We start from the raw sequence: 60,948 nt of genomic DNA on the forward strand, positions 1-60,948 counted from the left end.
AGGGTCCCTTGGCCTAGCCAAAATCAGGGCCAATCAGGGTCTTCCTTCTGGTTGAGAGCATGGAACTTTCCCTGGTTACCTCCTGCTAACAGGGCCCTTCCTTTGTTCCGTGCGACTCCCGGTGGTCAGTGCACATCATAGTGAGCAGTCGAACTCCCAAGGGGACAATTTGCATATTAGCCTTTTATTACCGGTATATAGGATTCTGCAATTAATGGTAGCTATTATCTTCTAGGCATTATAAATATATCTTATCTGTATCTCTTGCTTAATATTATATGAAGCAAGAATTGCTGTATACCTATACCTTAGGAGAAGAAACAAAGGTTCAAAAAAGATGAGCTTGTACAGGGTCACACAGATCGGTAAGATATCTGAACCACCTTCAAACTTGAGGAATCTATAATCACTGTTTTTCTGTCACACCTGGTATGAGTATAATTTCGGTTCTAAGAGAATCTTTAAGAGCAGAAAGACTCCGTGCCTCTCACACCTGTGTCTGACACTCCCGAATGTTTGCTATGCCCTACTCCTAGTTTGTGTAGTGAGTTTTCTGTAGAAATCCAGTATGGACAGTTAGGGGCTTTGAGGTCCTTACTTATATCCTGCTACTCTTGCCCCAAGCTATGGAGGCTTAAATCAAATTCCCTGATGTATTTGATTCAGGCACTTCCTTTGGTTTTGAGAATTTTTTATTTCTGTCATGTGTAAGTGTGTGTGTGTGTGTGTGTGTGTGTGTGTGTGTAAGAGTCTAGAAGATTTGAAAAGAAACATAATTAAGATTGCCCAGATAGATTGTATAGAATTAATGGAACTTATAATTTAAGTTTATCAATATATTAGAACAGCAGTTCTCAACCTGTGGGTAACGACCCCTTTGAGGGTTGAACAACTCTTTCACAGGGGTCGCCTAAGACCATTGGAAAACACAGATATTTACATAATGATTCATAAAGGTACCAAAATTACAGTTATGAAGTAGCAATGAAAATAACTTTATGGTTGGGGGTCACCACAACATGAGGAACTGTATTAAAGGGTCACGGCATTAGGAAGGTTGAGAACCACTGTATTAGAAGGTATAAGCCAAAATCTCTCTTAGCTAAAGGAAGCTTAAGATAAGCAATCATGGAGCTAGGATGTCCAAGTGAAAGTATCCTATATACTAAAAGCCTGATATGCAAATTGTCCCCTCTATTGGGAGTTTGACCAGGAGTTCGACTGCTCACTATGATGTGCACTGACCACCATGGGGCAGTGTGGAACATGGCGGGCATCTGTGACCCAGAGCTGGCAGTGGGTGGCAGTGGAGGTGCTGCCAGCCCTGATTGGCCCCAATGAGATTGGGACTGCGGCAGGATGGTGGACCAGGTAAGTGGGCGACGCCAGGCCAAGTTGAGTGTGAGCGGGGCCCCATCACCACCCCACCAGTCCAGATAGCGACCAATGGCACTGAGGTAGCCTGGTGGGGCCTGATGACTCCGAAGGAGGGGTTATGCAGGGGCCAAGGTGCTGCCCAGGACCCAGAGATCAGCTGGGACCTGCCCTTCCACACCAGATCCTTTGTTTCAATGGCCGTCCAGGTCTAGGAACCAATTGCACCTGTGCTTGGATTCCATGCACCACGCCTCTTTTAATGAATATTTATGGTAGAGAAAATTTCAAGAAGAAATTAAATACTCAAAAAAAAAAAAAAAAAAAGAACTATGAATGTGGAAACTAGCTAGAAGTTGAGATTTGCTTACTGCTGTGCTTTATTTACTCTTTATTTGTCCCTTTTTAGGAACGGCTCTTGTTACTAAAGGAAGGATTCCAAAATAAGAGCAGACAACTTCAGAGAGAAATAGACAATCTCAAGAAAAGAATGGCAAGACCACCACCGGACCCTTGTATCATAAGCTAATGACCAAAGGAAAAGAGATTCCTTGATCACTCTACCCAAGGCATAACTCAAGCAGTTTTAGAATCCGGAAAACTGTCACAACTTGAGAAAATGTGACCTTCTTTAAGCTGATAAAAGAAATCTATAAATAAATAAATAAATAACCCTTCAGTTAACATACATACTTAATGATAAAAAAAAAAGCCAACAATGATTTGTCCCTAACACAGGAATAAAGCAAGAATGTGCAGCTTCTCAACTCCTGTTAAACAGTATAATAAAAGGCTTCCTACAATATGGTAAAAGGAAGAAGAGGAAGAAGAAGAAGAAGGAGAAGAAGAAGAAGAAGAAGAAGAAGAAGAAGGAGGAGGAGGAGGAGGAGGAGGAGGAGGAGGAGGAGGAGGAGGAGGAGGAGGAGGAGAGAAGAGAGAGAGAGAGAGAGAGAGAGAGAGAGAGAGAGAGAGAGAGAGAGAGGAGGGCGGATGGAGAGAAGGAAGGGAGGGAGGGAGGGAGGAAGGAAGGAAGGAAGGAAGGAAGGAAGGAAGGAAGGAAGGAAGGAAGGAAGGAAGGAAAGGAAAGGAAAATAAAGTAGGAAGAAAGGATAAGAAAGGATAAAATAAAACTGCTCTGTTTTTACACACTATGATTATTCACATAGAAAAATCCCAGGGAATCTTCAACAATAAAAGGAAAACAACAAAAAGTCTTGGCACAAATATGTGAGTTTAACAAGGTTGTAAGATTCAAGGTCAATTCACAAAAATCCACATAACAATTGTATTTTTATATAAAAGCAGTGGACTATTGGAAACCAAAAATTAAAAAACAATACCATTTACAATAGGTGTTTTTTTGAAAATGGAATACTTAGGTAGAAATATAACTAAACACACATGAACTTCTATGCTTCTATCTTTATTCTAAGAACAATAGATTATGGCATCGATCATGATGTATGAATATCCTTAGATTCCAACTCCCTTGTAGTTTTTATGATTTTACTTTTATTCATTGTAGAGGAGAAGGTTCAAGACCCTTATTTTTAGAGTTATCCCTGACAAAAGCATGTGCCTATTATTTGTTAAGATTCGCTTAGCACTAAAAATATGTCAATTGTAGGGGGCAAGAGGGTATGGGGGGATTAACGGGGGGGGGGGGGAAGGGGATAGCTATAATATTATCAACAATAAAGAGAAATTAAATAAATAAATAAATAAATAAATAAATAAATAAATAAATAAATGTGTGTGTGTGTGTGTGTGTGTGTGTGTGTGTGTGTGTGTACACACACTACCAGCCCAGTGCACAAACTTGGTACATGGGGAGGAGGTGTCCCTCAGCCAGGCCTGCACCCTCTCCAATCTGGGACCCCTCAAAGGATGTCCTACTGCCAATTTATAGGGATCGGGCCTAAACTGGCAGTCAGACATCCCTCTCACAATCTGGGACTGCTGGCTCCTAACCGCTCACCTGCCTACCTGCCTGACTGCCCAAAACCACTCTGCCTGACTGTCTGCCTGCTCACCACCAAATACCCCTCACCAGCCTGATCACCCCAACTGCCCCTTGTGCCAGTGTACTCGCCCCCAACTTCCCCCCCTGCTGGCCTACTTATGCCCATCTTCCCTCCCCACTGGCCTGCTCGCCCCAAACTGCTCCCCTGCTGACCTGCTCACTCCAAACTGCCCACCCTCGCTGCCCTGATCATCCCCAACTGACCCCCACTGATGGCCTGCTTGCCCCCAAGTGCCCCACCCTTAGCCTGATCACGCCCAACGGCCCCCTCCCACCAGCCTGATCACCCAAAACTGCCATCCCATCCTGTGCCTGATTACCCACAACTGCCCTCCCCTATTGGTCTCTAACCGTCTCTACCTCAGCTCCGCCACCATGGCTTTGTCCAGAAGAACGTCTAGAAGGTCTCCTGGAAGGTCTCCCAGTCTAATTAGCATATTACCCTTTTATTCATATAGATAGAGGCCTAGTGAACAGGTGGGGAGCCAGCTGCTTTGCCCTGAAGGGTGTCCCAGATCAGGGTGGAAGTTCCCTTGGGGTGTGAGGTGGCCTGGGCGAGGGCCAAGTGGTGGTTTGCAGTCTGGCCATGCCCTCATGGGTGAGGGGTTTCTGCTGGGGGGGGGGGGAGGGGAGGGCGTGGCCAGCCAGGCTGAGGGGCTGAGGGCTGTTTTCAGTCTTGCCACACCCTCTTCAATGTGAGGGTCTCCACTGGGGTGCCTGACCAGCCCGGGTGAAGGGCTGCTGGTTGGCCAAGGTCACCCCATGGGGTATGACAAGCTGGGTTAGGTGCTGAGGGCGATTTTCAGGCTGGCCACATCCCCCTGGTGACCCAGACCTCCAGCCACTCGTTCAGCAGCAGCCAGGAAGTTTAGTTTCCTCCATCACCAGGGGAAACCCAAGCCTCCTACTTGCTCCAGTTCCATGGATGCTGCCATCTTTGTTGGGTTAATTTGCATACTTACTCCTGATTGGCTGGTGGGTGTAGCAGAGGGATGGTCAATTTTCACGTTTCTCTTTTATTAGTGTGATATATCTATTATCCAAAGAGAAAGAGGAAAAAATATGGCTCAGAACTCAGTGCCACATGATATGCCTACTACACACACACACACACACACACACACACACTATCCTTCCCACTCACTATGAGTTCTATGACAGACAGGATTTCATAGAACTCAAGACAGGAAAACTTACTCAAAGTTGTTTTCCCCAAAAACTATGTTCTACACGGAGTTTCTAGGGAGTTAGATGCTTTTCAATGTCATGAAAAGCAGACATTGCTTAGGCTTCAGGGTTCATTCATTCAAAAACATTGGTTAAGTACGTATCACATTCTGCCAAGGACTGGGAATATAGTTGTACTCCCTCTCTTAAGGAGCTCATATTCTAGTGGTGAAGACAGAAATTAAATAATACAAAAAACTAAATACCCAAGAAATGGAGGGGAGAGGATTTCTGATTTAGGAAGGAATTGATCTAATCCCTCTACCCCAAGATATCTCAGATGGCTCCATAGTATGTCTTACTATATTTCTCTTATCAGTCAATTAGTGGAAAAAAGAAATGCAATTTGAAAGGGAGAGATAGAAAGAGAGACAGCATCTATCATCTGGCTTAAAAAACCTACTTAGTTAACAGTGTGTCATGCTCAGTGTCTCTCATGCAGTTGATTGGTAAAGAAATGAAGAAAGCAATTGGTTCCATCTAGTGGCCAACATTATTATTACTCTTCACAGTACTTTATCACTACCCGTGTTTCCCCGAAAATAAGACGTTCTCCGAAAATAAGACCTAGCGCAACTTTGGGAGAAAAAATTAATATAAGACATGTCTTATTTTGGGGGAAACAGGGTATCTTTTTTTTAATATATATTTTATTGATTTTTCACAGAGAGGAAGAGAGAGGGATAGAGAGTTAGAAACATCGACGAGAAAGAGACATTGATCAGCTGCCTCTTGCACACCCCCTACTGGGGATGTGCCCGCAACCAAGGTACATGCCCTTGCCCGGAATCGAACCCAGACCTTTCAGGCCGCAGGCCGACACTCTATCCACTGAGCCAAACTGGTCCCGGCACAGGGTATCTTTTATCACCAATTTGTTCATGTTTATTGTTTGTCTCTCTCACTAGAATACAAGTGGGCAAGAACATTATCTATTTTGTTTATCACAGACTCATCTATCTAGAAGGGCTCTTGGCACCTATAATAAAAACTTTTAAACACACGAGTGAACAACTTAATGAATAGTTTATCATCCCAGAACCATTCCTCATGCTTTTCCCTGAAAGTTTAACATTTGATTGTTTAATATCATATTGAAGATTATAGGAATTCTATAGTTATTTAAATTCATGTACTATTTAGAGTACAGTCTTCTCCCTCTCCCTCTCTCTTTCCATAAAGGATTTCATCATTATTCCTTCTTCATAGACCTAGAGAACCTAGTGTTGATTTATGTTCCTGCCATTGCTCTGGAGATCTAGCTGACAGAAAGCATATTGTGCTGACTAGCAGCAGTGCCAAGAGGACACTGCCCCCTAATACAAATAGAGGAAGCAAAGGGCAGTCCCCCTGAAACCCTTCAGTAGCTGAGAGCCTGCACAAAGCCTGAAAGAGAGAGGCCTCTAAAAGCTTTAGCACTCCATCCTGCATGTGAACCAAGAATTCCAGAGGTGAAGCCACACTGAGAGAGGAAACATACCCTTCCTTAAAAGGGCAATTACTACCAGGTGCTGTCAGGGATTCTCACTTGTGCAATGATGAATTCAAACACTATTAACCAGAAGCCACACACTGAGTCCACGCCTTTTAAAAAATTGTTCAGAGAGCCCTACCCGGTTTGGCTTGGAGGATAGAGCGTCAGCCTGCAGACTCAAGGATTCCAGGTTCGATTCTAGTCAAGGGTATGTACCTTGGTTGCAGGCACATACCCAGTAGGGAGTGTGCAGAAGGCAGCTAATTGATGTTTCTCTCTCACTGATGTTTCTAACTCTATCCATCTGCTTTCCTCTCTGTAAAAAATCAATAAATTATATTTTTTAAAATAAAAATAAAAATTGTTCAGATACTGTGAAAAATTTCTCACTGACTCAAGTAACCACTGCTAATATTAAGTTGCTGTAAATCCAGCCAAATGCTCATGTGGATAGACAGACAGGAAGGCACGCAGATAGATACATAGTTACCCTGGGCAGCCTTTCTGTGGTAAATGTACAATATCTATTATGATATTTGAAATACATAATGTTTGTACAGCTATTATTACCTGGCTGGAAAACATCAATTTACTTTCATAGTACATACCAAAAAAATATTGCATTTAAAATAACTATATGGGGTTGAAAAAATGGACATAACTCTTTTTAGATAAATATAATTGTACATATTTACTATGTAAAATGTGATTTTATCTCTTATTTTTTTAAATGTTTTTTATTTATTTTTAGAGAAAGAAGAAAGGGAGAGATAGAATTATCAGTAACAGAGAAACATAGATTGGCTGCCTATAGGGGACTTGAGCCCACAACCCAGACATGAGCCATCATCCAGAATCTATATGATGACCTCCTGGTTCATAAGTCATTGCTCACTGAGCCACACCGGCAAATGCAATAATTTTATATACATACTAGAGGTCCAGTGCACGGATTGGTGCACTGTTAGGTTTCATCAGTTTGGCCTATGCCCTCTCATAATCCGGGACCCTTGGGGGATGTTGAAGACTGGTTTCATCCCAATCCCTGTAGGCCAGACAGAGGGACCCCATCAGTATATGATCGATTGGGGCAAGGGAAAGACCGTGGGAGGGCTCCAGAGTGTTTGGCCTGTCTCCCCCAGTCCTGATCAGCCTGACCCCAGCAGCAAGCTAACCTACCGGTTGGAGAGTCTTCCTCCTGGTGGTCAGTGCACATCATAGTGACTGGTCGAATGAATGGTCGGACACTTAGCGTTTTAGGCTTTTATTATATAGGACATATTGTGGAACAACTACCAAGACAATATAATTACCACATCCATTGCCTCACGTATTTCACAGTTAATGATATGTGTGTGTGTGTGTGTGTGTGTGTGTTACCAGTGGAAATGGGGTATCCCTTTCCCCACTGAGTTCTGGGGGTGCAGTCCTTATGATATATTGAGAAAAATAATTTTCTGGGACTTGTAACAAAGGATAATTTTTATTTGCTTGGAATTACATCCCTGGGTTTCCCAAGTCCCATTTCCCTTAGTCCAGTCTGGCAAGGGGGGCGGCTGGGGCTTCAGTAGAGTTAGAAGCAAAGCCAGTGTCCAGAGCTTCCATTTCATACTGGAGCCAGGTCCAGTTCAGCATCAGGCTAGTTTCAGTCCATTAGTCCAGTGGTCGGCAAACTCACTAGTCAACAGAGCCAAATATCAACAGTACAACAATTGGAATTTCTTTTGAGAGCCAAATTTTTTAATACTTAAACTACATAGGTAGATACATTGTTATTAACTTAATTAGGGTACTCAAGGGGCCAAAGAGCCGCGTGTGGCTCTCGAGCTGCAGTTTGCCGACCAGGGCATTAGTCCATTGTGTGTGGGTCCACATGGCCCAGGGCCCAGGTGAATGTAGGGGAGCCAAGAGAGTGCACCCCTACAGCAAGAGTTCCCAAAGAGCCAAAAGTGTAAGTGCACAAGACAGCAAACTCCTTTGTTCAAGGGCATTAAATATTTCAAATCTTCCTTTGCTTGCAGTGACCATGTGCCCAAGTGTGACCTGTTCCCAAGTGTGACTGACAGTAAGCACCTTTATGAGGCCTCCCAACTCCACAGGGCATGCATCCATCTCCTCCCCATCCAGAACCTTCCCCCAGTGATCTGTGGGGAATGGACCAGTGGCTCCCTGGGATATGGAAAGCTGAATATTTAGCCTAGAATATTTAGTCTTCCCTTTGCTCCTTTCCTGTTATTAATAATTAGGTTAATTACAACAGGTGTGTGTGTGTGTGTGTGTATGTATGTGGTGAGAATGCTTAAGATCTACTCCCAGCAACTTCCAAGAACATAACTCTTTAATGCAAGAATGTAAGATGGAAAATTATTTAGGAACTTCTAAGTTGAACTTGTCTTTCCCCCCCCCCGCTAGTACTTCTTAGTATAGCTCTAAGGTTATAAGATAAAGAAAAGAAGTCTTAGTACCCAGAAGTGACAGCTACCTCTTGAGAAGCACCCTAAAGAGCTAATATGCAAATGAATGTCACACCCTCACACCATCATGGGAACCAGCTAGGACAAATGAGCTCATGAGAGAGGAATGGGGACCAGTCAGGCTGCGGCCCGGAAGAGGGACAAGCCGCCCACTCCACAGTCTCGGGCACCTACAGTTGTGGCCCCAGGTGAAGCTGCCTGCCCACAGCCCTCTGTGGCTGCAGCTGGCCCAGGCTCTGTGTGCCTGCAGCCGGCCAGAAGGAGGGAATCCCGCTCCCAGGTGCGGTGCAAGGCAGAGGCGGTTAGGGGCGATCAGGCAGTCAGGCAGGCGAACAGTTAGGAGCCAGCCGTCCCAGATTGCGAGAGGCAGTCAGACATCCCCTGAGGGGTCCTGGATTGGAGAGGGTGCAGGCTGGGTTAAGGGGACTCCCACTCCCCCAATGCACAAATTTCATGCACCAGGCCTCTAGTATCCAGAAAATGAGGCATTGAGGGTATCTTCTACCCTGACCTCCTTCTGTCACTATTGTTACCGGGAAGGCTCGATTAAAAGTAAAGTGGGACGCCTTTGATAAGCGAAGACTAAACCATCCAAGCCATACCATGACTGCACATCAGAAAACACACATAAATAAGTTAAACAAAATTGATTTTCTCTCTCATGTAAATACTACAATAGTATAGTCCAGGGCTGGAGTGGTGGTTCCTTGATGTTAGGGCCAGGCTCCTTCTCTCCCATCCTGCTGCTCTTCCATCTTCAACCTGCAGATTCTACCTGTGGTCCAAGGGGGCTGTGGCCATCACGTCTGCACTCAGACTATCAGGGAAACCACAAACCAAGGGAGTGATCAAGGCACACTCTACCCCTTTAAGACATTTCTTGGAAGCTGCACATCCAGTGTCCACTGATGTCCCATTGGCTAAAATTTCATCTTATGGCCAATGCAATTAGTATAATGTATTTTTTTCTACCAAGCACCCATGTACTCAGCTGAAATTTGGAAGGTCTGCTATTATAAAACAAGAGAATACTAAATATTGGGGAATAACCAGCAGTCCCCTCCTAAAGATTCTCTTTCCCTTAATTCTTAAGAAATGATTTTATAGTATTTACTAAGAAACAAGCACAGTTCTCAGTTTTTCCAGGTCTATGAAATCATCTAATAGCGCATAAGTTAAGATTCTAATATCCACATTTTACAGCTGAGGAAACTGAAGCACAGAAAATGAAGAAACTTGTACAAAGCCACACAGCTAGAAAAATGCAGAACTGGGATTTGAACCGGACAGTTTGGCTTACCCCTATACTATACTGTTTTCTTTCTGCTATACTTCAAAATATCTTTAGTCTTTTATATGAGGCAATTGAAAAGGCTTTATCTATGTAAGGGAGATACTGTCTTCTTATTCAGAACACAAATCAACAGAAAATATAAGGAAAATACACCTACTAGCTATTAATTCTAGGGAGTCACTTATATTTCTCATTAAACACCAACATGAATATAAAAAATAACACAAGGCTTGGCTCATAAAAAAAAAGTATTCAAATGCCCAGCATTTGGTCATTACATCATTTAATGAATATGTGTGTAAATCAAGTATGTCAAACCTGCAGCCCAGAACGAATACTCATCAACAATTATCCATTTATTTCAGCCCTTTTCATTCAGCATTTCTCTATCGAAATAAATCTACATTCCTATGAAAATTGAAGCTTTCAGAGTTTTTTATTTTTTTGCGACCCACATAAACTTAACCTTGTTTATTTGGCCCTTGTTAGCCTTTGAGTTTGACATGCTTGGTGCAAACCAATAACAATGAGATGACAAATCAAACACATTTAGATTCTCTCTCTACTTAAGCCCCACTAAAATAACAGTAAAGAGATTCTTTTAAACCCCTTGAGAAAGCAAACAAAAAAAAGGAATGACCATTATAAAGCAAATGGGCAGGTGGTATTTGACAGCCTATTAAAATAAGCAGAATCCTAGGACATTCATAAAGAAAGCCAAAAAGGCAACTCGATTTACCCACAAAGAACTCTCCAAAGGCTCAGGACTAAATACAGGAGAATCATTTAAAGGCCTTTCCCTTCAATAAACACATCACCAGATCCCCACTCCTGGTCTGCCATAGCCCCACCAATTGGTCCCCTTTCACATTAGCAGAAGATTGAAAGTTTATACTCCATTTAGGGTAAACAGACAGTGTCTGAACTAGGAGAACTCTGTGTTAAAGACTAACTGAAACTTGAGGCAAATATAATCAGTCAGGAGAGTGTGCAGGAGAAGTTAAGGCTTATGGAAGTTCTCACAGCTACCTTAATTTGGAGAACCCTGGGCGGGAGGAGCCCACAAGAAGAACTCTATGTTTATAGCAAACCTTTATGGATCTAACCTCTCCTTCCTTCACTCCCTTTCCCCCTTTTATAAATGCCCCTGCGTTGTGGCATGCAGGCTAGAGTGTGCACATGGCTTGCCATGTTTGCTTGCATCAGATTGCAACCCTCTCTTTTTCCTGAATAAATTCTTCTTGGTGACAAAACATCTAGCCCATATTATTTTTCAGTTGACACCAGATATAGCTGATAGTGGAGAGCAGGTGCTGAAACAGAGAGAATAAGTGAATGTCAGTACAATAATGAATACTGAGATCTTTAGCCTTTTTTCCCTCCACCCTAGCGCCCCCCTCCCCAACTTCAACTCTCACTCTAACAACCTCCAAATAGATCTTCCTGCTTCTACTCTTGCCTACCCTCAGTCTCACTTCCAAGGCAGCTAGACTTTCTTTTTTAAATTTAATTAAGATCACATGATGCCTCTGCTTAAGATTGCCCAATGGCTGCTTCAGAGTAAAATCTAAACTCCTTTCTATGGTCTACAGACCTGGCCCCTGCCTTCCTCTCCACCCTAATCTGGAGAACTTTCCCCCATATCACTATGCTTTAGACATACTGGTCTCTCATTCCTTGAACATGCCAGTTTGTTCCCTTTTAAGGGCCTTTTCAACTATTATTTTCATTTCCAGAAACATTTTTTGCAAGTTTGCTTCTTCATCCTTCAATTCTGGGTTTAAATATCAGCTCCCCAAAAGCAAAGCTTGAGCTGACCATGCTACACAAACTATCTGCTGTCTTCACCCTTCACTGCTTCTTTCAGAGCTCTTATCAACCTCTGAAGTCATCCTACATAATAAATGCCTAATATGCTAAGTGCCTGGTCAACCAGTAGGTCATTCAACTAATCAAAGTTAATGCTATGCTAAACACTCAACCACTCGCTATGACATGCACTGACCACCAGGGGGAAGATGCTCTGGCCAGTAGGTTAGCTTGCTTCTGGTGTCTGGCTGATCGGGACTGATCAAGATGAGCTGGACATGCCCTGGAGCCCTTCTGCGGTCCCTCCTGGGCTGGCCAACCTGTGTCCCTCCCCAGCCCTGATAATGCACCAGGCCCTTACCTTGGCCTGTGCCCTCTCACAATTCAGGTTGAAGGACACCCTTCCCCAGCCCAAGTGTACAAATTTCGTGCACTGTGCCTCTAGTTGTATATATTTTGCTTTCTATTGTTTCTCCCTTAATAAGTTTTAAGACAACACACTTTCTCAGCCTCATTTTCCCCAGTGGCCTCAGCACCTATGTACTCAAGTAACATTCATTCAATGTAAGAAAAAGAAAAGCAGCAGCTGCTATGGGGACTGAACTGTCACCCCTATGGCTTCAGTATTGTTAGGAACTAGCCATGGCATGTCCCTGTAAAACATCAGGATGGAACGCCAGTATCAAAGTCACTGTCATCCCTGAGGAAGTGAGACAGCAGACAAGATTCTCTGATAATCTTGCCCAAACACAGATAAAAGCAGTCACTCTGCAACTACACAAATACCAAACTCCACCCTCTCCCAGCTAGTAAAACTGTTGCTGCTTTATCAATTACAGTTTTAGCTTTGCAGTTTCCCTATCTTCTGCATAAGCTGTATGATACCAGTGTTAGAATTACCCCACATCTTGGCAGCACCCAAAACAGAAGGAATCTCCATTTCCTCAAATCCTCCCCCCAAATCACCTAATGCAAGCCCAAACCCTACAAATAAGTCATTCTTAATTCTGTTATTAACATGACCTACCTTTGCCCACCTTGTGTGTTCTCCCTCGTTGCAACGACTAATAAACCCAACTTTCTGATTACAGGTGTGTTCCTGGTGGCCTCTTTATAAGGAAATATAAAGAAAACAAATATATTTGTATTGATTTCAGAGAGGAATAGAAAGGGAGAGAGAGAAAGAAACATCCGTGATGAGAATCATTGATCAGCTGCCTCCTGCACGCCCCCCACATTGGCGAGCCAGCCCGCAGCTGAGGCCTGTGCTGGAATGGACCTGGACCTAGAACCAGCAACCTTGTGGTGTACAGGGCGACTCCCAACCGAGTCACACTGGCCAGGACACCTTCGGCATTATTCTAACTACAACCCCTCCCCTCGCCCAAACCCTGCGGCCTCCCAGTTTGCCCTTTCTTCCAAACTAACCCGTGTTCCGTACCCGCCCCGACCCGATCTGTCACACACATCCAATTGGAGGACTGGGTGGGAATGCCATGCCCAATCCCCGGCCTCCTCGAAGTCCCGCCCCGCCCCACCCCTTTCCCTCGGCTCGCCTCCATCCCGCAGAACTAAGCAGGCCCCGCACCTCCACGTGCCCAGTCCCCCAGTCCCATCCCTGACCCCCGCTGTCTTCAGAGCCAATCGCGCCCTGAGTCCCATCAGGGCGTCCAGATGCGCCCTCCTCCTCCGGCCCCCGTGCTCCCTCCAGCTCCGCACTCTTCCCCGCCTCCCTGCCCGTGCCGGTCCAGTGCCATCCCTCAGCCAATCCGCACTCGGACTCCATTCCCTCGGGGAGGTCCCCGCCCAGGTTTCGCCCCCACCTCCCAATCCCGTCCACCACCAGGCCCTCGGAGCTCAGGCGGGACTCAAACCCAGGTGGCAGGGCCGTACAGTGAAGGAGGTAAGAGGGTCGCGAGGGGAGCACCCTGGTACGGGGTGAAGGTTGCGGTCGGGGCGGGCGGAGTCGTGGAAAGCGGGGGGTGGCCCCCTCCCTCCCCCCCGGACCGTAGGGTGCTGAGCGCCCGGCAGGGCAGGGAGGGAGGAAGAGCCGGTCTGGATTTCCTTGAAGACTCTGACTTGCCCTCCTGAGCCGGCAGACCTCAGGGAGGTGGCAAACGGTCCACGTTGGATTTAACAGTTTCCTTTGGAAAGGGAATGGCACCGAGGTTGACTGGCCTTCTAGGGTGGGACCCTGGATCCCCTGTCATCGATTGCCCTTTGTGTTCTTGGTGTTGCAGTTTGGGTTATTTTGAAAACAGAGTGGCAAGAGTAACACCGACTTGTTTATCCATAGCCGGCTTTTTTTTTTTTTTTTTTTAAAGAAAACAAAGGCAGGTAACCTGACATATAAGTGAACCTAAGGTTTGTAGTTAAAAGAGCCAGTCCAATTTGTTGCTTTTGCAACCCGACCAGCTCAAGCAGGAGGAGCCCCACAGCCAGGACGGAAATCACTGCTCCACCTCCTGACACCTGGGCTCTCCCCAAGCAAGAATTGGGGCTGCTTGCTCAGGTCCACCCCAGGCACCACTGGTGCAGGTCAATCATTAGAAAGTGTTATCTCACCTTGTGCTAAAATTTAATTCCTGTTACTTCACACGCGTCAGCTATACTTCTTCCCCCTGGAGAAATTTATAATTACACGAACCCCATTTTCACAGAGCAGCTTTTCAGCAATTTCACGGTCACATCTCCTTAAGTTTTGTGCCACCTAAATATAGCTAATTTTTTTCCACTCATGCTCCAATGCCATGACTTTGAGGCTTGTTGTTCCCACTGTACTAAACCAGTCAGTACCTCGTTCACCTCCTACATGCCCTCTGCTGTGTCACTGCACCTTATAATCGTTCTGGACCGCGGGTTGACAGGTAGAGCATGAAGTGCAGATGATCTTTCCTTTTGGTCAGACTCTTACTTAGTAGCACTAGCCCTTTTTTGCAGTCTCTCACATTAAACCTTCCTCGCACTTTCAATTGGCCTGAATGTTCTGGAGTTTGTCAAAGGAACTAAATCTCTTCCTACCTCTCTCCCCCATACATAGAGTGGTGGTTGTAAGTCATCATTTGGATCTAAGGTCAGAGCTTCAGTCTTCACAATTCATTTTGACTACCTTGCTTACATTTTAGCTCTGGATTGTACCCCCAACAATTCACCAACCTTCTCAGCTTCAGGTCACCCTCAAATCTGCCATGCATACTTTCTGTATCCTCATTGTAAACAATCTACTCCAGTGATAATAGTTTAATTTTCTATTGGTCATGCATATGAATATGCCATAATCAGGTTTCCTAGATCACCCCGATTCACAGTTCCCTGTTTTGTTTTGTTTTTTGTTGTTGTTGTTTCCCCACAAAACATTGTTCTAAAGGAAAAACTATTATAGAAAAATAGAGTGAAAATATTTAGAATTAAAAGCCACGTGGTTTTTTATTTTTCTCTCACTTTTCAATGATATCCAATTTTATTTGTTTGTTTGTTTACCTTATTGCTGAATATACATTTGGAATGTTAATTACATTAGAAAAGTGCTGCTTAAAAATGTGTTTATTTAAAATGCAGGAAAAAATAGCTGTAGAGGTTCTGAATCAGTATCTGTCCGTCTGCTTAGGTTTCTCTGGAAGCATTTTTTTTAATCTATTGCCCACTGCCCTCACAATTCCTTCCACAATGAGATAACCTAGTGAGAAGGAAAGAGAGCCCAGGTGTGAGTATTGAGGAATTCTGTCCTTTAATGACAGGTTAGGGAGAGGTAGGAGGAAAATGAGGGGTTGTCATATATCCAAAGCTAAGGGAACAGGGTGTTTCTGTGAGGAGACCTGGCTTGTCCTGCTGTATCTAAAGCTAGAGAGAGTTCAAGGAAAGTGAGACTCACAGAATGCCCACTGGGTTTCACAATATGGAGGTCAACATTGAACTGAGCAAGAGCTGTCTCAGGGTACAAAAGACACACCTATCCTCCTACTGAGGAGTATAGATTAAGGAAAGGGGACAGCTGATAAAATATCTTTTTTTAAGTTTTGCTTTTGTGATCACCCTTCTTGCCTCTGCTGTTTTTCATTTGCCTTTAGCTCCAAATAATCATTATGCTTAGTGGTATATTTTGAGCTGGCATATTCTGCCATTCTTCATCTATAAAATATAGTAAAATTGCTAGAGAAAGTTCAGGTTCAATTTGAGATTAATAACTATGAGCTTGTGGTGAAACCAATCCTACCCTGTGTGACTTTCCAGCAGTCCACAGCTTCATGGGCCATAGGAAAAACAGACACTGCGGCTGAGTTCATCCAGAGTTAGTATTTTACAGACAGGGGGTAGGACATTGTCAAGAACATCACCGAAATGGAACTGGCATCTAAATTGGGGGGGAAAGGAAGGCAAGGGCTGATTGGGCAAAGGAAAGGCAGCCTCCTAGAGATCTTGATAATATTGAAGAAGAAGAAGAAGAAGAAGAAGAAGAAGAAGGAGGAGGAGGAGGAGGAGGAGGAGGAGGAGGAGGAGGAGGAAGGAGGAAGGAGGAAGGAGGAAGGAGGAAGGAGGAAGGAGGAAGGAGGAAGGAGGAAGGAGGAAGGAGGAAGGAGGAAGGGGAAAGAAAGGAGAAAGGAGGAGAAGGAGAAGGAGAGGAGGAGTTGTTGGGATAATTAGGAAAATTAAAAGGACAGGTGGTTTTAGTCAAAGAGCAGAATTCTTCAATTATTTTGGGACTAGAGGCCCAATGCACAAAATTCATGCAAGAGTAGGCCTTCCTTTCCCCAGCTTCCGGCACCGGCTTCCCTCTGGCACCTGGGACCAGGGCTTCCCTCACAGCCCTGGCTTCATCCCTTCGTCCGGAAGGTCATCCAGGAGGAAGGGGGTATAATTAGCATATTACACTTTTATTATAGGTTAGACCAGGTGGAGGTAATGGTAAAGTGCAGGGTGTGGCTGTAGGAGAGACTAACTAAGGTGGGATGAAGGAGAAGAGCAATGAACATGGGAATATCAGTTGTTGGATGGGTCATCTTTGAAGACATTGAAATTACCTGGGTGATCTCAGGTATTAGCGATGAGAAGAAAACTGTATGCTCAGTGACAAAATCCTTAATGAATGACTGGGAGCTAACAGCAAGTCAGGAGATAACATCTGTAAGGCACATGAGGGGAGTAACTGTCTAGCAGTGATAAAATGGGCCAAAAGAAAGAGGTAGGTGGAGCATATAAGAACAAAAGCCAACACTGAAGAATATAGAAGTGTTACCTTTGGGGGAAACAAGATTTGAGTTAAAGCAAGGGGGTGCAGGGGACACTCTGAGAACACAAAGATGTAAGGGAATTGAATGATTATGATGCAGCTATTCCAGAAGATACAGTCGGAGGTTTGGCAGGTGGAAGAGAAATGAGCTGGGTCATTTGCCAGAGCAGTTCATTTCATTGTGGAGGTCATGTGCTGTCAAAGACAGACCGAGGAGAAGGTGTGGGAGTTAGGCCTTGGGATTTCCAGATGAAACGGCTGGATTTAGTGTCAACTCCCTTAGGAGAATAGGGTACTGAGGCCTGGTGACTGGAGGGCATGGCTCACCAACCTGGGGTGAAGTCTCCTAAGAGATACAGTCTAAGCTCATGCATGGCCAGCCAGTGACTTCAGTGCCTTGTGAGATTATCTTCAAACCCAGGATTCATTTATTCATCTGTTTTAAAATAACAAGGCTCTGGGGGGTGGGGGGGGTGGGGGGGCAATGTTAAAATATGTACACAGATAATAATTTAATAAAAAAATAATAGATAATAAAATAAAATAACAAGGCTCAACAAGAGTCAGTGACTTGTCTGAAGATAGAAAACTTTTTTAATAAAAATATCAGGAGTAAGGATTAGAATCCAGGTATCCTGATTCCTAGTCCTGTTTTCCCCATTTTATCTCAAGAAGGTAGAAGAGGTTTCTTTCATTTGTCTATTTGCAAGAAAGCATTTTGCTTAACACCAAAGAAATTAGGCTGAATTTAAATAGATGTTTATTTGCTGGGGAAAAAAAATTGTTCTAAATCAAATAACTCCATGATAATGAATGAAGACTGCTCAGTATAGTTCCTATTATTTGGTAATTTTCCTTAAAACTATCCCTACTGCCTAACTCAGTTAATGTTTTACTTCTGAACCCAACAATTAGTGACACAAGAATAGGCATTTCTTAGTTTAAAAAACCTGGCCTTGAACTTGAAAGACATAAAACATAAGGAATAATTTGTTGCTTTATGAAAGGAATCAATATTTTATAACAGACTTATAAATAATCCACTTAAATCATTAATTTATTATGTGATTTATGTATTCATTCAGTCATTTAATACTTTTATTTATCAAATGCCAGAGAATACAGTGGTGAATTGAATATACCTGCTCATGGAATTTATGTTTTAAATTTGTGAATAGGTGAGTGAGTGGCCAGCCACACAAACAAACAAACAAACAAAAAAGTGCTTTGCTGAGAATTAAAATAGGCTGATGTGATAAAGAATGGCTAAGAAGCTGTCATTTAAGCTGAGATTTTAATCACAGGCTCAGGATTTTATATTTCACTTTTTAAGAAACATCCAATGATATTTCATTTTTTTTTTATATAGAAAGCTTTCTGTAGCCTTAACATTTGGTAACAAAGAGATTCATAGCTAGCTTCAGTGGACCCTTTGAGTTCTTAGAATCCATCTCTTTTTAAAAGTTTGATCAGAGATAGAGAAAATGCCATCCCTTAATACAAAATTCACAGGGCAAAATTTCATGAGAAGTGTCTGTTTGCCTGAGTGTGGCAGCATAACAACAGAACTTCATATTGCTTTGATCTCCCTACCCATGATGGATAATGATTTCCTTACAGGTAGAGATGTAACTCATAATGCATGTCAGTTATGTAACTGGAACCTATTGAAATGATTTGCTCATTACAGAATTGTTGAGAGAAGTACCAATCTGAGAAAATAATCTGATTCACTCGTATATTTATATTTACCAGGAACTGATATAATTCTTTTCAAGCAACTTTCTACATAACTTTCTAAAGTTTTTAGAAACTGTACTATTACAGATTGTGCTTTCGCTAGTGACTGTTACCTAGACAATTTGAAATGGTTTTTAGATTGAGAAATTCTGTATTTTAACTACTAGTAATGGAACTTTTACTTAATGCTCTTTACTAAGTTAGAGCCTTCTTTTTTTGAATTCACAATATCCTTACAGATATCTAGATTAAAATAATATATGCATAAATTTATAAAAGAGGGTTTTATTAGAAATGATTGTAGTGGTAAGAGATTTATCATAGAGAAGAAAAACACTATCATAACATTTTTATATATATTTTATATGAGCTACGGTCTATCAGCTATCTATAGCTATCTGATAGCAATGTAAGTATCATATATTCACTCCCTTTAAAACTTTTTCTTTCATTCTGTAGCATGTTTTTGGCTCAGAGGAGACTTTGCTCCCTTGGCAGTAGAGCTAAATTCCTGAAGGCGATTTACTCTTCAAAAATCTCCAGACTCTCCACTTCTGCTGTAGGTATTGCTTACAGATAATTTATTGTACATACTCCATGAGGTCAAAAAAGTACAACTTTTCAAGTTTTTTTTTTTTTTTTTGTGTGTGTGTTTTTGGAAACACATTCGCTGAGCTACTGCTTGCTTGTCTATATATCAGGCATAGTATTGGCCCTTGGGGATTCATGATCTCATTTTATCTTTACAGAACTCAAGTTATGAATTGTTGCATTCCTATCTTAAAATGAAAAAGTGGAGGCTTAGAGAGGTTTAGTAACTTGCCGAAGGTCACATAGCTTGTAAGTGTCATAACCAAGATACCCTTGTCTGGCTCTGAACTCTAAAGGGGGGGCTCTGTGTACTCAAGAAAGGATGTTATAGTGACTGTAAGTACAGGCCTTGTGACTTCAAGATTGCAGGAAATATGGCAGATTGAGGACCAGGTTATATGACATCATGGAAAAGCAAACAGATCTTTTTGTTACTACCATGACTGTCATAACCGAGGATAGACAACTGAGCCAGTTTCTTCAACAAGTCAGTGGCATGAGAAAAAGGGATGTTTTGGAAGGACTGCAGTGAGATGAAAAGAGGCGTAAGAACCATAAGCACCATGTGTTGACCTTTTTTAGGGACTTGATTCATTCAATCAAAATGTAAAAATATTTTTTTAAAGATAATCGGAGAAATAAGAGTATGTATTAGGTATTAGATGATACTGAGGAATTATTGTTAATTGGGTGTGATAATGACATTGAAGTTATATAAGAAACTGTCAATATTTTTTTAGAGATACATGCCCAGTATAGATGGGTGAAATGAATTAAGGTCTAACATTTGCTTTAATATCACTCAGCAATAAAAATTAAAAAGGGAAAAGATGAAGCCAATTAGGCAAAGTCTTGACAATTATTCTGGGTAACGTGTATATGTGTGTTTTAAATTATGTTGAATCATAAAATTGTCATTTTGTAGGTAAAAAAATGGATAAATATTGGCAGTTCCATATTGTTCAAGCTAATAACAATCTCAACTTTTATGTAAGATTGAAATTTCATTAAAACCATCATCAACTTCTCCCTTTATGTCTAACTACTATGATTGTCTTGGGTTCTATCTCTCATCTTTGTTATCACCATGGCTTCTTAGTTCAAGTCCTCCATGCAGAGGTTGAAGTCAAGGAAGTGGTAGCATTACTCAGGGTGGTCAGATTAAGGCAGGTGTTAAATTAAAGCTGGGTGTGCAGTTATCTGCAGAGCTCAATTAGAATTGGCATACCCAGGACCCATCCTGAGTGAATCTCACTCTATAAGTCTGGAGTGTATTTTGAAAAAATTTCTCAGGTGATTCAAATGTACATCCCAGGTCACAATCAATGAAATGCTTTATTCATATTTGTAGATTATCTGGGATAGAATTCAGCCCTTTCCCTCTTTAACAATAACATCAGAAAGGTCGCTACATTTCATCAGCACCTTTGCAGTTAAAATAGTCACACAGATAGTGCTGGCCTGTGTAGCTCAGTTGGTTGGAGTGTAGTCCCATGCACCAAAGTCTTTCAGGTTCAATTATGGGTCAGGACACATATTCAGGTTTTGGCTTCAATCACTTGTCAGGGTGCGAACAGGAGGCAGAACGGTGTCATTCATATTCTCTCTCTTTCTCTCTCTCTCTCTCTCTCTCTCTCTCTCTCTCTCTCTCTCTCTCACTCTCTCTCTCCTCTCTCCTCTCTCTCTCTTTCTCCTCTCTCTTCTCTCCTCTCTCCTCTCTCCTCTCTCCTCTTTCCTCTTCCCTCTTTCCTCTCTCCTCTCTCCTCTCTCCTCTCTCATCTTTCTCCCATTTCCTCTCTCTCTAAAATCAATTTTTAAAAAATAATCACAGTGTTCTTCCTGCTATTAAGCAAATGAAAAAGCAGACTGATCAGTGTTATAGAGTAATAGTGATAAGTTTAAGTCAAGAACTACTTACCAGCCTGACTACTTACTTTCTTTAAATTTGTTTTTACCAGAAAATCCTCCTTATCCACACCATTAATATCATTGAAAGCTTACTTTAGCCCTGGCCGGTAGCTCCAGCTCAGTTGGTTAGAACCTCATCCACATGCACCATGGTTGTGGGTTGATCTCTGGTCAGGGCACATACAAGAATCAACCAATGAATGCATAAATAAGTGCAACAACAAATTGACCTACCTATCTCTCTCTCTCTCTCTCTCTCTCATCAATTTTAAATAAATAATATTTTAGGTGTTAAGGGGGGAAATTACTGCTGTATATAGTAAGAAAAGAACCAAGTTGAGCCCAGGATGAAAATTACTATCTGCCCCCTGTTTGGAAGATCACATTTGTACTATCTTCTGGTGCCAGAAAGCCAAAGAACTAACTATAGATGAGAGAGAGAGATGGATGGATGGATGGATGGATGGATGGATGGATGGATGGATGGATGGGAGGGAAGAAAGAAGGAAGGAGGAAGTATTTGTTCTTGAGAGGTCTCATGGAGCACCAATGCCTGGGACCTAATAGTATCACCCTTTATTAGACCAGTCTTCATTTAATGTTTAGAGCTTGGCTAGGCTGTGAGGGGCTCTGCAAAGGCTTCCTCCATATCTAGCCTCATGTCTCTTCTGGGTGTAAGTGCCCAGTAGAAATTACCTGTCTCTGTCTTAAGTCCAGATTGCCACGAATTGCCCTGATTGGTTTAACCTGCCTCTGTCACATGGAGATGGAAAAGCAAATGTTTGGTAAATAAATATTTGCTGGGTTGTGTTTAACAGTGGGATACAGACAGGACTTTAATCAAAGCCTGCTAAGTTCCTCCCAGTCTACCACACTTACTTTATATTAAACTATAGTTATGATATTTCCCTTCCTGGAGCAGGTCCTCTGTCTAAATTCTTTTATGCAGTTTGGGAGAGAGTCAAAGGTTTTTCCTAAGTCTTTCTTTTCTTAAAAAGAACCTGAATCAATATCCCAAAGCTATATTTGGGGGTGGCTAACTCTGCCTCCTCTCAACTCAGTTTCCTATATTCCTACTGTGTATTCACCTACTCTATCAGCTGGCAGGCTTAAGGCAAACCTTGTTCTCAATCAGTTTGTTTCTCTAAAGTTTCTGATGATGGCGATTTTCAGAAAAAGGCAAAATCATGTCTCATGCAAATGTAGAAATTAGCATGTATTAAATATTATTTTACATATGAAATGCGAGAGAACAAAGCAGAAGTTACAATCAGTTCCAAGGGCAAGTCAAAAGCAAAAAAATTTATGTAATAAAGAAATTGAATTGCAAATGAAGGCAAAACCTGTTTTCCACAGGTTGGGAGGAAGTCAGTCAAAACTCTTGAACCTGAGTTTGCATGCCTACCAATTACTCTCAATTTGCAAGGTGCAAATATCTCAAAGCCCGATTTTTGTCCACTAGCAGCTAGGCTGTACTACATCCACTGCATAGTTTTCCATTAAAGCATAATTTTTTTCTACAACATATTATCTCTTAGAGGGAATCCATATTCCTCTTTCACTCATTTGTTTAGTCGACAGATATCAAAGAGCTATAACATGAAGCACAAGTAATTATAAAATAAAGCAATTAAGTAAGTGTTACTTAAATGTCCCAGTTAAATGTGTGTGCTTTTGAGTTCATTATAATTGGATTTCCCTTTGCTTGTCTTAAGTATACTGCCCTACTTTGCATTTCCAATTCAGTTTTCAGTTCTTCCATGATTACACAAACATTCTGTTATTTTTCTATGCCATCTAGTGGCAGAAAAATGCAATTGTCTGTTTTATAATGAGTAGTCCTACCTTGAAAAACATCCAAAATTTGAGAGAAGTTGATTCATCTGCTGGCTTGAGGAGCATTTTGTTCAAAAGAAGAAAGAAGACATGATTTCAGAAAACCCTGGCTACTCTTTTTAAATTTTTTAACTTTTACTAGGCTATTTTTAGAGCATTACAGGTTCAGAGCAAAATTGAACAAACACTATAGAGTGCTGGTATATGTCCCTGAATCCTGACATATATAGCTTCCCCCATTCTCAATATCTGTGACCACATTGGTACATATCAATGAACCAACATTGGCATATTATTGTCACTCTATGTGTATAGTTTTCACCTTTGGTATAGAACATTCTAAGGGTTTTGACAAATGTACAATGACATGAATCCACTACCCTGGTAGCTTTTTATTTTATTACTAGAGACACAGGGCATGAATTTGTACACCAGTGTGATACCTCATCCTGGCCTGTGGGATCGGGCTGAAATGGGCTCTTCGCTATCACTTGAGCAGTCCCAGATTGGAGAGGGTGCAGGCTGGGCTGAGGGACAACTCCACCCCCCCACCCCCACCCCGGGCTTAAATTTCATGCACTGGGCCATTAGTATATATACTTAATATAAAATTTCATAAAAGTAAGTCAAAAGTTTGGTTAGTTTAGATTGAACTAAATGACTATAATATTGAACATATATGTCATCTTTCTTGTGCCAATTAATACTTATGTTATAACTAGAGGCCCAGTGCACAAAATTCATGCACTCAGGGTGGGGCATTCCTCAGCCCAGCCTGTGCCCTCTCCCAGTCTGGAAGCCCTCAAGGGATGTCCAACTGCCAAGAAGTCAGGAGAGGCTCCTGCCACCACCACTGTGCTCACTAGTTGTGAGCCTGGCTCAGGGCTTATGGCTGAGTGGCACTCTCCCTATGGGAATGCGTTGACCACCAGGGGGCAGCTCCTGCATTGAGTATCTGCCCCCTAGTAGTCAGTACACATCATAGTGCACAATTTGCATATTAGCCCTGTATTATATAGGATATCCTATCTAATAAAATAGTAATATGCAAATTAACCATCACTCCAACACACAAGATGGCTGCCCCCATGTGATCAAAGATAGCTGCCCCCATGCAGACACAAATGGCCACCACAAGATGGCTGGCAGGGGAGGGCAGTTGTGGGTCATTAGGCCAGCAGGGGAGGGCAGTTGGGGAGGACCCATGCCTTCAGGGGAGGGCAATTGGGAGAACCAAGCCTACAGAAGAGGGCAGTTGGGGGGGACCAGGCTATCAAAGGAGAGCCATTAGGGGTGACCGGGTTGGCAGGGGAGGGCAGTTTGGGGGAACCAGGTGTGGAGGGGTTGGACCAGGCTTAAGGGGAGGACAGTTGGGGGTCACCATACCAGCAGGGGAGGGCAGTTAGGGGTAACCAGGCCTGTAGGGGAGGGAAGTTGGGGGTGACCAGGTTGGCAGAGGAGGGCAGTTAGGGGCGATCTGGCCTGCAGGGGAGGACAGTAAATGGTGACCAGGCTGGCAGGAGAGGGCAGTTAGGGGCAATCGGTCTGGTAGGGGAGCAGTTAGGCATTGATCAGTCTGTCAGGGGAGAGGTTAGGGGTGATCAGGCTGGCAGGCAGAAGCAGTTAGAGGCAACTAGGCAGGCTGACAGGCAGGCACATGGTTGGGAGCCAGCAATCCTGGATTGTGAGAGGGATTTCCGACTGCCCTCAAGGGGTCCCAGATTGGAGAAGGTGCAGGCTTGGTTGAGGGACACACCCCCATCCCTATGCACGAATTTCATGCACTGGGGCTATAGTTTATAATAATAAAAGTATAATATGAAATTAGACCAGACTTCCTTCCGGATGACCTTCCAGACGAAGCTGGGGCTGCGAGGGAAGCAGTGCTGGCAACTGAGGGAAGGAAGGCCTAGTCTTGCACTGGCTTCCCTCTGGCACCCAGGACCCGGGCTTTGCTCTAACCACCAGCAGGCACCTGGAACCCGGACTGGTTCCCCTGCAGCTACCCACAAGTGCCCAGAATCCAGGCTTTGCTCCAGCTCCGGCTTGGTCAAGAAAGACAGAAGGAAGTCCAGAATGACTTCTGGGAAGTCTAATTAGCATATTACCCTTTTGTTAGTATAAATAGGGCATTCACCATCCATATCAAATTTTAAAACTAAAGGAAACAGAGCAGACACCATATAATTAAGTGCACAGTAGATTCACACAACCTGCAATTGCAAAACACTGGGAAGAACAAATATCCCAAGAATAGGGAAGTGAACGAGCAAAGTGAGATACATGATCCACCTGAAATATTCCCTACCAGTTCAAAGTAAAATTTTTATGACTAAGAAAATTCATAAAACATTTTTGATGCTCTTAAGAGAAAAGCAAAATATTTTTTTAAAGTGATTACAACTGTAAACACCTAATTCTTAGAGCTAAAAGGTCATAGATGATTTGGCTACCTCAGCAGCCAGGCACCACATTAAAGGGCTGCCCATTATGCAGATGCTCACTTTCTGCTCTGGCCCAGCCTTGAACTACTTGAATCCATCTGTTTCTCACTTCTGATTATTACCTTCAGGTCACCAGCCATTAACTGTGTTGTTTCTGTTTCTGGATTTTACTTGCACTCTTTTTCTTTCTTACACTTGACTCGTGACCCACGCTTCGTAGAGATCAACAGCCTTGATTTCCAAGGCTTCAACCCATCTGTTGAGAAGACTTTGTACATCTGTTCAATCCCACCTAAATTCATCAATTCTAACGGGCAGAGTCTTCAAAATATATACAATTGAAACCTATTTGTGCTCAGGTCCTATAAGAATGGGTAATAATTTTTCTTCTTTCCAAACTTTCCTTGTTCTAGCACCATTGTGGTAAACAGTTCAAGACTTATTATAGTAACAATAACCTTAGTCTCATATCTTCCAAGAGTGGCATCTAGTGGTGATTTCATAGAGCTACATTTTTTAGCCTAAAAGAAAAAGGCTTATTATTTCACTGCAAGTTTGTATTTATAACACAGTAGAACAGTATATATATATATATATATATATATATATATATATATATATATATATATATATATCAGGTATTAGGTATTAGTCTGCCTGGGAGCAGAATCCACTTTATAGAATTAGCTAATCCATAAATTATACAGGCTCTATAGATGTGTCATTTTACAGCGGCGGCTCATAATTAATTCCCCATAGAATTCCAGGTTTATTTTAATTTTCTAAAACTATTTACTGTGGAAAGTAATCCTAGACTGTGAGTATTTACACCTATTGCTAGGTTTTTATGCCTTTGGACATTGTGGGACGTCTTACACATTTTCATCACTGTATTAGTTTCCTTGGGATGTCTAAGCAAAGTCTCGGGCTAAGTGGCTTAAGCCACAGAAATGTATTACTTCACTGTTTTAAGGATAGAAGTCCAAGATCATGGCATTGGCAGGGTTGGTTCTTTCTGAGGAATGTGAGGAAGAATCTGTTCCATGCCTCTCCTCTAGCTTCGGGTGGTTTGCTGGCAATCTTTGGCTTCCCTTGACTTTCACACACGCACCACTTCGTTCTTCACTTTCATCTTCATGTGCCATTCTCCCTGAATGTCAGTCTGTCTCCATATTTACCTTTTTTGTAAGGACATTAGTCATACTGAATTTAGAGTCTATTCTAATGACCTCATAATAGCTGCAATGGCGGTCGGGTTTGACTCAATGGATAGAGTGTCGGCCTGCGAACAGAAAGGTCCCAGTCTCGATTTCGGTCAAAGGCACATTCCCGGGTTGTGGGCTCAGTTCCCATGGGGAGCTTGCAGGAGGCAGCCGATCAATGATTCTCTCTCATCATAGATGTTTCTATCTCTCTCCCTCTTCCTTCCTCTCTGAAATCAATAAAAATGTATTTTTTTTAAAAACTGCAATGAGCCAATTTCCATATAAGGTGTTAAGACTTTAATACCATATAAATTTTGCAGGAGACACAATTCAACCCATAACAACCACCGATATCATTATACCTCCAGAATTCATTTTTGCTATGTTGGTGTCAGGGATAGTCATGAAACCGCTTTGGCCAATAAAATGTGAGTAGAAGCAATGTGTGTATGTCTAAATAAAAACTTTAAGGAATTTTTTTCCTCTGCTGTGAAATGCAGTGTGGCAGAGAGAGGCTATTTCATCAGCCTATGTCACAGGGTGACAGTGACCTGGAATAGAGCAGCAGCTGTCCTTTAGTGTATGTGTAACATGAAAAAGAAATAAAATCGCCCTAGCCACTTTCACTCAGTGGATAGAGCATCAGCCTGCACATGCCCGAGTTGTGGGCTCAATCTCCAGTAGGAGGCATGCAGGAGGCAGCCAATCAATGATTCTCTTTCATCATTGATGTTTCTATCTCTTTCCCTTTCCCTGACTGAAATCAATAAAAATATATTAAAAAAAGAAAAAAGAAAAAAATTGCTATGAGAATTGTCTGAAATTTAAAAAAAAATAATAAAGAAAGAAAGAAATCTTTATGTTTTTAAGCCACCACAATCTTGGGATCATTTGTTACTGAAGCATAAATTAACTTGAGCTGACTATCACAATAAGTACCTAACTTAAGCTAAGTGTGTGGGTTTTTTCATTCATTCATTAGCTATTTGTTCAAAACTTTCTGTGATAGGCATAGTACTATATGTTGGGTACTGTAACAGTTAATTTTATGTCAAATTAGCTAGGCCATGGCACCCAGAGATTTGTTCCAACACCAGTTTAGCTGTCTCTGTGAAGGCATTTTTTTCTGATGAGATTAACATTTAAATCAGTAGACTTTAAAGCAAATTGCCTTCCATAGTGGAGTGAACCTGATCCAGTTAGTTGAAGGCCTCAAAAGACAAAACCCTGAGGCTCCTCCCTCCCCAAGAAAAGGGAATTCTACCTGCAGGTCCCCTTCAGACGCAAGCTGCAGCATCAGGTCTTTCTTGGGGCTCCAGCTTTCAGGGTGTTCTGCAGATTTTGAACTTGCCAACCCTCACAAATTACATGCGCCAATTCCTTAATATATATAATATATATATATATATATATATATATATATATATATATGCACATCCTATTGATTCTGTTTCCCTAGAGCAGCGGTTCTCAACCTGTGGGTCAAGACCCCTTTAGGGGGGTCAAACGACCCTTTCACAGGAGTTGCCTAAGACCATAGAAAACACAGATATTTGCATAATGATTCATAACAGTAGCAAAATTACAGTTATGAAGTAGCAATGAAAATAATTTTATGGTTGGGGGTCACCACAACATGAGGAACTGTATTAAAGGGTCGCTGCATTAGGAAGATTGAGAACCACTACTCTAGAGAAACTTGATTGATACAGACAACTGTAAGTGAACAAACTAGCAACAGTTCTTTCTCATAGAGCTTACAGTCTAAGAAAGTATACAGACGAGTAAACAGAAATAATAGTGTTTTTGTAGTAAATGCTGGAAAGTACTCCGTTTAATAGGAGCACATAGGAGGTGTGTCTAACCTTGACTTGGGGAATCATAAAGGCTTTCTGGAGACAATAAAGTCTAACTTGGGAACTGAAGGTGGCTATGGAATGGGAGTTAGCTAAGGGCAGAGCCAAGGTGCTGGGGACCAGGGATTAGACTGAGTATAGAACATGTATTCTCAACAGGGATTTTATTGCCCCAAAGGAAGAGAAAATTGGTGCTTGGCAGGTGAAATAAACCTTAGCTATTACAACGTTTTGTGGCCATGCAAAGCTCAACTCTGTGACAAAATTTTATTCCTTAATATTTAATGGGGGAGCAGGAGAGATGATTAGAACAAATACCTAAACTGTCATTTATGAAAAAGACCTCAAGAAACATTGGTATAGAAAGACCAATCTGGGTAGAAAAATGATCACCTGTGGACCTGTGGAAGTGAGAGAGAACATACAATATTTGAAATATTGGAATGGCTAAGGCATAGAGTTGAGAAGGAGAGGACTCAGGGAGAGTAGTGAGTGGAGGCCGTTGTAGCCACAAATTTTAAAGAAAAGTCAATGTGAAAGTGCATTTTCCCTCACTTATCTAAATGGTTTAAGTAAAACTGTGTCAAAATTATCTACTGTAGACTGTGCTGACTTTTTAATATATGAATCTGTATTCTGTGTTTATAGCCACTGAATGAATTACTAAGTTTTAAACATTTTTTCAAGATGGCAAAGGACAATTGTTAAACTATCCTTTTCTCTCTATCATTCTGGGACTTCTTATTTTATAATTATAGCCTCTAGAATAGCATCGTGTGCGTATGGGTACTTAATCATAATGCTCCTCTGAAGGCACATTAACCTCTGGAGAATTTGCATGTGATTTACTTCACTGGAGTTTCAAAGATTAAAAATATGAGAGTGAAAAGGTACTTTTCTTGGCTCCATTATTGGGAATAGAATGAGAACAATGGTCTATTTAATATCCATTATCATTATCTTCCCCACAGATTGAAATAAAATTACTTTAATATTCTATTAGGATAATCTTTGCAAATATGCTGCCAATCATTTTTTTTTTTTATTTCCAGCAGCTTGTTAACAATGAACTCAAAGCTAATTCAATGCTTTTGAGAGATAGTATAAACTTAATTCTAGGATCTAAAGAGCTAAAAAATATTATGCTGTACCATAATTTTAACTTTGAATATTTTTCTTTTTTTTTAAGGGGCCTCTGGTGAGTTATTATCTGTTTTTTAATTCTGAATATTTTTCTGTGACATCCCTAGCCTGCTCAATGTTAAATAGAACTAATTTGATGTCTAATGTAACTTTTTTTCTTATTTTTGTATTGATTTGAGAGAGAAAGGAACATTGATGTGAGAGAGAAACATTGATCGGTTGCCTCCCTCACACTCCCGGACTGGGGATGGAACGTGAATCCTGGGTATGTACCCTGACCTGGAATTGAACCCATCACCTTTTGGTGCTCAGGACGACATTCCAACCAACTGAGCCACACTGCCAGCATTCTAATATAATGTTTTCAAGAAGCAGCATTCTTATAATATCTTTTAAAGGCCGGTTTACAAAAAAGACAATAGTTCTGAGTATGTGTTCTGGAATCAGCCTGCCTGGGTTCAGATCCTGAGTTGCATCTGTTTCTGTTTAAATGTGATTAGTTTTATAAACTTGGGCAGATGTGTAAAGTTCTGTGATCTTATCTTCTCTGTACCTCACTTTCCTCACATGTAAATTATGGATACTAATAGAACCATTACATAGAGTTGTTGTGAATTTTACATGAGGTAATTATGTAAAAACGGAACAGTGCCTGGTACATACACAGTCAATTACATTAGTTGCTATTATTATTTTGTGAAACTACTGATTAAGTAGTTTTAAAACAATTTGTTGAGCGCTTCTTGTGTGTCATAGGAGAAACTAAACTTGTGAAACTGTTAGTACATCTTACCTAAAATAAACCTCAGACTCAAGGTATTTTTTAAACTGACTTTATTATTATTATTATCATTATTCTCTTTAGTACATTTCAGACCTTTAACTTGTTTTATTTTTTAGGAAAGGATGATACTTTGGTTCTTGTGGGAGATTATAGACATCTAAAGTGTGTAAGAAAAAGCACTTCTTAGGACAGCAAGTGGGAGATGAATTCCTCTTTGGAATTTTTTTGTTGGAGTCTAGCATTTGTATTCATGGTATTGTCTTTTCTAGGTTGACAATTGGGTAAAGAGTTACCCATGAATTTCTGGCATTTTTAAATTCTGATTAAAGAAATGTAAACACCTTTTTAATATTTATACCTTTCAGAAAATGTCTTCGAAATTTAAAAATGCAAAACGAATTGAAGGCCTTGATAGTAATGTGTGGTGAGTACCTTAGAATCAACAATAATACTTTGGTGAGTTTCTTCTATTTTCTACCCATTTTTCTATCCCCACTTGGGAATTTTTAGCCTTGTCTCAATAAACAAATGAAATAAATCAACTTATTTTAATTCATCCATTAAGTGGAAATGGAAGGAAGTTAATGATCCATATAAATGTGCCAAGCCTTGTGCCAGGTACTGGAAATAGGCGGAGAAAAAACAAATTTGGTTGCTACCCTCTTGGAACATAGCTTCTAATCCATGAAGTTTTCTTATTAACTCAAGTCTCTAGCAATTAATAAGAGAACCTAGCAGGGCTGATATGATTGAGAAGAATATCTATATGATTAAAGTATGTGTATCATGGAATTGAGGTTTATAAGAAACATTATGTTTTTTTGTTCAGCTATCTTTTTATTAAATGAAGTCATTTTGTACATGATAACATTTTTGTTGAGAACTCATTTTTTAAACATCTAAAACAGGTCTGATTTTTCAGTTTTATAATAAGATTATGAGGTATAAAAATTAACTCTGTAATTATAGTGGTTATTAATATTAGTATTTTTTTATTTTTTATTACCTCCTATTGCCTCCCCACATTCATGCCCTCATCCCCCTGTTGTCTGTGTACATTGGTTAGGCTTATATGCATGCATACAAGTCCTTTGGTTGATCTCTAATATTAGTATTTTTTATCTTAGGATTGAATTTACCAAGTTGGCTGCAGACCCTTCTGTTGTGAATCTTGGCCAAGGCCTTCCAGATATATCCCCTCCTCCATATGTGAAGGAAGAATTATCAAAGATTGCAGCAGTTGATAGCCTGAATCAGTATACACGGGGCTTTGTAAGTACAGGAGGACCGAGTGGGGTGTGAGCTTGTAATTTATATTGTATTGTGTATGAGCAGAGGTCTATGTAATTAGCCTTCTGGGACCAACTGCCCCAACCCGATAACCAAGGAACCCCTCCCTTTCCCTTGTCTGCTAGGATGAGCTATCCCCTACTTCCAGCTCCTCCTCGGTCCTGCTTGGCCCTTCCTTCCTCTGCTGTTGTTGGAGAACGGTCCTGTGGCAACAAGGGAGGGAGAGAGTATTCTTGAGACATGTGTTTCTTTCCCATTACCACCTATGCAGCCTCAGCACTGGCCTCTTAATTATCCTCTAATTCCAACTACAGACTTTCTTCTACTCTACCTCAGCCCAACCCCCATCCTTCTGTGTTTAAATGCCCAGGATAACCAGAGATTTCCTAGAATGCAAAAAAAAAAAAAAAAAAATCAGCTACCACAACATACTAAATGAATTTTCAAAGGTTGCAAGACATAAGGCCAATATACAGAAATTAATTATACTTAAATACATAAAAAATGAACAGTTAGAAATTAAAATTTCTTACATACCATTTATAATAGCATCCAAAACCATGAAATATTTAGAATTGAATTTTTAAAATGTAAAATCTGTACACTGAAAACTATACTTCATGTCTGAAAAAAATTAAATAATACCTAAATAAATGATGTTCATGAATTAAAAGACTAAATATTGCTCTTGCTGGGTGGCTCAAGTGGTTGGAGCATTGTCCCATATATCAAAAGGTTATGTGTTCAATCTGAGAGGCAACCAATTGCTTTTTTTCTCACACATTGATCTCTCTCTCTCTCTCTCTCTCTCTCTCTCTCTCTCTCTCTTCTTCCCCCCTCCTTCCTTTCTCATTAAAACCAATAAACATCCTTGGGCAACAATTTTTTTTAAAAAAAGACTAAATATTGTCAAAATGATAATTCAATCTAAATTGATTCATAGCAGAGTTTATCAAGCTATGGCCAATGGCTGAATCTGATGCACTCCTGACTTTTTAAATAAAGGTTATTAGAACATAGCCATGCCCATTCATTTAGGTATCTTCCAGTTTTTGTAGACATATATGAGTGCATATGAGTGCATGTTTTTATCTTGGTATATGCACTGGGGATGGTGTTGCACTGTCATCAGGCTGAGGACATCAGTCACCTCTGGGGAAGGGAAGGAAATGATATTGAGGAGAAATCATAATTTTCCTTTACATATCTTTGCCTAGTTTAATTATTATAAGAAGCATGAATTATTTTTGTAATTAAAAATGTTTAAAAAAAACACAGACCCTTATCATCTTTTAAAAAATATGTATTTTATTAATTTTTTACAGAGAGGAAGGGAGAGGGATAGAGAGTTAGAAACATCGATAAGAGAGAAACATTGATCAGCTGCCTCCTGCACACTCCCTACTGGGGATGTGCCCGCAACCAAGGTACATGCCCTTGGCTGGAATCGAACCGGGACCCTTCAGTCTGCAGGCTGATGCTCTGACCCTTATCATCTTAAGAAAAGAATGATAATTGATTTCAAATCATGCTTTGCTAGAATTTTTTAGACCTGGTATTAAAGGAAATTTTGGATTTGAGAATGGTGACAAACTTCTCTTGCTCTTTCCACAATTCATGTCTATTTTTTTAGCATGTCGTCTTTTTCTCTCGTTATTGTTTTTTACTTTACTATTTTCTATTACCTCCTCTTATTATTTATACCCAGTTTCTCTAATATTATAATATCTCCTAATTTCAAAGCTATAGCTTTGTTTTTATTGATTTTAACACAGTGAGGGTATGGGGCATACTAGTCAATGTTCTGAAAGGAATGAATGCAACTTCGACCCAAAAAAATGACTCCTTTTCTTCATATGAACTGGGGTGGACAACTAACAAGGAACCTTAGGCCTCTTTACCTCACAAGCCTGGGGTGTATCCAGCCAGCCTCCCTCTTCTCCTGCATCCTGACCCAGTTTATCCCTCTGGAGCCCAGGTGCTTTCCAAGCAAAGCCATGTTTCCTGCACTTGGACACTCTCACGGGTGACAGAAAACCAGGTGGTTCCCCTAAAGCAAAAAGAGGAAGTAATGCTGGATAGAAAAAAATAAATATTGACTTTGGTACCTAATAAGACAAAAGGGGGAATAAGAGGGGGAAGAAAGAAGGAGAGAAGGGAACAGATCATGGAAGAGAAGACGGAGGAGGAGCTGAGAAATTGGGCCTCCTCATATCTCAGACTTGGTACATTTACAGTCCTCTCAGTCCTCATGTTCAAGTTGTTCTTCTAGGTAACACTCCCTCTTGGCTCTCAATGTGAATAAGGTTCCACTTCTTCCTCACATGTGTTGCCAACACGAACGTGCATTTTTTTGGTGAATTTCTTTCCTCTCGCCTTAGTCCATTGGTTGGAATAACCTGTTCTGCTGCAACTTGGAAGAACAGAATCCTGGGATGAGATATAGTTAATGCTGGTTCCTGGCTGATTTTAACTAGGAAAAAAATATCCAACTCTATTCAATATGATTTAATTACTGTTAAAAATAGTTATTAAATGTGATCTAATTACTATCAAAATGTATTGTCAAAAAATATTTGGTGTTGAAATCAATTTTTAATCAAAGCAAATAATTTTAAATTCCGTGTTCCAAAATCAATAATTTAATAGGAAGTTTTTAATCATTAGCCAGTCTTCCTGCCGATTCATGTAGGAACCCTCTGATCATAGGGAAAAAAATTTTAATTAACTGCCAATTAGAAAATATTCTTTGGATAATTATAAAAACCCAGATGTTTTTTAAAAATTTAATTTAGAGCCAAATTATTTCAAAGAGGTAGTTATCATAATTAAAGTTTTTTTTTTTTCAACAGGGTCATCCACCACTTGTGAAAGCTCTGTCCTGCTTATATGAAAAGTTGTATCAAAAGCAGATCGATCCAAATAAAGAAATCCTTGTGACAGTAGGAGCATATGGCTCTCTTTTTAATACCATTCAAGGATTAATTGATGAGGGGGATGAAGTAAGTATTAACATTACCATATTACCCAATTCATCATTATTATTTGTCTTGCCTTTGAATCTTTTACTTGTTTTATGCTATTTTTTTTATTATTTTTTGAAGTATAATGCATATGCAGTAAAGTTCACAAATCTTGAATATACAGCTCAATAAATTTTTACATATGTTTATGTGTGTATCTCCATGTAACCACAAACCAGAAGAAGATATAATACATTTCCAGCACCCTTTTGCCCCTTCCTAGTCTATATTCTCCCAGAGATACCCACTCTTCTGTCTTCTATCACCTGCTCTTTAACTGGATATAATACCATCATATAGTACAGGGGTCTTCAAACTACGGCCCGCGGGCCACATGTAGCCCCCAGGGGAGTCTGATCCTGCCCGCCAGGTTTTTTGGGCAGTGAGCGCAGCCAAGGTGTTACAGTAGGGATTAGTAGTTCATATAGTCCGGCCCTCCAGCTCTCTGAGGGACCGTGATCTGGCCCCCACTTTAAAAAGTTTGAAGACCCCTGATATAGTATATACTCTTGAATCTGGCTTCTTTCATTTTGTCTGTGAGATTCATCCATTTTGTTGCATGTATTCTATCCTTATTTTTAATGCTTATTTAGATAAAGGCAGGTAGAAGAGGCCAGAAATGATGGGGAAAATTAATCTTAGTTTGCACTGCTAAAATAACCTTTCATCTCAACTTAATCAGCACCTAAAATAGTGAGCGCCCAGCCCAGCTGGTGTTGCTCAGTGGATTGAGCATCATCCCATGCACCAAGAGGTTACTGCTTTTATCCCTGGTCAGGGCACATGCCCAGGTTGCAGACTCAATCCCCAGTAGAGGTATGTAGAAGGCAGCCAGTCAGAGTCTCTCTTCCTCTCTCTCTCTCTTTCTATCTTAATCTCTCCCTTTCCCTTCCTCTCTCTCTAAAAAAAAAGAAAAGGAAAATCACTATGTCTCTCACCAAGGTTACAAAGATAGGTCGTCTTAGTCCCTGAGAATTTCACAGACTAATTAAAAACTTGTTCCTGGTTCATTTCTTTGTCCTCCTAACACCTAACATAGCACATTGTATAGTAGGTACACAATGTGCATTGAATGACTAGGACAAACAAAGAGCCTTTAGGATGTAAGGGCCTCTTTTATTCCAAAGAGAAAGGCCTTGAACAGGTATTTCATGTCATCGGAAATACAAACAGTTTTAAAAAGTGTGAATTTAGAATAGTAATTAGAACCATTTACTCAAAAAATGTTAAATGAGACAGCTTACTATTAACTTGTGGAATTATAAATTGCTCTTGCCCGATTTTTCAAAAGCAGTTGCTATGTATGGAAAATACCATAAAGATGCTTATACCCTTTACTCTAGCAATCATCTGAATTTCTTCAACAGACTCTTTAAAAATAGAGAAACTGCACATACTCACATATAGACATAACATTGTTATTTATACAAGCAAACATTAAGAAAAATTACTCTAGAACTCAATAGGCTCTCAAATAGCCATTAAAACAATAAATATTAAAACTATAATTATATGAAATTTTTGTGAAATATTGATAGGTTTAAAAAAGATAGGAAGAACATTTGAACGTATATAATGCTTACAAATTATGTGTTCAAACTCTCCTTTTAGAAAAGCAAAGGGTCAGTATGCTAGAGTCAGGCTGGCAGATTGTGGGAGGGATGCTGACTGGGCTGAAATCCAGCCCCTGAGTGATGGAAAGAGAGCAGGCAGGGGCAAGGGGACTAGGAGTATACATACCAGGGACTAGGACAAAACGACAAAATCCAGATATGTCACCTGGCAGGGGAAATGTGGAATCAGACAATTACAATAGCATCCTAACTGGTCTCCCTGTATTCACTCTTTGTTTCTGGATGCTTTTGAGGAAAGGGAAAATTTTTACTTTCAAGATAATACTTAGAAATTAGTACTGCACCACCGAGAGCGTCGCAGTGTTCTCTTTCTTTATAGTCTGGCTTCTGCCACCATCCGACATTTTATCTCCTCACTTGAAATTTAAATAAACACTTAATGTTTTTGGATGGAACATCCCTTTGAGAATGTGATGAGAGCTGTGGTCCCTTTCCCCTCAAAAATCTACTTATGCTCCTATAAAACTGCATGCAATTCCCAGGTCCCCACTGTGAACCTTTCTATTGATCGCCCTAAGAGGTCAACGGCTCCAGTGAAGGCTCCCGATGAGTTTATCCCCACGGTCTCTTCCATTCAGACGTTAGCTTCATGCTGCATCTCAGCTTATAGTATGGTGCCTCTCACACAGCGGTTACACGGTATTTGTTAAATGAGTCAATGATTGATAGGATGTATTCTTATTTGGGTGTATTTCAGGTCATAATAATCGTGCCTTTCTACGACTGCTATGAGCCCATGGTGAAAATGGTTGGAGCAACCCCTGTTTATATTTCTTTAAGATCTGTAAGTTCGTCAATACCATTCACATGCCTTAAGAAGTTTGAAAAGACCAATTATTGTACTTTGTCACCGATAAAGTTCCTACTTTGATTACATTTGGGGATTTACTATATTATCTCTACTCTGACTGAAGTTAACAACTGGCGTTCAGGGGGGAACTTTTATTAATTTATCATGTGTTTGCCATGTGTTTCTGTTTGTGTTAGCATCCACATTGTATGTAATATTATCTTTTGTGGTCAATCAGCTCCCCCACTGATGGAGCATAACCAGATTAGAGACCGTTCTGACCCACTTTTCTAGCACTGCTCCCCAGTGACTGGCAGTGCAGGGCAAAGCTGGGTGCTCAATAAATGCTTGTTGAATTCATTATCTTTAGGAATATCATATAGAACCATTGTCTTTTTTAAAAAAAAAAAAAAACTTTTTAAAATAAGTAATATACTAAGGTGAATCACAGACTCTTCTGCTAGTCTTAGTAATATGAGACATGTTAACCATAGTTGTCTCTGGCTCCTTTGAAGGACTGTGGGCACTGTAATAGCTGTTAATGTGGACAGAGTCCACTTTTTCTGTGTCACAGGTATGAGTGTGAGACTCAAGTCCTCTTGGGCTCTTAAGGCAGAACGAAAGCTTAGTTATTTCTGTTTATTTTCTTGGTTAGTCATTTATTCAATTACATTTCCCACCCCTTTCTCTGACTTATTTTTTCTTTATTAGGTTATTTATTTGTAAGACAGCAAACATGAATTATTTGAATTAAATCACATCTTCATTTTTTATGCCTAGAAATCTGTTGATGGGAGAAAATGGTCTAGTTCTGACTGGACATTGGATCCCAAAGAACTGGCAAGTAAATTCAACTCCAAAACCAAAGCTATTATACTAAATACTCCACATAACCCCATTGGCAAAGTAAGTGAGTCTTTGATCTCTTTATACAGTCTTCTGATCCATCGTTTTCTCACACAGTGAAGAATAATTGCTCTGCTCTTGTTCCCTTTAATATGCATAGGTGTACACCAAAGAAGAACTCCAGCTAATTGCTGACCTTTGCATCAAATATGACACACTCTGCATCAGTGATGAGGTTTATGAATGGCTTGTATATTCTGGAAATAAGCATCTAAAAATAGGTACTGATCTTTATGTAGAGTTACAAACCTCAATGTGTGTGGGCATGTGTGCAACAACAGATTGGGATGGATCCCAGAACAGCTCTAACATCATCTTTGTAGTGGGTGTTGTACAAGTACTTACACAAGAGATTTGAATAAGTGGTACTTGAGTGAGTTAATGAGAAGATTGAAGGACGGACAGTGCAATACTTAAGGGGAGAGATTTTAGATCACACTAGAAACACTATGAAACCAGAGAAGCAATACTGCTATAGCCGTGGCTTTTTATCAAGAATCCAGCTCTAACTTGGTACATAAGACATAGGAGTTTACTTATTCCTGAACTGGACAGTCTCTGCCAAGCAAATTGCCAAGTCAAAGGAAGAAATTACAGGAACAGTGAGCTAGTGCTGCTTTGCCCTTGCCTAGGACTTTGCCACTATGACTAGGCCATCTCACAAAGGCCATGGTGTCTTCTGGGGCAGTGGTTGGCAAAAAAGGCTCTTTGGCCTCTTGAGCTTTTAGCAAAGGCCAGCTTAAAAGTACTCCAATCCTATCTAATAAAAGAGTGATATGCAAATTAACCATCACTCTGTTATACCCACAAAGACACGCCCACCAGCCAATCAGGAGTGAGTAGGCAAATTAACCCAACCAAGATGGCTACTGCCTCAGAGAGAGCAGAAGGGAGGTTTGTGTTTCTCCAGCAATGGAGGAAGCCAAGCTTTCTGCACACCCTGGGCAGCCCAGGCCTCCACTCCAGGCTACAAAGTTTCAGAAGGCAAATCCCAACAAAAATGGCAGCAGCCACGGAGCTGGAGAGAGCAGGAGGCTTGGGTTTCCCCTGGCAGTGGAGGAAGCCAGGTTTCTGCAGCCCTGGCCTGCCTTGGCCTCCCCTGCTCAAGGCTACAAAGTTTCAATTATAGAAAATAAATAAATCCCAACAGAAATGGCTTTGTCCATGGAGCGAGCAGGAAGCTTGGCTCCACTCCAGGATACAAAGTTTCAATTATAGAAGATAAATAAATCCCAGATGCTGCTGCTTGAGTCGCCAGGGGGCATGGCCAGCCTGCAAACCACCACAGGCCCCTTGCCCAGGCCACCCCACACCCCAAAGGAACCACCACCCTGATTCAGGACACCCTTCAGGGCAAACCAGCTGGCCCCCACCCATGCACCGGGCCTCTATCCCAGTGGTTGACAAACTGCTGCTCTCGAGCCACATGCAGCTCTTTGGCCCCTTGAATTTGTGGCTCACAAGCCACAGTTTGCCAATCACTGCTCTAAGGTATCACTCAAATCATTGTCCTAAAGCAGTGGTTGACAAACCGCAGCTCAAGAGCCACATGTGGCTCGCAAGCCACTCTTTGCTGACCACTGCTCTATCACATCTAATAAAAGAGTAATATGCAGATTGACCATCACTCTAACACACAAGATAGCTGCCCCCATGTGGTCAAAGATCCTGCCCCCTGTGGACACAAGATGGCCACCACTTGATGGCCAGCAGGGGAGGGCACTTGGGAGGGACTAGGCCTGCAAGGGATGGCAGTTGGGGGCGATCAAACCTGCAGGGAAGGGCATTTAGAGGTAACCAGGCTGGCAGAGGAGGAAAGTGGGGGGTGACTGGGCCTGCAGGGAAGGGCTGTTGCGGGGGACCAGGCCTGCAGGGGAGGGGACTTAGGGGTGACTAGGTTTGCAGGGGAGGGCAGTTAGGGACAAACAGGCTGGCAGGGAAGCAGTTAGGCATCAATCAGGCTGGCAGGGGAGTGGTTAGGGGGTGATCAGGCTGGCAGGCAAAAGTGGTTAAGGGCAATCAGGAAGGAAGGCAGGCGAGCAGTTGGAAGCCAGCAGTCCTGGATTGTGAGAGGGATGTCTTACTGCATGTTTCATCCTGGATTGTGAGAAGGGTCCCAGATTGGAGAGGGTGCAGGCTGGACTGAGGGACACCCCCCCCCATGCTTGAATTTCATGCACAGGGCCTCTAGTTAAGTTAATAACAATGTACCTACCTATATAGTTTAAGTTTAAAAAATTTGGCTCTCAAAAGAAATTTCAATCGTTGTACTGTTGATATTTGTCTTTGTTGACTAAAGAGTTTGACGACCACTGTTTTGGGGTAACCCAAATTTTTATGAACTCTTTGCACTTGCCCTTCCTATGCCTGAAAACACTTTTCCCTCCGAAGTACACAGAGTTCAGTCTCTCACCTCCCTCAGATCTCTATTCAAGGGTCAATTTTTTGGGCCACAGTTACACCTCTACTCCCAGTACTTTGCCTTTTTTCTGTTCTGTTTTGATTTTTCCTCCATAGCAAATACCAGGATCCATGTGTTTTACTTTACAAGAAGGAAGGGATTTCTGTTTGTTTGGATATCTGAATCTTCCTTTCCCAGTCTAGGGTCTTGCACATGGTAGACAATCAGAAATTAGTTGTTGAATAAATGAATAGGAGGTATGAAGGAAGGATAACTAAAATCACTATGGCAGAAACCAATAATTAAAAAGTATACTTATATATAAATATGTATTTCCAGCATCATAATCACCCCTACGGTGCATTACAAACTTCTGTAGAGATAGAGGGGAAAGCAAATGTTTGTGGGGCTCAACAAATGATGGAAGTAGGAAGAACATCCCTACCAGATAAACTTACAGTCCTGTGGCAAAAAAGGCATGAAAGATCAAGATAAACTTAAGAAAGATCAGTGGTTTCTAAGGATTTGTTATAGTGACTGGGAGGTATGACAGTGGGAAAATAGGGTGATTCTGAGGGACCTTATATATGAAAATAGAGTAAACTGTTGAGGAGTATAAAAATAAAACCATCTTTCAAAATGAGAGACAACAAACATTTACTGAGATGAATAAGAATAGCTATTCTGGAATCATTCATTCAGGTGAAAGCCCCAATAAAGTCCTATTAGGAGACAAAGGCAATGGGCATTGGTGAGAAAGGGAAGGGGAGTTCTTACATCAGTAGAAGAAATGCATTTCTATTGGTACACACAGCATGTTAATTTTAACCAGCAATGTTCATTTTCAGTAGTCATTAGTCCAGCAGTCTTAATAACTAATTCCTCATTATCTTTGAAAACAGTTCTTTGGGACACACGTTTGCTTAAGCCCAGCCCAAAGGTTATTTTGTCCTGTTTTTACCATTCCAAAACTTTTGAGGCATGAGACATGCAAGGCAGTTCCTCTGACAGGGCAACTATGGCTCCATTCTAAAATGGCTCCATTTATATGTATTATTGTTTATAGGTCAGTGGTTCTGAAACTTACGTCAGTGGTAGAGCACCTTGAAGCCACAATGTCTGCATCATGAAATAGTGATATATTGCATTCCACCCCTGAAACTAGAAGCAGTTTTCCTGGCAGAAATTAAATAATTAGAGTTCAATGTAAAAATCATTGAATAAAAATTCTGTGCATATTTTTCATAACAAAGAGCTATTGAAATAAACACGTTTGAGGTTTTCTGATATTGGCATTAATATTCATTTAGTAAATGCTCATTTGTTTCACAATTGGTAGCACTCACTATTAGATAAATGCTAGCATTTATCTTAAGTGCTTCATACAATTTTGTTGAGGAAAATCTAGTTGATTTTTTTTTTAAGTTCTACACATTAATTTGATCACCAGAGAGAGTACCAGGGAGCACACTTTGAGAACTACTGCAAAAGGTGTGACAAGGCAAGGGAACTGATTACATGATTGGATTTGTTGTAAAAAGGTAAGAACCAGCTGAAGGTGAGGATCGTCAGTCAGTCAGAGGCCCTGGTAGTAGAGATAACGCATACTGTTTAGAAGGGGAAACTCCACAGCACAGAGTATAACGTTAAAATGTGGAAAGGAATAAAGCAAGAATGATTCTGAGATCTCCAGCCTGAACCACTCAGCAGGGATGAGGCCCTGCATCAAAGATGGAGATGGAGACGGAAGAGCAGATTTGTGGGGAAGAGTTGAACCAAGGAAATTCCTGCTACTCATGCTTTAGTTTTGCTAAGTTTTAGTGTCTATAAGACACAAATGTCTGAAGGCAAGTGAAATTATAGGCCTGCTGATCAGGATCAAATTAGGAGGTAGAATATTAAATATAGAAAGCTAGAAGCAAACTGTGATTGTGTGTCAAAATTGCATCAGAGTTCACCTTCACCTGTCTTGTTGCTAACCTCTGTTTTGGGCCATGTGAACTATTCCAGCCATATTGACAATTAACTTTTGGGTAGATACTTTTAGATTAATTTTTATTAAATTGGTATTTAATTATTTTATGTTAAATGATTTTAAGTTTATTTGATTTTAAGTTTATTTGATTTTATTTTAAGTTTATTTAAATAAATAAGTATTTATTTTAAATAAAATGATTCTGTTTAATTAATTAGATTATTTTGTTAAAGTTACTAAGTTTTGTTTAGATTAAGCAGAGAGGGAGAGGTATCTACATAATGAATAAATATCTATACTAATAAAAGGGTAATATGCTAATTAGACTAGGTCAACCAGACATCCAACTTCCTTCCAGACAAAGCCATGGTGATGAGGGCCAAGGCAAAGGCAGTTAGGGGTGATCAGGCTGGCAGTCTAGGGCAGTTGGGGGTGACCAGGCCAGCAGGGGAGGGCAGTTGGGGGCATTTGGCAGGCAGGCAGGCAGGTGAGTGGTTAGGAGCCAGTGGTTTTGGATTGGAAAGGATGCAGGCCCACATGGATTGGACTTAAACTGGCAGTCAGACATCCCCTAAGGAGTCTTGGATTGGAGAGGGTGCAGGCTGGGTTGAGGGACACCCCCACCCCTCGTACGTGAATTTCATGCACCGGGCCTCTAGTAATTTTATATTCATCCTAAACCATGTTCATGTCTATGTGAGAATGACTCAAAGCTTTAGTGTTTTAGTTAACTCCATTTAGCAATATTGTCTCAAAGATTACTTGAAATCATTTTAAAATCTGTGTTATATTTATACCTTATGTTATTTTAGAAGCCCTTCGTGGTAACAGGGTATTATTTGCTAGAGATAATAAGACATATCTAACATTATTGTTTTAATAATATTATTTGCTAGAGATAACAAGACATATATTTTTAACTCAGACTTTTTAGTTGTTACAACAGCCCATAAAGTTAAACCATGGAAAAAATGAATTCACTGTTTCATTATTTAGAGAGTAATTCGGTTGCATGAAAACTTATTCTATCAAATACAGTGGCCTTTGTTACATGAAAGATACAAAATGGCTATTCCATCAGTTTTCAGAGTGCAATAGTAGCTCTTTGATATAACACAATAAGGCTCTGTGGCCACACATCATGAGATTAGCATCCTCTTCATGGCACAGAGACTGTTATCCTGGTGTGGTGCTCTTCATCGCGACTCTAACCTTTATCTGACTTCCACTGAAGCCCAAGTTGCCTGTGAGTAACTGTTACAGCTGCTGTGGCTGGTTTAAGGATCACGGGTCCTAAATGAGAGGTGCAAAGACCAGTTGCCTTTCAGATGTAACTGCAAGCTAAACTCACTGATACTGGATAAAGTTTTTTAAATCATCAGATCTGCAAAAACTTATTTTTTATTTTTTGCCTCTGGTTACTATAGTCACACTCAGTGCTGTGGTCATCTGTTTACATTAACTTCAGTGGCTCCCAAATCTCTGAGATTGAGAGGACATGAACATCTAGATGTTTTTAAATTACTTAGGGCTCCTTTTATTGAAAGAGTGGATTTTATCCCAATTGGATCAGACTCTTGATTCAAATGATATCTCCAGGTTTCTGTAAAAAATACATTTCAGTCAACAAAAGAAACCTCTCTTATGGAAGAGATAGGATAATACCCTGATATTTGTATCCTAACCTATTAAGATTTGGGAAATCAGTGTAAAATTATTTGTAAGCTATTTATCTGATCAGCTTACATCCACTTTTATATGGCTAACATAGGCACCATCAAATTAGCTTTCCTTTGAAATACTAAATTAGATTTGATATTGTGTATGAAACCTACATTTGACAGGAGTATTCTTTAATTTCTGTCATATGTAACTTACAGTGAAAACATATTAGGATTGTGTTTATTTCTCTGAATATTTTTTTTCAAAGATTTTAATCTAAATATTGTTACTAATAGGCCTTTCTGATTTTGAATATGTATTATTACATAAGGAGAGTGGTACTCTGCATTATGCATAGTTTAGATCTGCTCTGGTCAAATAGGAGGTGGCACGTGTGTCATGGTATTCTTTGAAATACTGTGGAAGTCTAGAACTGTCTCAAAACTCAGAACTTGAAGGGCTATAATTGTTTATGTACAATATTAGGATATTCCTTCTTCTAATGTACTCTTTGAATATTCATTTATCTTTGCGTTTTTGTTATACTCCACAAAGAATACAATTATACTTTTCTGACTTACACTGTTTTCCTACCTTTACAAATAGTGGCAGGTGTTTCATGATAGACTGAAATTATGTATACATTCATATTGGAAATTTCTTTAGCTACTTTACATTTTAGTAAGCTTGAGAAGATTATTTTAAGAAAACAGCTTAGCCCTAACTGGTTTGGTTCAGTGTCAGTCTGCAGACCTGAAGGGTCCTGGATGCAATTCCAGCAAGGGCACATGCCCCCCTTGTGGGCTCAATTCCCAGTAGGGGGCATACAAGAGGCAGCTGATCAATAATTCTCTTATCATTGATTATTTCCATCTCTCTCTCACTCTCCATTCCTCTCTGAAATCAATAAAAATATTTTTTTAAAGAAGAAAGAAAATGGCTTACTCCCCTCTACAGAGATGGGTATTTGTTTTCCTGTTGTGTGTATCAGCACTCTTAGAACAATACAAGAACATCTATTGTGCCTCTAAAAAATAAGCAAAAAAAAAAGTGGGGTTGCATGTGAAGAACTTCATAACTAAATTATTGAATCCAAAAAACAATGTTGTAGGTGGAATAACAGAGAAATGATGTACCACTTCATTTTGTACATCCAGGGCTTCATTTTCTGCATTCCCTTTGCCCAAAATTTACCTTCCTTCCGGCTTCCCTGCCTGGAAAACATTTCCTAATGTTTGAGTTTCAGCTCAAGCATTACTGGATACAGAGAGCCACCCTCACACCTTCTATTTTTGCACAATACTCCATGCATGTTATTATTACAGTGTCACACTGTATTACAAGTGTTGTCTTACTCATCTCCTACCCCCACTAGACATTACCCCCCAAAGATAAGAACTGTGTCTTGTCTTTGTTTCCTCTAGACCTAGCTTAACCCCTGGCTCCTGATCGCTGCTAATAAATGTTTAACAAGTGGATGAATAAATGAATGAATCGTTTTATTAAAGATATCAGTCAACTTGAAACCTTTAACAGTCATTTCTCAGTATCGGTGGCATCTGTATTTGTAAATTTACCTACTCACTAATATATATTTGTAACCACCAAGTCCTTACACTGCTTCTTTCTCAGACCTGTGCCGAGGGGTCACCTGGTATGCACGTTCCCAGTTAAGGTCAACAAGGCAACACTTTGCCTTCTTGTTGCAGCTCCTACTATCAGCAAGCATCCTTTTAATGGTGATTTTGCTGTTTAAAGTGGCCCCTAAGCCTGGGGCTGAAGTGCTGTCTAATGTGTCTACTGTCAGTGCAGGAAGACTCCGTTGCGAATTGTGGAGAAAGTACTTGTGTTAGAGAAGCTCCATTAAGGCACAAGTTCTAGTGCTGTTGGCCATGGGGGTATTACAGGGTGGTATCGAAAAGGTGTGGGGCTTCTTTTAGGGTGAAAAAACGTTCTAAAACTGATTGTGGTGATGGTTTTATTGGTTGCACAACTCTGTGGGTATATTCAAAACATTGAATTGGATACTTTAAATGAGTGAATTATATAGTGTGGTATTGATATCTCAATAAAGCTGTTAGCAAAACACATATACATTCATGCACGCATGCACTCACAGGCATACAGATTGCTTGGCCCTACCTCCAGAGTTTCTGATTCAATAGGTCTGTGATGCAGACCAAGAACTTGGCTTTCTTACAAGTTCCCCGGTGTATTAATATTGCTGGTGTAGGGGCCACGTTTTTAGAATTGTTGCCCTAAGGATTCTGTAGATATAGATTCAGAAAATGGGCAGTAGACACCTAGCCAGTGTGACTCAGTGGTTAAGCATCAACCTATGAACCAGGAGATCATGCTTTGATTCCTGGTCATGGCACATGCCTGGGTTGTGGACTCAATCCCCAGTAGGGGCCTACAGGAGGCAGCCGATCAAAATGATTCTCATTATTGATGTTTCTAGCTCTCCCTCTCCCTTCCTCTCTGAAATCAATAAAAATATATTTTTTAATAAAAAGAAAATGAGCAGAAGAGAGGTGAGCTAAACAACAGCCAGGAGTACAACCAAAATGGGCTATGGAATGATTATACTCAACACACAGCTACTGTTAACACTGGGTGCTGGGTGCCCCAGCTTGTGTGACCAATATACCAAACCAGCCCAGAACACTGCCTATTGGCACTTCTGCCACTCCAGCCCCTGGCAAAAATTTTGCTACTTTATTTTTTTAATATATTTTATTGATTTTTTACAGAGAGGAAGAGAAAGAGATAGAGAGCTAGAAACGTCAATAAGAGAGAAACATCCACCAGCTGCCTCATGCACGCCCCCTACTGGGGATGTGCCCACAACCAATGTACATGCCCCTGACCGGAATCTAACCTGGGACCTTTCAGTCCGCAGACCGCTCTACCACTGAGCCAAACCGGTTTCGGCTAATTTTGCTACTTTAAATGAATCAATCTATTACATATTATTTTGCTGTGATATAATGTTTTCAAGCATTGTAACATTTTCAACTGTGTTTGAGTTAAAGTTACATTGTCTTTAAAAAAGCCTATTGAAAGCCTATAACAATACTGACTGTACTATGATAACATTTATATTTTTATATTATACAAAATATAGATTGATTGGAAAGCAATCATTTAACTTTTTTCCCCCTCTTCAGCCACTTTTCCAGGTATGTGGGAGAGAACAATAACCATAGGAAGTGCTGGAAAGACTTTCAGTGTAACTGGCTGGAAGGTAAGATGAGGAATTTAATTGCTTAACAATAGGCATGTACTTTATATCTTGTAGATTTTTGTGTGTTTTAAATGAACATATATTTAGTTTATACATTTTTATACTTACTGATTATTTGCTTATAATTTACTCATTCAGCCTTCATATTGGCCTTTGTTTTCTTTGGGATCTAATAATTTCTTTTTTTTTTTTTTAAATCATATATGTTTTATTTTATTTTATTTTTTAATATATTTTATTGATTTTGTACAGAGAGGAAGGGAGAGAGAGAGTTAGAAACATCGATGAGAGAGAGTCATCGATCAGCTGCCTCTTGCACACCCCCTACTGGGGATATGCCCGCAACCAAGGTACATGCTCTTGACCGGAATCGAACCCGGGACCCTTCAGTCCCCAAGCCGACGCTCTACCCATTGAGCCAAACCGGTCTCGGCTAATAATTTCTTTTAAGTAAGAAAACAGGTAATTATTTTGTAAGTAACCAACTAATGACACATTTTTCTTTGCAAAGAATGTTCAGATTGCTGCATATTCAAATAAAAGGAGAACAAATGCTAATAGCAATATTTTGGCACTTACATTATGTGCTGGCTTCTTGATGCTTTATATGTGCATATTCCTTTCATTCTCATAACCACATTATGAGGTACATATAATCTATTATCTCCATTTTAAAGACAATAAAACTAAAAGCACAGAGAAGTTAAGGGACTTGCCTAAGGTTACACGGCTAATAAATTCAAGCCAGGGCTTGCAAGCTGACTTCCAAATGTATGCACTTAGCCACTGCACTCTGAGGCACAACAATTTATCCAGTCGAAACTTGATTATCTTCAAATCTCAGGTCTCCTAACCATGGCTAAGAGGCCAGGGACTAGATACAGACGGGGTGGGGGGAAGGGAAGTATACCTGGGCATGAAAGGCCAACACAAAGGATCCTTGTGATGATAAGTTATTCTATATTTTGACTGTGTCAATGGCAGTATTCTATTGGCAAGATGTCACCATTGGGTAAAACTAGATCAAGAGTAGAAGGAATCTATATTCTTTCTTACAACTGCATATTAATCTACAATTATCTCAAAATAAAAAGGTAATTAAAACAAAAACAGATGCCTGCAGAACCAAATAATGGAAGAATCCCCTAGGCCCTCATTCATAGTTACTTTAATCTATATGTAGTTCAAACAAGCGTTGGTACAATAGTTTAGACCTGCAGAATAGCAGAAGGAGCAAACTATAGATAGAAGAGAAAAAGATGATAATGATTGCAGGGATTATTTACCTTCTGAGAGCAGAGCTTAGTAACTCCATTTGGAAACTTTGACACAAAAAGAAGTGTTGAACTGATTCTAAAGCTGAGCTACTTTCATAGCGTGAACAATTTTGAATTGAATATATTTAATAATTGCATTAAGCTTATCTACTTTATTAGATTTGATACATACAATTAGATTGATTTTTTTGAAATTTGGTTTTCTCTGTTCCTTTTCCAGCTTGGCTGGTCCATTGGTCCATATCATTTAATTAAACATTTACAGACAGTTCAACAAAACAGCCTCTATACCTGTGCAACTCCTTTACAGGTAGGTGTTATGGTAACTCGGGGTTGAGGCACAGTCTTTCAGTGAAGGTGTTACCTTTACGTTGTGTGTTTGAATGGCCTTAGTTATCTCCTTCGTGTCCTCTTTGAGCAGGGCTTCTGGTATAAGGCTGTTGAAGTGATCGAGGAGAGAGACAGCAGTGGACTGAACCAATATAGGGATGATAAAAGTGGTGAAAAGGGGTTGGTTCTGAATATATTTTGAAGGTAAATGCTGATGGATCACACGTGGGTTATGAGAGAGAGGAGTCCAGTATAATTCTAGTTGGGAGAGAGGTTTATGTCTCCTGAGCTTTGAATTTTCTAGGGCAATCTCTCCTGCTATAGGGGAATGAATAAGTTGCTAAGGAAAAGGAAGATTCGGCTAAGAATCCAGAACACCTTTTTCAGAACCATCTTATTCTCCATTTCAGCAAAGTGGCTTGATTTTTTTCCCATGCCTTCAGACAAACATGTTTGGAAACTGGCCCAAGTTTCTAGCAGAACCACAGATTCTTAGGCTGAAGCAACCTATCCTTATTTATCCAAGTTTTGTTTGTTTTTTAGTACTGGGGAATGATTATTTTTTTTCCTGCTGAATTCTTTTGGCAGGCGGTCTTCTCTTTGATTTAACCCTTCTCTGTCTCTCTATCATCTCTTGCCGTGTTATCTATCTTGCCACCTACCCTCAATGGCACTAGACTTCTCTCAGCTCTTCTGGAAGAACAAATCACATCCTGTAATCAATCGTTTCTGTCTCTTCTCTCTCCCTGCCCTCATCAATACACATTGATTGGAAGCTTCATAAAGGCAAGGACCATGCTTATCTTGTTTATCATTACAGCCCCAGCATTCATCACAATACCAATTTTAACATAGCTCAGGTAATTTACTGAGTAATTCCATGTGTCCTTTAGTTCTTGATATTGCTTGTGATTAATTTCCTTAAAAGTTGGCCACTTTGCTCTGCCCTTCTATCTCTTAACTATCCCAAGTTCTTGCTTAGTTGCTTGGATCTCCTGGTTGGCTCTGAGAACCAATATTTCTACGTCGTCCCAGTTCACACTTGCCCACCACGCTTTGGCCCTCCTGCATGGATAGGTCCATGTTCTTTATGCATGCCCTGAGTCAGACGTGTGTACCTGGTCCTGACCTATTGCCTCTCAGGCACCTGCTAATGGCATTGGCTTTTCTCTGGGCCCAATTTCTCCCCTGTGTCTGACTTTCCTGAAGAAGGGTAGGGAAGCCACTCACATGCCCGAGAAACTTGTTTCTAACCCCACTGGCCTTAGACCACTTTGAGGGAGTACGCATGATTAGGACAGGGTCTTGCACACCTCTGAGAAATAACACAGCAGATCAGTTTTCATTTCCGCTCTGTCCTCCAAGGAAATAGGAAAGGCTGGCTAGTTCGTCATTTCCTCCAGTCTTTTAGGCGTGGGTCTAACAAGTCATTCTACAGCTCACCTCAATGGAAAATAACATGTCTTTTCATTTCCAGGTGTCATCTTTACATAATGTCTCTTTCAATTTGGGAATTTCATGACTTATTCTCAGTTCTTCACATTAGATTTAATCATTTACGTGTAACTGATTCTTCCATTAATCAGTAGAGTTTAATATAGGCTCACAGGAATTCAGCTGTAATTCCCTGAATGACTTTTTGCCAATAATATTGTTACTCAGTCTTTATTTATTAAACTCAGTAATAAGTAACGTTACCATATTTCCTTTTCACATTTTTCAATCTTAACATACAGGAAGCCTTGGCTCAAGCCTTTTGGACTGACATGAAGCGCATGGATGACCCAGAGTGTTACTTTAATTCTTTGCCAAAAGAGTTGGAAGCAAAAAGAGATCGGATGGCACATCTACTTGAAAGTGTTGGCCTAAAACCTGTAGTTCCTGATGGAGGCTACTTCATCATTGCTGACGTGTCTTTGCTAGGTTTGTAAAGGTTTTCATAATTTCAAATATATAGAAATGTATGTGTGACGTTATATCAGAATTACAGAGAAAAGATTGGTGTCGAAGCCCTATCAGCATTTTATCTTTGAAAAAATGACTTTCACAATGTCAGTGTTTTCTACAGTCATGTGAACTTTTAGGTCCTTGACCTTACATGTGACTGTGTTTACATGATTATGGAGCCAGTTGTTGTAAGTGTTCTCTTAAACATAGAATTTGCTGTCATCTGGTTCTGGTGTGTAGCTTAAAACACTGAAATCATGTATGTAACCTGTGCTCCTTTGAATAACATTTTAGTTTCCATTTTTTACTTGAGAAAAATAAGATTTCTAAACTGTCGATGTCATCAGGATTATTTGCCACATTAGAATATACTGAAATGGGCCGAAACCGGTTTGGCTCAGTGGATAGAGCATCGGCTTGGGGACTGAAGGGTCCCGGGTTCAATTCCGGTCAGGGGCATGTACCTTGGTTGCGGGCACATCCCCAGTGGGGGATGTGCAGGAGGCGGCTGATCGATGACTCTCTCTCATCGATGTTTCTAACTCTCTATCTCTCTCCCTTCTTCTCTGTACAAAATCAATAAAATATATTTAAAAAAAAAAAAAAAAAGAATATACTGAAATGGCCGAAACTGGTTTGGCTCAATGGATAGAGCGTCGGCTTGGGGACTGAAGGGACCCGGGTTCGATTCCAGTCAAGGGCATGTACCTTGGTTGTGGGCATATCCCCAGTAGGGGGTGTGCAAGAGGCAGCTGATCAATCACTCTCTCATCGATGTTTCTAACTCTCTATCTCTCTCCCTTCCTCTCTGTACAAAATCAATAAAATATATTTAAAAAAAAAAAGAAAAAGAATATACTGAAATGAAGTAAAGAAGGAAAATAATATTAATTGAGGTCCTACTACATGCCTGGCACTTTCAAACATGCTTTTGAAGAAGCATTCAGCTCCATGTTTAAAGACACGAAGACTTAGAAAGTATTAACTAACTTGTCTGAATTCACACGGCTAGATTCCCAATAACTCTGTTTCCGAAAGTATTACCTGAAGCTATTGTAATCCTGACATGCCATACAAATAGGAAGTTAGAAGCATGATGATATTTTTCTTAAAAAAAAACTATAATATTAATACTAAACTTAATAAAGCATAATTTATTCAGACAAAAATGATAACTATTTTAAATGAGTAGTTTTAAATGTTTTAAGGCTCTGTTACAATGAAGCTATATGCCACTGAACTTGAAAACCTTTTGTATATACCAAATTTTATAAATTTGCCAGGTTCTTAAGCTCCTATACTCTGAGGTTTTGAGATCATTTTTCTTTATTTGGTCTAAATGTGCAACTCATTTCATGAAATGATAAAAAGAAATAGCACAGTTTTCACTAATTGTATTTTCACTTTAAATTAGAAAGCCACAAAATATTCAACATGAATTAGTTTATTGAAAAGAAATTAATTTATACTTTATCTGCTCTCCAAAAGAGTTTGAATTAACTCAGATTAAAAGTATTTCATTTACTATCCAACCTAAGAGGTCAACAGATCTGACTTTGAATTCTAGTTATGTCAAGTGCTGGCCATGGCAGTTGAGTATGTTATTACTGTATCTAAGCTTCAACTTCCTCATCCATAAAAAGGGGATAAAAGTGATACCTTCCTTGTAGGGTTATGGGAAGGAAGATTTCCTAAGATTCTGCATCGAAAGACCAATGTCTGGCATAAAAGTTGATATTATTATTATTGCTGAGTGATCTGGGTTTTGCAACTGTAAAAACAACCCTGAATTCATGAACAACTACTACCTGTTGTAATTTCCTCTGGCTGCTCACAGTGCACGTAGACATAATTCTAGTGCCTGGTTCCTTATAGGCATTGTAAGATGTTGGATGTACTCAAACATGTATTTCAATACTTGAAGGAATGTACTTTTACATTTATGCTTAAAGTTGTTGGTTTTGCCTTAAACCCAGCAGCAAATTCACTTGACCCATTTATATTAAGCCCTTTACATGAGCAGAGCACTGTGGCTTGCACTTACTCAAATCCAAAGTAAGGCCTAATTCTGAAATAAAGAAAATCATCTTTTTAAAGAAAGAAGAAGTCATTTATACAATAATGTGTGTGTTTACTTATAATATAAAATAAATCATTGGAGGATGAAAAAAATAAATATTTCAGTCTACCTAGGTTTACTTAGGATTGTAATTGGCATTATTAACTCAAGACCAAACTTTGCAGCAGCAAATGGAATTAGTTACATAACTGTTGAATAAAAGGAAGCCCAACAACTTTTTAGATGAGAATAATTCTTTCCTGAAACCAAACTTTTTGAGATAGTAAATCCTAAAAAGAATTTAACACATTGTGATATTGAACATCAAAAGGACAATGATGCAACTTTTGCTTATATATTTTGCATTAAGCTCTTAAACAGTTTCCCATTCTATATTTAGTCAATCAGTCCTGCATAAAACACTAGTTTAAATCTTAGATCTTGAACTAGTGTGGTTGTAATAAGAACAGAAAGGATTTTGGTTAGAAAACTTTTTGTAATGATGGAAAAAAGAAAACTTTCTTTTTCCTTGTCCTCCTTCACTTGTGGGGGCAAATGTAATGTCTCTAAGACTCTTCTATATACGAAGACAAGTTTCTTTTATTTTACTCGTTCATCTTTGCTCAGATTAATTTGAATGTAAAAATTCTTCCATGTACTAGAGGCAGTTCCACCATATACTAAAAACAACAAAACTCATTTGATAGTAGCTTGAAAATAAAAACAAACCATAAAGTACTTGAACATAGTAAAGACTTCCCTTTAAAATTCATAGCAATCACTAACTGATTAATATTTTTGAGCATTTATGATATAGTAGGTATTATCCTAAGAGCCTTACAAATGTTGTTAGAGAGTGGGAATTTTTGAGCACTAGTGAGGCTGTGGACTATGCCCCAGATAGAGTTGTCAGTGCTGACACCAGGCCAGGCCTTGAGATACGGTCTCATGGCCCCTTCCCAGCACGTAGGCCTTCTTTCCCAGAACACTGTCAGCTTTCTGAAGAACAGGATGACCCTGTAAATAACATGGTCGTCAATGGCATGATCCTGGTGTTGCTTAGGAAAAACCGTTTTGTCTTGGGTTGCTTGTTCTGCAAAAACAGGATGTGGTAAATAGGCTTAAAAGCGGTCCTACACGAAGAGTCGCTGCTGTTCTCTGGACTTCCTGCGTGGATAAAGGCAGAGCAGTCGCTGGCTAATAAAGGCTCCCTCAATTTTAATTTGTTCTGGACTCCAGTGGTCATTCACTCACCTTTACTCCACAACAATGTCATATTCTCACTAAAGACCAATGAGATTGGTGCTATTATATCCTCCTTGATAGGTGAGAAAAATGAAATAGAGAATCAAGAAATTTACTGAAGTTAATCAACTAATAAGTAGCAGAGCTGGGCTCTGAACTCTGAGATCCATGCCCTCACCAAGGAACTGTGTGGGGTTTTTTTCTGCCATACTAAGCAGACCAGTGACCTTCATCCTAGAACTAAAAATGGAAACATTTGATTAGAAGATAAGATGACAAGTAGAAGATTATTACAGTTGTTTTAGTGGGATAGTAAGGTCCAAAATTATTGAAGAGAGAATGGGAATACAAAAACCAATTTTGATTTTCATAGATTACTTAAATACCCAAATGCTATTATAATATGGTTCAAACTTGTACCTTTAGTAAATATTTTTAGTTTATTTGAGGAATTCTGACTTAAGTTTTCAAAAGAAATAGATTCTAGCTTTCTTATAACTATCAAATATTTAGAATTATATTTATTCCCTCCTTTCCTTTTAAGCACCACAGCAATGAATTCCTCTTTTCTAAGCTTTACTAGAACAAGTAGTACAGCTAGTATCAATTGCAGTTAGTTAATATCCTCCTTTACTTCCTCCTATTGCTATAGGTCATCACTCCTTTCTCTGGGTTACCTTTGAATACACTACTGTTGTATACTTATCACATGGAGTTTTCACATAATTTACAGTTAACTTTTCAAAGTGATCTTTTTTTTGTTAGAGCCAAAAATGAATTAACTACATATATACATATATATGAAACACTTGATTACATATATATATATATATGTGTGTGTGTGTGTGTGTGTGTGTGTGTGTGTGAAATACTTAACTATATATAATGAAATAATTAATTACATATACATATGTGTGAAATACTTGAAATAGTGATTTAATTTCCTCATCTATAAAGTGAAGATTATAGCTAACTCTTAGAATTGTAAGACAAATAAATGAGAGAATTATCTAACATGCTTAGCAAATAGTAAATGCTCAATAAATGGTAGTATATATTATTAGCATTATTATATGAGATTGTTATGGTCTTGAAAGCACAGGAGAGATTAGAAATAAAAATCATTAAGTAAAAACATATTAAGATTTTTTTTTTTAAATATAAGTGAAACTTTCTTCAATGTCAAGGTTTTTACACCATTAAGTGAAGAGACCCAGTAGTATTCAGTGGGGGGAAACAAAGAAAGGAAACTGTCTCAATCTGTTTTGAACAATAAATTATAAAATTTAAATGATTATAGTAATCATCAAAATAGCTTTCTGCCATTCAAAATGATCTAAGAGTACAAATCAATGAAATTGAAACAATATGAAATATGAATTGCTGAAGCTAAATGCCAGAGAAATATCTAGCCCAGACCTGAATGCAAGATTGGAGCAAGACATAAGAATAGGAATACATATTTTCCCCAAATTTAACATTTTTTTAAAGCATAATGTGAGTAAAAAAGAGATAAACAATAGAAGATATCACTTGGAAGATCGACACAGATATTTTTCCCTTTACAAATAATCCTATATACAATAATAAAAGGGTAATAGGCAAATGGACTTTAACAGCAGAACAGCCACTCGACCAGTCACTATGAGGTGCACTGATCACCTCATAGTCCCTTTCCCCAGCCAAAAGGCTCCCATCACCGAATGGCAAATGGGGAACCAAGGGTGGGAGGTGGGGGACACGGCCGGCGCCAGGCCAAGGCCCCTGTCCCAACAGTCACGCCACACACAGAGGGCAACCCGTGATGGGGTTGGAGCTGGCCAATGAGGGGAAACAACTGACCTCTCAGTCCCTCTCCCTGGCCAGCAGGCTCCATCGCCCAATGGCGAACAGGGAACCAGGGGTGGGTGGCAGGGATGGCTGCAGGCAGCCGGGGAAAATGGCCCTGATTGCAGGCCAGGCCTAGGGACCATACCCACGCATGAATTTCATGTGCTGGGCCTGTAGTGAATAATATTAGTCTACTCATTCAACAAATACGCTTTTTATTGCTTATATGCTAGACACTAACCTAGGATTTAGGGATAATGGTAGATTGCAATACAGACACTTTTCCTTTGCCAATGACTTTTTGCAGGCATAAATGTTATGATGAATATAAATTTAGATGCCATTTTCTTAATAATGATCACAGACTTTTATATTATTTCTAGGTGGAAAGGCAACACTTCTTTTCTTCCCCTTTCTACTCTCTTCCAGGGCTAAGGGGTGAATGCACAAATATGATCAATCAAATGCAATTTGAGTACTGCCATAGAGAATAGTTAAAGCTAATCTATGGCATCTCGCTTTCCACTCCACCATGTGCAATATGAGACTTTAGCAGATTTTGTGAATATCTCATAAGATAAATTTGAATTTAACAGGCTTAAATTAAATACATATTGGCTCAGGTGTAATACATAGGTTATCTAATTTTCATTGTTTTAGATGCAGACCTTTCTGATATGAAGAACAGCAATGAACCTTATGACTATAAATTTGTGAAATGGATGACTAAAAATAAGGTAAAAGTTATTGGCCTTTGCAATATCCTGCTGTATTTTATAGTTAATTTATGAAGGAGACCTGCTGACATGCTTTGAACAATGTTAACTATAGTTTTGTTACGTGATATTCCACAAGTGCCTATTTGGAGAATTTTTTAATCTCTTTTTTCCCTGAAATTGTTACGAATACTTAGAAGTATCAATATTTTCTAATGTTTAGGATTAATATGTGAAATGTAAGTAGTTTTCTTATTTTACCTTCCTGTTTATTTTTTAGAAACTCTCAGCCATCCCAGTTTCAGCATTCTGTAACAAAGAGACCAAATTACAATTTGAGAAGTTTGTGCGATTTTGCTTTATTAAAGTAAGTTTTCTGTTCTACTAAAAAAAAAATACTTATAATGTCTTTCCTTTTTATATATAAATCACCATTTTTTTCTTTCTAGACATGATGTGCTTATAGAGCAATTTTTAAATTTTGTCTAGTTGCAATTAATTGCGTACCAGAATAAGTGTCGAGTTTAAACATAATCAGACTTCTTACCATATAACATTACAATGGCTAGCATGCAATCAAAACTTTCTAAACATGTGGAGACTCAAAAAAATGATGACCCTTAATAAAGGAAATAAAGCAGTCAATAGAAATATATCTCAAGGTGACCCAGATAGAGAAAGTAGTAGACAAGGATTTTTAAGCATATATTATAAGTAAGCAGATTTTATAAGTATGTAAAGGAAATATTGACAGATTAAAATAATCAAGTGGAAATTCAAGAACTAAAGAGTGGTATCTGATAAGAAAATATATATGTGGCATTAAACATAAAACATTGAGAATGACAGAAAAGAAAGGGTCCACTTGAATACAGATCCATAGGAATTATTCAATCTGAAGAACAGAGAAGGAAGTTACTTTTGAAAAATAACAGAGCCTCACATTTGTGAGGCAATATCAAGTGACAGTTTGCATGTAATTGGAGTACAGAGAGAGAGAGAGAGAGAGAGAGAGAGAGAGAGAGAGAGAGAGAATGTAACAGAAAAAAAATCTCTTAAGAAATAATGGCCAAAATGTTTCCAGATTTGGTGTAAAGCAACCTATAAATCTAAAAGTTCATGCCCTAGCAGGTTTGGCTCAGTGGATAGAGCACCGGCCTGCAGACTGAAGGGTCCCAGGTTTGATACTGGCCAAGAGCACATGGCTGGGTTGTAGGCTCAATCCCCAGCATGCAGTAGGTAGCCAATCAATGATTCTCTCTAATCATTGGTGTTTCTATCTCTCTCTCTCCCTCTCCCTTCCTCTCTGAAATCAATAAAGAAATATATTTTTGAAAAATAAAAGTTCAGTGAACCACACAGGATATACCAAAAAAACAACAACCCCATGCCTAGACACACCATAATCAAACTGCTACAAACCAAAGGTAATGATAAGATTTTGAAAGCAGCCAGAGAAAAACTAAACTTCACAAGCACAGGAATAGATATGAGTGTTACCTAACTACTTATTAGAAACAATGAAGACCAGGTTACAATGAAATGACATCTTCAAAATGCTGGCATTAAAAAAAAAAAAAAAAAAAAAATAGATCAGCCCATAATTCTATATGTAGGAAAAATATCAATTAAAACTGAAAATTATATATACATAACTGATAAATAAAAGCTGAAAGTATTTATCATCAGATCTGTGAAAAAAATCTGAATTTATTATTGCAGTTTTTAATATGTGATTGCTACTGAAAACAGTCATTCTGGCATTAAAGCACTCTACACCAACACGTCCATCTGTAAACCTAATCAGATTGATATAAACATTGTTTTCAAGTTTTAGAGACAACCTACAGACTATGGAAGACTCCCCATAGTAGAATATGAATATTAACAACCTAACAATATCAACATTTTTTTAAGTAAATCTTTATTGTTCATATTATTACAAATGTTCCTCTTCCCCACCCCCCCTCCATTGCTCCCCTCCACCAGGTTCCCACCCCACTCTCTGCCCTTTCCCCACCCCCCATTGTCCTCATCCATAGGTGCACAGTTTATGTTCAGTCTCTTCCCACATCCCCCTCTCCCCTTTTCCCAAAGAATTGTCAGTTCACTCCCCTTCCATACCTCTGATTCTATTATATTCAACAGTTAATATTGTTCATCAGATTTTTTTTTTAATTTCCTTGGTTTTTAGATTCACCTGTTGATAGTTACATATTGTTGTTCATAGTTTTTATCTTTATTTACTTTCTCTTCCGAAAGAACCCCCTTCAGCAATTCATAAAAATTCTGGTTTGGTGGTAATGATCTCCTTTAGCTTTTTTTTTTTTATTAGTGAAGCTCTTTATCTGGCCTTCGATTCTGAGAGATAGCTTTGCTGGGTACTTTTAGCTGTAGGTTCTTACTATTCATCACCTTGAATATTTCTTGCCATTCCCATCTGGCCTGCATGGTTTCTGTTGAGAAATCAGCTGACAATCGTATGGGTGCTCCTTTATAGGTAACTACCTGCTTTGCTCTTGCTGCTTTTAATATTCTCTCTTTGTCTTTTGCTCTTGGAATTTTAATTATGATGTGTCTTGGTGTGGTCCTCTTTGGATTCCTTTTGTTTGGAGTTCTGTGCACTTCCTGGACTTGTAAGTCTAATTCTTTCACCAGGTGGGGGAAGTTTTCTGTCACTATTTCTTTCAGTATGTTTTCGATATCTTGCTCTCTCTCATCTTCTGGGACTCCCATAATTCTGATGTTGGTTCGCTTGAAGTTGTCCCAGAGGTTTCTTACATTATCTTCAATTTTCTGGATTCTCTTGCCTTCTTGCTTCTGTGGAGGAGTGTCTTCTGGCTCTTTTTGTTCCAAATCTTTGACTTGATTCTTGCGATCTTCCATTCTGTTTTTAGGACTCTGTATAATATTTTTTTATTTCAGACAATGTATTCTTTATCTCTTGTTGATCCCTTATTATTTCTTGTTGATCCCTTATTATTTCTTGTTGATTCCTTATTAATTCTAGTTGATCCCTTTTCATATCCTCATAGGTCTTATCGACCTTTTCTAGGAAATTGTTGAAAAACCTTATAAGCTTAGATTTGAACTCTATATCCAGTCACTTTTTGTCTTCCATTTCTTTCATTTGTGATCTATTTTCTTGTCTCAGCATTTTCGCAGCTTCCCTGAGATGGTAGCATAAAAAGTCTCTGCTTGGATGGGGCGGGGTTTCAGGGTAGAACCTACAGCCTTGGCTTCCGTCAACCTCACCCTATGCGGCTCCTGAGTCTCAGTATTCCCCAGGGTCCTTCAGTACTCGCTGCAAGCACCTCTGAGAGAAAGGTGTCCTCGAGTTTTGCCTGCTACAAAACAGTCTAGGCTCTCCCCCAATGAGCCAGGAACTGGGGTTCAGTTCAGTTGGAAGTGGAGTTGGAGGTGGCATTCAGAGTTATGCATTTTTATATTTAAATATTCACTTCATCTTGAATTTATTTTTATATGTAATGACAATTATTTCATTTATTTACAGAAAGACAGTACACTAGATGCTGCTGAAGAAATCATCAAGGCATGGAGTAGACAGAAGTCTTGATAACTGCAAACTGCTTTACTATTTCTATTAGATGACCTAGAATTGTATTAGTACTGCCACTCACTGGATATTGCAAAAACAAATATTTTAATACAAATAAAATTTAAAGAAATATTTTCATTGTTTTTTCCAAGCAAATTGAAATGTATTAAACACTTTCCACTAGCCTTTTACGGGAATCAATATAGCATTGTGGGTAAGAAATGTGAAATGCTGGTTTATGCTTAACCTCTGTGTGCTTCAGTTTCTTTATAAAGGGGAATAAAAGTAGCACCTATGTTATATGAAGTTTATGAGTTGTGTGTAAAGATTAAATGGACTGAAGTATGTAGAGCCTAGCAAACAAATATTCAACCCTTTTTATCCAATTTTACTTCTTCACCACCATGTAAAAACTCTTAACCAGTTACACCCTCCTCGACTTCATATTTTTGCTTTATCTACCCACCGGTAGTTCCTTCCCCTTCACTGACTTTGAACTGTGCTCACAGTTTTGCCTCTATCCCAGTAAGGCCATAATCTGAGATGGCTTCAAGGTCCACATGGGTTAGCTCAGCTTTCGGTACTTTGACCTTCCCATCTCTGGTGATGTTCACTTCCACTTCAGCCACCCACTCCCTTTGCCACACC

At 39.8% G+C, this 60,948-nt stretch overlaps 2 protein-coding genes and 1 long non-coding RNA gene across 6 annotated transcripts in view; 2 read left to right on the top strand and 1 right to left on the bottom strand.

The window, feature by feature from the left end:
• LOC311616679 (guanylate-binding protein 1-like) overlaps positions 1-1,949 on the top strand; it is a 12,152-nt gene extending 10,203 nt beyond the window's left edge. Inside the window, exon 10 of the mRNA XM_084872354.1 lies at positions 1,784-1,949. Coding sequence (XP_084728480.1) covers positions 1,784-1,903 — 120 coding nt within the window. The 3' untranslated portion in view covers positions 1,904-1,949. The remainder of the gene's footprint in view (positions 1-1,783) is intronic.
• A 6,554-nt stretch (positions 1,950-8,503) lies between these two features.
• On the bottom strand, positions 8,504-13,078 carry LOC311617132. Its single transcript, XR_014794059.1, has 3 exons — positions 12,912-13,078; positions 12,703-12,784; positions 8,504-11,179 (listed from the first exon to the last, which is right to left on the bottom strand). It is a non-coding gene; the product is annotated as an uncharacterized lncRNA (long non-coding RNA).
• A 152-nt stretch (positions 13,079-13,230) lies between these two features.
• Positions 13,231-60,611, top strand: KYAT3 (kynurenine aminotransferase 3). 4 transcript variants are annotated; one of them, XM_084872616.1, is made up of 14 exons: positions 13,231-13,578; positions 19,102-19,201; positions 30,775-30,833; positions 31,537-31,681; positions 34,552-34,701; positions 37,054-37,140; positions 37,927-38,052; positions 38,153-38,273; positions 47,261-47,337; positions 48,835-48,924; positions 50,681-50,867; positions 56,686-56,762; positions 57,022-57,108; positions 60,256-60,611. In XM_084872616.1, exons 2-14 carry the CDS (start codon positions 19,103-19,105, stop codon positions 60,316-60,318), a joined length of 1,368 nt encoding a protein of 455 aa, XP_084728742.1. In that variant the 5' UTR covers positions 13,231-13,578; position 19,102; the 3' UTR covers positions 60,319-60,611. The 4 variants fall into 4 exon arrangements, with proteins under 4 accessions (XP_084728742.1, XP_084728743.1, XP_084728744.1 ...); XM_084872618.1 differs by having other exon boundaries at positions 13,515-13,578; positions 30,775-30,865; XM_084872617.1 differs by lacking the exon at positions 19,102-19,201 and having other exon boundaries at positions 13,466-13,578.
• The last annotated feature ends 337 nt before the right edge of the window (positions 60,612-60,948 follow it).

Source organism: Pipistrellus hanaki (genome assembly GCF_964339955.1).
Source record: "Pipistrellus hanaki genome assembly, chromosome: 2".
NCBI classification, from domain to species: domain Eukaryota; kingdom Metazoa; phylum Chordata; class Mammalia; order Chiroptera; family Vespertilionidae; genus Pipistrellus; species Pipistrellus hanaki.

What these genes read in the sequence shown, in the direction of transcription:
- KYAT3 (XM_084872616.1), top strand. Translation starts at nt 19,103, where the DNA reads ATGTTTTTGGCTCAGAGGAGACTTTGCTCCCTTGGCAGTAGAGCTAAA. An exon ending in TAATTGATGAGGGGGATGAA is followed by an intron (nt 34,702 to 37,053) that starts GTAAGTATTAAC and finishes GGTGTATTTCAG; the next exon opens with GTCATAATAATCGTGCCTTT. An exon ending in TCAGTGTAACTGGCTGGAAG is followed by an intron (nt 47,338 to 48,834) that starts GTAAGATGAGGA and finishes TTCCTTTTCCAG; the next exon opens with CTTGGCTGGTCCATTGGTCC.